Here is a 72,089-nt window from a genome sequence, read left to right on the forward strand (position 1 = left end):
TTGTGAGGGCTGTATTATTGGAAAAATATAGCGGGCATCATTTCCCAAAGATGGTTCGATTAGAGCTGTCCAACAATTGCAGCTTATACACAGTGATGTATGTGGTCCTATGAGGACACTGTCTATTGGGAGCTATCTCTATTTTGTCACATTCATTGATGTTTATTCCAGACATACCTGGGTATATCCGTTTAAATAGAAATCAGAGGTTTTTATATGTTTTAGGCACTTTGCTGCTATGGTAAAAAATGTTTCTACATGTAAGATTGGTACCCTGCATAGTACTAATCGGGGGATGGGAGGGGAGTATATGTCTAAGGGGTTTCATGCATACAAGGCTGATCATGGGATAAAACACAAAATGTACTGTGCCCTATACACCTCAGCAAAATGGTGTAGCTGAACACAAAAATAGATCTCTCATGGAGATGGCACATTATATGGTCAAAAGTCAGGAGTTACCTCATGGTTTCTAGCTAAAAGCAGTCATGTGTGCAACATATGTTTTGAACAAGTGCCCTACAAAGGCTTTGCATACAATTACGCCTTTTGAAGCTTGGAATGGCAGAAAGCCCTCTATGGCTCACTTGTGCATTTTGGGTTGTCTTGCTTATGCACTTGTGCATGCGCAAATTTGTAGCAAGCTTGACGATAAGACTGTTAAATGTATTTTTGTGGGATACAGCTCAAAAAGTAAGGGTTATTGTCTCTATCATCCTGATACCAAGCGGATTCTTGAGTAGAGATGTTGTATTTGTGGAAGATGCAATTCAGTCCTTGCTTTCATGTACAAAATAGCAAAAATGTATGTTTGTAGGACATATTCGACACTCTCTTTCCATTGTTCAATGTAAGACACATTGATGTAGAACATTTGGATAATCAAAGGAATGCTAAAAATTAGCCCACATAGGTTACAAATTAGCAGGGTTTTCAACCCACAGATTAGCCTATTGATGAGGCAAATGTGGATGATGCAGTTGATGAGAAAAGAAGAAAGATTGAGGAGTTAAAAACCAAAATGGCTATAGTGAAAACACTACGTGACAGCAAATTGGCCACTCCTTTGCCTAGCAAAATACGTGCAGGTTCTCATCATGTATCTCATGCTAATATAGGACATGCTCTTTTACTAGTTTATGTAATGAAGAGGAACTTGTCTCATTCGATGAAGCAAAGGAATCTGAAAAATTGGATGAGTGCTATGCAATCTGAGTATGATTCGATACTCAAAAATGATACATAGGATTTGGTAGACTTGCCTTATGGCAAGAAGGCCATTGGCAAGAAATGGGTTTATAAGCTTAAATGTAAAGCTGACGGTAGTGTTGACCGATACAAAGCAAGGCTGTTGCAAAGGGTTATGCACAAGAAAAAGGCATTGACTATGGTGAAACCTTTGCATCCACATGTCCTATGAATACCATGTGGAGTATCATTGCATCAGCAACGCATACAAGTTGGAATATACGTCAGTTGGATATTGAAACTGATTTCTTGAATGGAGATTTAAATGAGGAGGTTTATGTATCTCAGCCTCATGGTTTTGTTCAAAAAATTCAAGAATAAAAGTATGCAGAATGAAGAAAGCTTTATATGGTCTTAAGAAGGCTCCTAGAGCACGGTACGAAAAGATACATGCATACTTGGTTGCACAGGGTGTTTGCAATATCCCAACTGATAGTACCCTCTATATTAAGAGGACTAAGGATGTTTTATTGGTCATTGTGTTATATGTTGATGACATGCTGCTCACAGGCCCTAGTGAATGATCATATTTCAGCTTTCATAGCTGATTTAGTGAAGTCTTTTAAGATGTCAGATCTTGGACCGTTGCACTATTATTTGGGCATTGAGTTTTGGTAGCATAATGATGGCATTATTATGCTGGAGAGGAAATACATAGATGCGTTGTTGAAGAGGTTCAATCTTGAAGACTGTAAACCTGTGCTACACCTATGGAGCCAAGTTTATGACTAAGTCTTGAAGATGTAGGTGACCCTTTTAATGCTAGCTTGTATTAAGAAGCTGTTGGATGCCTTATCTTTTTGTGTAACACCAGGCTTGACATTCAGTATGTGGTCTCAATATTGAGTAGATTTATGCATAGCCCAGGTACAAAGCATTGGTCTGTCAAATGCGTGTTCCATTACCTAAAGGCCACCAAGCACTTTGGGTTATTTTATCCCAAGGGGGGTAAATCATAGCTGCATGCATTTATAGACTCAAACTGGGCTGGATGTTATGACACATGAGTGTCCACGAGTGGTTTTTACTTTCACCTTAGTGATTCATATATATCATAGCTCAGCAACAAGAAGCAACCCACTGTGGCCACTCCTACTATGAAGTTGAGTACATGACAGCATTTATAGCTACAATTGAGTGCACACATTCATGATCTATCTATCATTTGATTGTGTGCTCCCTTGAGCTTCTCCATTGTGTGTGTGTGTGTGTGCGCATTCTTGTAACCCTGTTTTAGCTAATTGAATGCAAAGAAATGCAACCTTTGGATTCAAATTGGGATGAGGACTAACTTGCAAGTGGGGGGTGGCTATAAACTGGCCCCTTTACCCTAAGGCCCTGACTTTAGATGCAAACAACGATTGGTTGTGGCCTCTTACTAGCAAGCCCTTTGTTGCTACTTGAAGCTTCAAAAAGAGCGTTCATATGCATACTAACTTCACACACATTTTTGGATAGTGGTAGCAATGGGTCCCTTCATTTCTACATCTATGTTGGAGTTTCCATAGCTTGTTCGAATGTCTTGAATGGGTAGCAGCAAGAAGGCAGCAATGAGAATGAGCCGAACACATGTTGGCATGTGTTAGTTTCCATAGCTTCTTCAAATGACTTGAATGGGTAGCAAGAAGGTGGCAATGAGATTGAGGGGAACACATGTTGGCATGTGTCGGAGGGATGAAAATTGAAGGCCTGCCCTAACCTTCATGAAATATTTAAGCATTGACAAAATACTTGCCCACCTAGCCTAGCATGTGAACGTATTTGGCTATTTACCTCTGAGCACTAGTTTGGTAACAAGACATAAAAGAGTCGTGAGACACTTTTATGTCCTACTTAGTGTGAGTGGCCATATTTGAGGAATTTTTACATGCTGTCAATGATGAAATTTCATATGTTTTTTTTTTTGCATCTTCTTTCTTATTATTTGAACTTCATCATAAAAATACACTATGGTTAAATTTGTTTCCTAAGACGCGAAAAACAAACACAATTTACATTATTGGTAACAAAACAAGATCGTAAAGATGCCAAAAGAAGGATTGGAGAAAGCTAGAGTATACAAAGTCTAATTCATAAAAAAATTGATCACTGCGATCAAATTTATTCTTATATAATCCAGGGGCTCTCTTTTGCTTTATCATTCGATGGATTTGGTGATGTAATAAGTTGCACAACCCCATATTTATCCCTACATTGTTGTTTGATAATAGAATACTGCCATTCATTTCAATACTAATAGAATAGTGATCTTCATTTCAATAAATTTTCTATCTAGGACCCTATTATCTAAATCGGGGCAACCTTGGAATATTTTTGAGCATGGAGTGGAACCAATAAGACATGTTTTGCACTTATTACACAGGTGCATCATTGCTCAAATTTTGAAATGTTCATTGGATTGTAATATCTCCATTTCATGCCATGGTTGTAATTTGAGCCTTTCTATGAATAAGTGGTTAGTTTTTTGGAGTATTATGAGATCTTTTGGAGTCTTATAATAGTTTTTGATGTGTCATCTTGTAAAGCTATTTGAGAAATCATTGTGCAAGCCTTAAAAAGATTATCTTATGTATCAGAATATACATTAATAAGGTCAATGTCTATGGCTAGAGTTATTGCGTAGGTTGACATGTACATATTCATACTTTCTTGGGACTTAAATGAATTTTCGTACCTTCAATTTCTCTAAATGTTTTTTCTATGATAGAAATTACTTGGAAAAAATATTAATGTTTAAGCTATATATATATATATATATATATATATATATATATAGAGAGAGAGAGAGAGAGAGAGAGAGAGAGATTGATTTGGGTGCTAGATGTTGAGTTTTATAGTAAATAGAGGTGACAAAGTACCCCTCCATTTGTTGAGAGAGGAAAGGATGCCCCATTTCTTTTGTGCTAGTATTTTTACTATGCCCTTTTAAAACCACGTTTTTTTATGGTTTGGTTAGTCGGTCCATTTCTAGTGCGTCGTCTGTTGTTGAGATTCCCTGTCCTGTGAGCTTATTAATGGAGGCCCTACTAATATCCTCTGCCGAGAAGCTCGCTCACCTGCAGCAGCTTCGCATTGCTCCCTCCCATCATTTTTCCGGCAATCTTTTAAGGATCTCCGTCCCTCGACGCGTTGCCATGACTGCAGTGGCGCCTGCATCATCCAAGAGCATCGCCGACACCTTCTCCGAACTTAGAAGTACCGGCAAGGTAATCTATTTTTCTTCCTTCGAACATCGAAAAGACATGCCAGAAGAGGCGACGTTCTCCTGTGTGATTATGGCCTTTATCGTCATTCATCATGTCGTCATTATTCTTGCAATGAAAGCAAATTTTTTGTGTGATTCTTCCCACGAATGATCACCACTGCCACCGCCACCGCCGCTGCCGTTGTCGTCATCATAGTCATCATCATACTCGTAATTTTTGTCACCATCTTACTTAGAATCATCATCATCATCACTATTAGCATTTTTTCTGAGAAAACACCCATCCTTATGCTTCATCAATATCACTATCAGCATTATTTTAGAACAAAGGGCCTTCTTTATCCTTCATCAATATCACCACCACCATCGACTGCATCATGATCATGATCATCGTTATCGTCATCTTCATCATCACCGTTATCACCATTCTCAGGAGTGAATGCCCTCGCGTTCAATAGCAGTGATCTTCTCCTGGCTGATTTGTTGTTGTTCTGCATCCATCTTCCTTCATCACCATCACCATCAACATCACCATCCTCATGTTTTACCATGAACTTATAAGTTCTTTGAACTGTGTAGGTTGCTCTCATTCCGTACATCACTGCAGGAGACCCAAGCTTGTCTACAACTGCCAAAGCCCTGATGGTTCTTGATAACTCTGGAGCCAACATCATAGAGTTAGGGGTTCCTTACTCTGACCCGCTCGCAGATGGTCCTGTTATTCAGGTGCTTGTCATCAATGTTATCAAGAGATCTCCCCGTTAATATAAAAAATGTACATCAGGCTTAATCAAAGCATAATTAATTCCACATCACTGTGAGAAAGCATGTCTTATGTGGCCGAAGCTCATGAAGGGAGGCTCTGTAAGTGGGGTAGATACAGCCCTTTTGGAGGCTACATATGCAGGGGGCTAGATATGGGGCATAGATACAGCCGTGTGGTTGCTTGGTAGTGTCACAGAAGGTCATTCAGTTCTTTGTGAAAGAGTTTGCGGTGGTACCTAGAAGGGTTTTCTGATGCTTCTGGGAAGCCTGAGATGGATTTCTTTTAAAGCAAGAGTGTTGCAATGATATTTATTCAGGCGGCTGCAACAAGAGCTCTTCAGAATGGCACCAATCTAGATGGTGTCTTGAAAATGTTGAGCGAGGTGATGCTCTTCTTCAATTTTTTTGGTCCTAATATTTATTTTTTCTCAAATTATGGCCTAATGCATAGTGTAGCAAATTTTTACACATGCTTGTTACATCTTTGCTCATTTCTCCATCTCTTCACCCCTCAAAAAGTAGGTGGTACCTCACCTTGCAGCTCCTCTTGTGCTGTTCACATACTACAACCCTATCTTAAAGCGAGGCGTCCAGAACTTTTTACATGCTATAAAAGCAGTGGGTGTTACAGGTTAGTATATACACACATGGGTGACACAGTTGTTGCATGTCCATGGCTTGAAACTGCTCATTCCCTTTGTTTTTTACAGTTTCAGAGGTCAAACTGTCCATTGAAATTGGATAAGGGCTTATGAACGTTGTGTTGTTAGGTTTGGTCGTACCTGACCTTCCTCTTGAGGAGACAGATACCCTCAGAAAAATGACGGCAAGCAATGGCATTGAGTTGGTAAGGACACATTATGTGGAATTCAAGTTTCAACTCAGTTGCTTACAAAGGAAGCTTGGTTTATTCTTTTTTACCTGGAAAGGTATTGTTGACTACTCCAACCACTCCAACGGAGCGAATGGATCAAATCTCACAAGCAACTCAAGGGTTTGTTTACTTGGTGAGCAACATACCACCTAAAATTTTATTCAAATTATCAACTTGTTTGGTTTCATGACTTACGTAGGGATCAATATTAAGCTTTTTGTGCAATCATTCATTTTGATAGCCCAATTTGTATACCCTAATAACAAGGAGGAAAAATGACCGTCGAGTAAACAGTGAGTAAGCACCTTTAGGGTTTGCATTGTGAGAATATGTGAATATGAAGCGGAAGCAAATAGAGATCACACAAGAGAGAGTAGACATCCAAGAGAGACACACTTGAGCCAAGAACTGAAAAGTATTGAATGAATAAATGAAGGCACAATGGGAATGCTTATATACATCTCATGTAGAGTAGTCGGCCAGTAGCACTGGAGGACAAATGCCCACGATAGATAAAAATGCCTAAAATAGCCTAAGAAATATGGGAAAAATCCCTAAAAATATCATATAAATATCTGGATAAAAAGGGGATAAAATGGAGTAAAAGAGAGTTGGAGACGACATGTCCAACACCTCCTCTGAGCTCCAGCACAGGGTCCGACTCCCATACGGGTAAGAAGCTGATCAATAGTATCTGGAGGAAGTGATCAATAGTATGAAGAGATTAGCAATGTTGTCGTGAGAAGGACAATATTCCAGTGCAACCAGCTCACGAACAAAGTGAAAGTGGACCTCAATATGTTTGGTCCTGCCATAGAAGGATGAACTTTGAGCCAACCCCAAGGCACTTTGGCTGTCCGTAAGTGTTGCATGCGCGGAAGCCTTGCTGTAATGATCCACAGCCCTAAGAATACTTAAGAACATTGATGCTAATGTCATAGACATGCCACGTGGACATGCTTCTTCTGATCTGGACAGGAGTAGGACAGGGTCTGATACCTTTTTAGGGCTGAGTGGGACCAAGAGGACTGTAGCCAGTGACCAGCAGTAGTGGATGAGAAGGCGTGGACCAGGCGGCAGCCTCACAAGGTTGTGAAGGGCAGCGTGGAGCATTAGTAGTATAGCTGCAGTCGGTAGGCAGCCAGCAGCAGCCCGACAGGAGGAACGCCAAGAAGTGCTGGTCGGCAGCATTAAATGCTGGTCGGCCAGATTTGGTCCTGTTGGCCAGATTATAAGGGCCTATATAAAGAGGGCCAGGTCTCTTAGTCATTCATTCAAGTGCCCACTTGGGACTTGGGTCTTTAGGTAGAAGTACAAGTTACCTTTTCCAGGGAAGCTCAGCTTCCGTCATGGCATTGTAACAAACAAGCATATAAATAAGATTTTGAGTAGTTTAGGAAAGTGTTTTCTCTCTTGCGTTTTCTCTTGTTCTTTGTGCATCAAGCATCCACCAGTGGGAGTGCTGTGTTTTCCATTGAGTAATGATTTGGCCACAGAAGCGTCCGCATGTGACAGCTAATTACTTATGATTAAGACATAGAGGAAGAAGAAGACGACGAATGTATTATCGTCCTCTGGGAGCCGATAAACGGCCCATGGAACCTCCACGAAATTATTACAAAGCTGTAAGAAACAAAAAGCAAAGCCTCCTCCCTTCATTGGAGGGAAATACAAAGCCTTCTCCCTTCATGGGAGTGATACGGAGCTTGTCGTATGGTCACATTGTGCTGTAAGGTAGCCATGATGTTTAAGAATCTTGGTGATATAAATGCCTACAGCAGCAAGCTTGGCATGTGTGAGCAGATCCACCAAGTCATGATATCCTTCTAGAATGGTACTAAAGTCCTTTCTTATGTGGTCATATTGTGGGCATATTAAAAGGACATGTTCCTCCGTCTCCACTGCTCCCAAAGTGCATACTTTGCATAGTCTTTTCTCTTTTGGGATATTGCTCCATGCTCCTTTTTCAATCTCGAGTGTGTGTGACCTAGTCTGGATAAGTGCAAGACCTCTCCTTGCATTGGCGGAAATAGGCATGCTTATGTATTTCTGAGCATTGTCTTCTTCACTTGAGTATGTGACCCAATGGTTTGGGTTGATGTGTGAGCCATAATATTCAAATTTAGCCCTTTTTTCTGATGATTGCCATTTACAGTGGAGTGCTTCCAATAGTGCTTGATGAAAGCCTTCTCATCTACTTCATCTGATGCTGCATTTAGATAGGAGTCTACCTCCCATCTTTGAAACCAGCCGTTGATGTCATGCATCCATCCTGAAGATAGCATCTTGCTTTTGTTTGTTTTCTGAGGTCTTTTACTTGCTAGCAAAGCTTTCTTCGGTAGTCTCCCCATCTGCATGGACCTGACCTTCTTCTCTCTTCTGAGGAGAGAGAAGAAGAGAGATCAGTGTTAAGGTTTTCTTGTATCACTATGTTACAAAAAGGTAACTTATTGCTTGTACATGATTTAGGCGTGTGGTCAGTCCCATAGGGGTGACCTAGGCCCTTTCTACATGATGCTTACTGATTTTAGATGATTTATTGCTTCACTAATGACTTGTTGAATTCTGATTTATGAGTTATGATTAGAGTGCGTGTGTGAGAGCATATCTTGATACAGAGTTCTACACCCACTATTGGGCACTGATGACATTAGTGGGGATGTCGTAGTATCTAGTCCATACTATGCATAATGGAGTTATATAGTCTTGTGGGTTGACTACCATGAGTATATAGCATGCACGTTCCTAAAAGGTGAATTTGGGCATGTTCTTGGATTCATCTAGGTATATTATATATGGGTGAGAAAGGCTGGTCGGCGAGTACATCTTTAGTCGGCCTGATGTGTGGACAAAGAAATGCCATAAAACATGGAATAAATACTATATCTATTGTATACGTGGCCCACACTTGCTACCCTGTTAGATAACACTTGTCCGACTGCCCAAGAGTACCTCCAGGCTGTCCACAACACCTGTGGAGGTTGCCGAAAGGGTACTCCAATGATGGTGATGATGTGCATGATGATCTGGTTTGAACACCTTCACTCCTGATCTCCACTTCCAAGTCTTGATGAAGAACTGTGAATGGGAGAAGAAGAATAGGGTTAGAGTTCATGTGGGAGACATACACAGAGAGAACAGGGAGAGAGAGAGAGAGTTGTGGGGATAAGTCAACTCATCATATGAGTGTGTGACTCCCCTATCACACATGTATATTGCACTAGTACACATAGTGCACTTAGTACATTAAAAGTACTAAGTGTACTATGTACTATAACTTATGGGCTTGTACACACTATAAGGGTGGGCATAATGCCTTTACCCCAACAACCTCCCACTTAAAGGCAAAGTGCCCTTAAGTAAAGGAAAAGAAAAAATCAGCATGTACATGATAATATACAAGGCCATATCAAGGCTGAAACTGGCCTCATCCAATGCCCATCAAGTGTCTGCAATGAGCAAACCGCTCCGGAGGCAAACTCTTTGTCAACAGATCAGCCGGGTTGTCATCCGTATGAATCTTAACAAGCTGAATTTGCTTGTTCTCTATCACCTCTCTGATGAAGTGATACTTCACATCCACATGCTTCGTCTTTGCATGAAAGACAGGATTCTTTGCCAACTGGATGGCACTCTGACTGTCACAATGCAACAATGGAATATCCCCTGTATAACCCAAATCAACCACTAACCGAGATAGCCATAATGCCTCCTTGCAAGCCTCTGTGGCTGCAATATACTCGGCCTCTGTAGTAGATAAGGCTGTGCACTTCTGCATCCTGGATATCCATGACACAGCACCTCCTGTGAATGTAAATACATAACCGGTAGTAGACTTCCGGTTATCTGGATGACCGGCATAATCCGAATCCGTGTAACCATGCACTAATGCATCCTGTTTGCCAAAGCAAATGCACATATCCTGTGTGCCCTTCAGGTATCTCATGACACCTTTCACTGCTTCCCAATGCTTCTTGCCAGGGTTGGCCATGTATCTAGAAACCACTCCCACTGCAAATGCAATGTCCGGCCTAGTAGCAACCATGGCATACATGAGACTGCCACAAGCTGAAGCATACGGAATCTTGGCCATATCAGCCCTGCCACTATCTGACTGAGGGCTGTCCATAGCACTGAGTTTCACATATGGAGGCAAAGGAGTACTAGTCTTCTTCCCCCCGTCCATATTGAACCTCTGCAAAACTTTGCCAATGTATTCCTTCTGAGACAAATACAACACATGCTGATTTCTGTCCCGACGTATCCGCATACCCAAAATGTGATTTGCATCACCCAAATCCTTCATATCAAAGGTCTGATGTAGCCTCTGCTTCAAGGCATCCATCTCCTTACGAGATTTCCCGGCAATCAACATATCATCAACATACAAGATGAGGATCAATAGACTGCCATCCAAAGCTTTCTTGGTGTATAAGCAGTGATCTATGTCACTTCTCTTGAATTTCTGGGATTTCATGAATGTATCAAATTTATGATACCATTCCCTTGGTGCCTATTTGAGCCCATAAAGACTCTTTTTCAGCTTGCATACAAGCTTCTCCTTTCCACTCACTGCATACTCCTCTGGTTGTTGCATATATATCTCCTTATGGAGATCACCGTGAAGAAAAGCAGTCTTCACATCCATCTGAATCAAAGTCCAGATCATCATGTGCAACCAAAGCTAACACAGCTCTTAAGTGTGGTCATTTTGACCACTGGAGAGAAGATCTCATCAAAGTCCACACCATATTCTTGCTTGAAGCCCTTAGCCACTAACCTGGCTTTGTATCTTGGCTTTGCATCTGGTGCAACTTTGAGCCTGTATATCCACTTGCATGGCAAAACCTTCTTGCCTGCAGGCAAATGCACCAACTTCCATGTTCCATTTTTGTGCAGAGAATCCATCTCTGACTTCATGGCACGCTCCCAAAGAGCCTTGTCTGCCCTGTGTAAAGCCTCCTTATAACATGAGGGCTCCCCACAGTCAGTGAGCATCAAGTAGTCAACCCCTGGAACAAACCTGTCACGGGCTCTGGAGGGTCCAGTGGACCTCCGTACCCAATGACCATCATTTGCAGGTTGCTGTCCAGCCTGCATATCACCTATTGGTGGCTCCTGTTCCATGCCATAAGGCTGAAAAATCATGCCCGGTATCTCCTCTAACTGTGGTATATCCATAGGGATATCTTCTGCCATCTCTGGCTGTCCATTTGGACCATTTTCAGCACCATTTAAGGGCTGGTTTTGCTGCTGTAATGGCTGATTTACAGCCCTTTGTTGTTGTCCATGATGTCCATCATCATCAAAAATGACTCTGCTAGGCTCCTGTTGCCTTGCAGGCTCCTTATACATGCATGTTTCATCAAAAATGACATCATTGCTGCGTATGATCTTTCTATTCATGGGATCCCAAAGTCTATACCCCATTTCACCTCTGTCACCATATCCTAGGAATATGCATTTGTGAGACTTGGGATCAAGTTTGGTGCGCATTTCCCTGCGTATGTGCACGTACGCAACGCAACCAAACACTCTCAAGTGCTTGTATGACGGAGGCTTCCCTGTCCATACTTCTTCTGGCACTTTCCCACCAAGCCTCGTGTTAGGTGACCTGTTTATAAGGTGAACGGCTGTCATAACAGCTTCAGCCCAAAAACCATGAGGTAATGCAGCATGTGACAACATAGAACGGACCTTCTCCTGTATGGTCCTGTTCATCCTCTCTGCTGTCCCGTTTTGTGGAGGATCATAAGGAGTAGAGAGCTCCCTCTTGATGCCTTTAGCATCACAAAAGTCCTGAAACTGTTTGGACATATACTCTCCACCATTGTCGGAACGCAAAGCCTTCAGTGTTTTGCCAGTTTGATTCTCAACATGAGCAACAAACTTCTGAAACACTGAGAATGTATTACTCTTCAAACAAAGAGGATAAACCCACACCTTGCGTGTGGCATCATCTATAAAAGACACGAAATATTTTGCCCCTCCCAAAGAAAGCTGAGGCATCTCACATACATCTGTATGCACAAGCTCTAACCGAGCATCTTTCTGTCCAAGAGCTTTCTTGTGGGGGCACTGCAGTTGCCTGCCATATATACAATGCTCACAAAACTGAAAACTTGAAAACTTTAGAGAAGGCAAGTAACCCAAACAAGACAATTGCTCCATTCCTTTGACACTCATGTGTCCCAACCGGCTATGCCACATAGAAATTTCCGGCAGCTCGGTTGCATTTACAGTAGCATGGTGACAAACACCAGCATGCATGAAGTAAAGAGTGTCCACCTTAGAGCCTCTGGCAACAACCAGTGAGCCCTTACAATTCTTCCACTTTCCACGACCAAATGTGGTAACATAATCAGCATCATCAAGCTGTCTAGTAGAAAGCAGGTTCTTCTTGATCTCAGGCACATGCCTGACATCATGGAGCATAAGCTGTGAGCCATCTGAAAACACAAGCCTCACATCACCTCTGCCAAGAATCTTGCATGCATGGTTATCACCCAAATAAACCACTCCTTCATTGCCAGCAGTATACCTGACAAACAAGTCTCTGCAACCTGTGACATGAAAGGAGGCACCTGAATCAATGATCCATGAGTGCATACCATGACCACCTGGAAGAAGTGAATGGGCATCAAGTGAAGACGTAAATAGGACCTCATCCTCACTGCCACCTGCATGTGACACATTGATTTCTTCAATCTTGACTCTTTTGCCCTTTGGCTTTACATCTTTGGCTTCATCTTTGTCTTTGTCTTTGCCTTTTCCCTTTTCTTTTTGATCATTTTTCCATTTGTAGCATTGCTTTTTAATGTGTCCCTTCTTGCCACAATAATGGCATTCCAAATCCTTTTTGGAGCGAGACTTGCTCCTTCCCCTTTCTTGGCTTTTCCCCCTTTGCTGGGATCTCCCACGTGCATTCATTGCATTGGATCTTCCATTTGAGTTGTTTTTCCTGTTCATCTCTTCTTGAAGAAGAGCACCCTCAACATTTGCGTATGACAGCATAGCATGCGAATTGCTAGTGGCTGTCGTGAATGTGTCCCAACTCTCTGGCAAAGTGCATAACAGAAAAGTGGCTTTGAACTCATCGTCCATTGCCAACTTTTGATTAATGACCTGGCTGACAATACCATTAAACTCATTTAGATGGGCTGTCATAGACGCCCCTTCCTTCATCTGAAGACCTATGAGTTTCTTCAACCAATACACTTTGCTTGAGGCACTTTGTTGGGCATACAAGTCCTGCAATCTCTGCCACATTCCCCAAGCTGTCTTCTCTTCACGAATGCTGAAAAGTAATGAGTCTGACACAGACAACATGATAGTAGATCTTGCCAGCTCATCCATATCTTCCCACTCTTCAGCAGTAAGAGAAGCGGGCATTACACCCCTTTCTTTGATAGGCTTGTGCTGCTTTTTCTGGAGCAACACATTGTAGCACTGGGTTTGCCAAATATCATAATTATGCGAGCCTTCAAGCTTCTTAATGTGAAGCAATGAAGAGCTCTCACCTGTGGTTGCCATAGCAATATGCAACCTGTCAATGCCTGACTCCCTGCAAAATGTGCAAACACTCCACCAAAAGCACACAAAGTGCTCACAGTTGTTCTCCCAAGCTTTATCTCCCATTGCGGAAGCAAGAATGCAACTTTTCTCCCACTGTTTGTGATGAAATCACCAAAATCTGGTTGCTGCAGATTTTGGACAGCACCTTAAATGTGCTCTGTTGCCCTTCCAAAGTACTGTACAGCAGTACCAAGTGCTCACCAATGATGTACCAAACCTGTACCGGCAAGTACAGCAGCTGAAATTGAACCTTTTCCTCACTCAAATCAGTGTACAGCCATGCCAAAACTTGCACAAAGCTGTGCCAAATCTGTACCAGCAGGTACAGTAGCAATAAATGCTCTCCTGGCTGTCCAAATGAGTGAAAATCAGACTTTTACAGTCCCGAACACTGCATACAACAGTCCCGAACAGAAATTGGGCAAAAGCCCCTTGACTGCAAGCTGATTTCTGAGGATTCAAGGCATAAATGTCTTGCCTGCTGCTTTGCCAAGCTTAACAAGCATAAAATCTTGAAAAGCCCCTTGATTTGAGATCAATTGCTGATCATACATGGTACATTGACGCACATGAAGGCATCCAGAGTCTTCACAGTGCTTCCCCCTGGCCACATATACATCAAATACATGAAACCTCCTTGATTTACAGGCACACTGAGTGCTTGTCAGGCATCAACACATTGCCCAAAGCAACAACTGCGAGTGCCTGCATGCAAATCAACCAAATCGGCACAAAAGCCCCTTGATTTGCATTGCAATTTGCTGCAATTTTGCCCGAATGTGCGATTTCTCACACCATACAGCATGTATGAGTGCTTAATTGCACAATTACATCAAAAGCCCCAAATTTCGACATCCAATTTCCTGCAAATTGATCCTGATTGTGACCAATGTCATCCAATTTTGCCAATTTTGCTCAAAATTGAGCAATTCGGCACCTGTACATGCTCAATTGATGATTGTACCTGCTCAATTGCAAATCCCAAAAAAAAATTGAAGCATGTACCTCTGCAGTTAGCTGATTTTTTTGTTGCAGAAAATTATTGCTTTGTAGTCGGGCGGCAGGTGCAGGCGTCGAATTTGTTGTATTGATGCTGCTGTGGATTCGATTCTACCTTGACATTCACTCCATCAGGCACCTCTCAAAGAGTTGGCTCTGCCCTCGCAGGTTCAAATCATGCAGCTGTAGCCACTTCCTGCAAGTCTTCTTTCACGAGCTCTTCTCGTCTGTCCTCGTTGCCGATAGAGAACAAGGGCCACGTTGGAGTCGACCAGTGATAGCGATAGTTGAAATCGCCTTCGCCTACTTACGCGGACCACCACGCACCAGGTATGCGTGTTGTTCTGGTTCGCAGCCAGTTAAGTGTCTGCCTGCTTCGCCTAGCGCCAGTCTACACCCAGCGCTACACGCGACAAGGTTAAATGCGCTGGCCTGTTATATTGACGCCCGCCTGCTTCTTCGCTCGCCTGCCTAGAGGCTTACGTGTCCGCCCACCTGCTGTGCTTGATTGGCTGCACCTGAGTGGATGGGCAGCCCACGCTACTGGCTGGATGGCCTTGACTTGGGTGATGGGGCAGCGCTATCTGGCCACAGTGCAGCCTACGACTGGCTGTGGGAAACAAGAGCTATGCAGCAGAGAGATTCAAAAGGGCAAAGGCTGTGTGAAACGAGAGCTATGCAGCAGAGAGATTCAAAGGGCACCGGCTCTGATACCAGTTGAATGGGAGAAGAAGAATAGGGTTAGAGTTCATGTGGGAGACATACACAGAGAGAACAGGGAGAGAGAGAGAGAGTTGTGGGGATAAGTCAACTCATCATATGAGTGTGTGACTCCCCTATCACACATGTATATTGCACTAGTACACATAGTGCACTTAGTACATTAAAAGTACTAAGTGTACTATGTACTATAACTTATGGGCTTGTACACACTATAAGGGTGGGCATAATGCCTTTACCCCAGCAACGCCTTTACCCCAACAGAACTGAGCATCTGTTCATTGTTGTCCCCATGCCTGCTTTCCCTTAACCATGACACAATGTTGGGTCAACTACCGGAATTGATCATGCCTGTTGCTAGGCCTTTGGAAATGATCCAAGGGCTTAATGAGGTATTGGGTTTGGGTACCTACCCTCAGGGGATGCTTCCTCTGGCTTCGCCTGTTTGTAGACCACTCCATCCTTTCTGCCGGAACTATGCACCTTCCTTGGGACATAGCTTAGTGGGCTGAGCCTGAATGCTCTGATACCAATGTTGCATGCGGGGAAGCCTTGTTGTACTGATCCACAGCCCTAAGCATACTTACGAACATTGATGCTAATTACTTATGATTAAGATATAGAGGAGAGAGAAGAAGAGAAAGATTGGTGTTTAGGTTTTCTTTTATTACTGTGTTACAAAAAGGTAACTTACTGCTTGTACATGATGTAGGCCTTTGGTCAGTCCCATAGGGGTGGCCTAGGCCCTTTCTACATGATGCTTACTGATTTTAGATGATTTATTGCTTCACTAATGACTTACTGAATTCTGATTTATGAGTTATGCTTATATGTGGGTGAGAAAGGCTGGTCGGCCAGTACATCTTCAGTCGGCCTGATGCGTGGACAAAGAAATGCCATAAAACATGGAATAAATACTATATCTGCTGTATGCATGGCCCACACCTGCTGTCCTGTTAGATGACACCTGTCCGATTGCCCAAGAGTACATGCAGGCTGTCGACAGCACTTGTGGAGGCTGTCGACAGGATACTCCAATGATGGTGATGATGTGCATGATGATCTGATGTTGTAATGCTGATGATGATGTAGATGCTGCTGCTGCTGCTTGTGCTACTGCTCTGATGATGATGATGATGATGATGCTTCTTCTGACACTGACTCTGATGATGAAGATACTTCTGACGCTACTTGATTGCTAACTAATTAGGGATTAAGTATGTTCATGCTGAAGATTAGCCATGGCACGGGCGTGCATGTGACATTTCCTTCTGCTAAACTTGATGATGGGGTGGAGACTCTGTCATCCTTCCTCCTTGGACTTCTATTGACCTTGAACTGCTAGTGCTTACTGACTTTGACTTTGACTTACTGATTGATATTTTTGGTCTGAACACCTTCACTCCTGATCTCCACTTCCAAGTCTTGATGAAGAACTGAGCATCTGTTCATTGCTGTCCCCATGCCCCTTAACCTTGACACAGTGTTGGGTCACCTATCGGAATTGATCATGCCTGTTGCTAGGCCTTTGGAAATGATATAAGGGCTTAATGAGGTACTGGGTCTGCGTACCTACCCTCAGGGGATGTTTCCTCTGGCTTCGCCTGTTTGTAGACCACTCCATCTGCTACCCTACTGCATCCTTTCTGCTGGAACTGAGCACCTTTCTTGGGACATAGCTTATTGCTTGTACATGATGTACGCCTGTGTCAGCCTCATAGGGGTGACCTAGGCCCTTTCTACATGATGCTTACTGATTTTAGATGATTGATTGCTTCACTAATGAGTTGCTGAATTCTGATTTATGAGTTATGCTTATATATGGGTGAGAAAGGCTAGTCGGCCAGTACATCTTCAGTTGGCCTGATGTGTGGACAAAGAAATGCCATAAAACATGGACTAAATACTATATTTGCTGTATGCGTGGCCCACACCTGCTGCCCTGCTAGATGACACTTGTCTGACTGCCCAAGACTACCTGCAGGCTGCCGACAGGGTACTCCAATGATGGTGATGATGTGCATGATGATCTGATGCTGTAATGCTGATGATGATGTAAATGATGGTGCTGCTGCTTGTGCTATTGATGATGATGCTTCTTCTGACATTGACTCTGATGAAGATACTTCTTATGCTACTTGATTGCTAACTAATCAGGGATTAAGTATGTTCATGCTGAAGAGTAGCCATGGCACGGGCGTGCACGTGACAGTAAGAATACGGATCGGATAATCCAAGAGTACATCAAGATTACCCAACATCTGGAACAACCATAACAGCTCACAGTAGGTATCCAGATAAGCATGGTACTCACGTTCAATAGAAGATAATGAAATTGTATTTTGCTTCTTGGATCTCCATGAAAAAAGACCGGAACCAAGAGTGAAGCAATAACTAGAAGTAGATTGTCGAGTATCCTATGATTACTTGCCCAATCAGCATTAGAGTATCCAACAAGCTTAGTGCCTCCATAGTCCAAGGTACCGGATAAGTATTGGAGAACCCTCATAGCGGCTTGCCAACGAGAATGTCGAGTAGCGGAAGAAAACTGACTGAACACTGATACTGTAAGAAATGTCGGGCGCGGTGTAAGTCAAATAAATAGGAGAACCAACAAGCCTCCGTGTCACATGCACCCATGCACTGTGGTACACGGTGACATTGGCTCATCAACAGTGCAAGAATCATGTACAGAAGTAGTACCTTTTAGGATAACTTTGTTGTATGCCGTGACCCCTTTGTGAGTCCAATCCGGGACATGTTAGGCACGAGCTATGTAGATCAGTCTCCTTGCCTTAAGAGTGTCAGGTCAGTCCTCTTAACCCATTTGGAGAATTCAGCAAGTGTTCATCATTCAGGAGCATGTAGATGTCAGCCATAGCAGTAGATGCATTAGAAGCATGTAGTTGCACTTCATGTAGAAGGGGGCCAGCCCCAAGGCAGCCCCCAAGGTGGGCTAGCCTTGCAATGAGGTAGCCAACCCCCTAGCCACCCTTTAAGCTTAGCCGACAAGCCTTTTAGAGGCTATTGAGCAGTCGGCCAGGCCCTTGTGGACTTTGGCTTAGTCGGCCAGGTCTGGCAGCCACCCAACCAGCCGAGTAGCATGCTAGTCGTGAGCAGTTGCAGCAATCGATTAGACATTTCATGTCAGTCGTGGCATTTAATGCTGGTCAACAGGGAGTAAGGGGCAGTTGACTTGCATCAGGTGGACGTATAACAAGGCAAGGCCTATTCAGTCCCAAAATATGTAGGTACAGATCATAGATTAACATCAGAAAACAAGCATGTATGCTTAGGCTCTTGCCTGTGTATACTTACAGCCATACTTGTGCTCTCAGCGTGTGAGGGCACCCTGTGGATGGTGAAGGTGAGATCGGGAAGAACCACTTGCCCATCCACAATGGCATCAAGCTCCGAAGGCATCAATAAAGAAGAAGAACCATTCGAAGAAACGCTTCCGCAAAAAGAAGATGAAGACAACCAAAAGTTAAAGGAGCCGATTAGGCAAACTCCAGATTAAACTTGAAACAATGCAAATGGAAAAAAAACTGGCAAAATTACAAGCAACCTTGGCCCAGCAAGAGACACCTAAAGAACAAAGTTTCTCGATGTAACAATGGTGTTGATGGATGACTGAAAAGGAAGAGCGAGACCGTGAAGCAAGATTGGCCGAATAGCTGGCAGAGAAAGCCAAAAGCAAGGCCAAAGAGGAGCGATTGCGGGCGGAGCTCGAAGTGAAGGCGAACCACGAGCGACAGGCCCGAGAAGACACAAGGGACCAGTTCCAACAGACACTCTGGATTCTGGTAACTTCTTTCCACCCTTCTCAATCCTCCACAACCCTAGCCATAGCCTCACAACAGTTATCCGTGCCTCACCGAACTTCACCAAGTAGGGTGGCAAGTGCGACCATTCGGTTGTGACTCAGTTTATTCACCAGTTTGTTGCCCACTTTCCTCTTTCCAAAATCACAGAAACCCAAGACAAAGTCCATCTGGCGGCTCCTCACCTCACAGGTGATGCAATCACTTGGTGGCAACATTGGTCCCGTTTGCACACAGATCCTTACACTAGCTTACTAGACTATGATTAGGACACCTTTGTGTCCGATTTGAAGACTAGGTTTCTACCTCTGCAGCACATGATAAATCTTGAAGATGAGTTCTACAAACTCACCCAGAACAGTTCCCCTGTGCTCACCTACTTCAACAAGGTGATCACATCAGCACAACAGTTGGGGAAGTCCGAGGAGGAGAAGCTCAAGCAGTTCTTTCGGGGATTGGATCCAAACATTCGGTTCCCTGTTCGAAAATTTAGACCTCAGACATATGACAGGGCTTTGACTTTGGCACATATTCATGAGATGATGCTCAATTGAGGCAAGCCCAAGACCGCTCCAGTCACCCCCAAACCTCAGCAATAGCAGTAGTAGCAGACGCATACCACCTAGCAGAACCAAGCGTCTAACCAGCAGTCAGGTAATGGGGCTCCCAACAACAAAGATCAAAAGAAGAAGGGCCAGAATAGCTCGGAGGAGTGACAAGATGGACCTAAGAAGACCTTGGAAGAAAAGATCAAGGAGGCCCTTATTGGTGGATTCTTACAATTAGATGAGAAGGAACGATACTTCAAAGAGAACCGTTGTTTTTTTTGCCACCACATGGGACATGCCAAGAGGATTGTACGAAATGGCAGGCGGAAAAGAGCAAACAACCAGCCTCTACAGTGGCTGCCGCCATAGCTGTACCACCCCCTCCACCCCCGCCCTCAACCACCAACATTGTTCAGTTTTTACTTGCTTTGAATGTGATACCTGCAGTGGTATTCGATGATTAGCAGGAGGGTGGAGTTGAGGAGCGTCAGAAAGGTCTTATTAGAGCTTATGGCACAACAAAAGGGCAACAATTTGTTGTCATGGGCAGTTCAAAAGATGCCATCTCTCCGTAGTTGGCGACCAAGATGAAACGTGCCCTTGTGCCGTATCATTTGGACGTGGACGGGTTTACTCCCGGCCTACGTACTCATATTTCCCAGAAAGCTCAACAGTTTGCCTTCATAGTCCAGAAGGCCCAGTTTCAAAGAGACTTGATTGTCTCGCCCCTTCTCGGGTGCGACAAGATCCTTGGAATTCAATGGTTCCGCCTGTATGCGCCCATTCTTGATTGGAGGCAGGACACCTTCACAATTGTCGAAGGTTTGCCTGAGCCTACTATCATTCGCGAGGATCGGAGCAATCAAGGTATTCCACTTATTTCCCACTTTCAAGCCAATAGAGCTATAAGAAAGGGAGCTAAGTGTGCGATGATCTATGTCCGCCCACGGCAGATAGCGACATTCACCGCGACTCCATTAGAACCCCAGATGACCGGCCTCCTCTAGTAGTTTCAGGACATCATGTTGAGGACGATCTTCCACCAAGACCCCCACCCTCTTGTCCTGAAGACCATCATATCGAATTGGTTCCTGAAGCTGAGCCACCCAGTAAGTTTCCGTATCGTCTTTCCAAGGCGTTGGAAGCTGAGTTGGATATGCAACTAGCACAGTTGCTGAGGTCTGGTTTCGTTAGGCCTTCATCCTCGCCATTTGCTGCACCGATTTTGTTTGTGTAGAAGAAAGAAGACCGCAGGTCTCTGTGTGGATTATCGAGCCTTTAACAAGCTGTTAATCAAGAATAAGTTCCCCATGCCAAGGATAGAGTACATCCTTGAAAGGCTCAACGGTGCTCAGTTCTTTATGAAGATCGACCTCAAAAGTGGCTATCATCAAGTTAGGATTTTCGAGGCCGATATCCCAAAGGTTGACTGAACGAGAGCATTATGAGTTTGTGGTCATGCCTTTTGGTTTGACCAATGCAGCGGTGACATTCAACAAGATGATGCCACGAGTCTTTGCCATACTCATCGATATATGTCTTCATTTTTGTAGATGACATTCTTATTTTTTTTCCCACTACAGTGTAGCACGTGAAAGATGTGCAGAAGGTCTTGCAGCTTTTGTGAGACAACGAACTCTACATTTGTCATGTGCATAAAATGCCATGGACATTCTCAGATGTTGGTCTAGAAGCAGCAGCCAGAAAAAGAGTATAAGAATCAGAACTTGGAGCCCAGAGTGCTATTGGTAGTGTGGACTTGGAGCAAGCCTTGGAGGGCAAGAGGTAGGCATGTCGGCTGCACACATATGATGTAGGCTGAAGACAAGAGCCTGTCGTCGACTGTACCAGAAGAGGTCGGCTGCAGGCGTTTCAGTCCATGGTGTGGTGCAGTCCGACCAGCAAAAGGTGGAGTCCAAGCATCAGTCGGCTGGTCCGACAGCAGTCGGCCAGCTCCTTCAATGTTCCAAATGTTGGGGTAAAGGCGTTATGCCCACCCTTATAGTGTGTACAAGCCCATAAGTTATAGTACATAGTACACTTAGTACTTTTAATGTACTAAGTGCACTATGTGTACTAGTGCAATATACATGTGTGATAGGGGAGTCACACACTCATGCTTTTCATGAGTTGACTTATCCCCACAACTCTCTCTCTCTCTCTCCCTTGCTTCTCTGTGTATGTCTCCCATGAATGAACTCTAAACCCTAATTGCTGTTTTCTCCCCATCAACTGGTATCAGAGCCAAGAAGGCGGTGCTATTCTGGTACCCACATCTGAGATCGTTAGAAGAAGGAGGAGGTTTCGCAAGCGCCCAGAGCCACACCCCACATGCTCTTCGTAGAACACGTTCAGATACGAGCCCCCCTTCTTCCAAGTCTACGTACCTATTCGGGGCTTGATTGGCAGAGGCGGGGGCGGCTGCGCTTCGGCAAGGGCGGCCTGTCGCTTGCCGGTTCTGCACAGTGAGCTTCACGGTCACGCGCAAGCCCTTCCAGTCCTTTGCGGTCTCCTTTGCGATATCTTCTCCTTTTCTTGGGCGAAAGGCCAAGAGGACCAATCTTTGGGGCCAGAGAAGAGGCCGCTCCCACCTCGCCCCCTGTAACACGCACGAACACCTCCACGACCTGCGAGGGATCCAACTTGGGCGGCATGGCTGCAGAGTCTCTAGTTTAGCTTCCGCACAGACACGCAGAAGACAAGACTCGCAGGAGAGGTGTGGCGTTCTGCTGTTCAAAATCTGTTGAGCCTCGACGGATCAAGGTGGCGCATTTTTATAGTGGACTGGCCTGGAGTTGGGCTTTCCGGGATGGATCACACCACGGATAATCAAGAAGCCTCCCTCCCTTTTCTGCAACAGCATCAAATCTCCTGCAACAGCATCTGCAATCAACAGAAATCAACCTTCTTGCCTGCAGGCAAAGGCACCAACTTCCAAGTTCCATTTTTATGCAGAGAATCCATCTCTGACTTCATGGCACGCTCCCATAGAGCTTTGTCTGCCCTCTGTAAAGCCTCTTTATAACATGAGGGCTCCCCACAGTCAGTGAGCATCAAGTAGTCAACCCCTGGAACAAACCTGTCAGGGGCTCTGGAGGGTCCAGTGGACCTCCGTACCCAATGACCATCATTTGCAGGTTGCTGTCCAGCCTGCATATCACCCATTGGTGGCTCCTGTTCCATGCCATAAGGCTGAAAAATCATGCCCGGTATATCCTCCAACTGTGGTATATCCATAGGGATATCTTCTGCCATGTCTGGCTGTCCATTTGGACCATTTTCAGCGCCATTTAAGGGCTGGTTTTCCTGCTGTAATGGCTGATTTACAGCCCTTTGTTGTTGTCCATGATGTCCATCATCATCAAAAATGACTCTGCTAGGCTCCTGTTGCCTTGCAGGCTCCTTATACATGCATGTTTCATCAAAAATGACATCATTGCTGCGTATGATCTTTCTATTCATGGGATCCCAAAGTCTATACCCCATTTCACCTCTGTCACCATATCCTAGGAATATGCATTTGTGAGACTTGGGATCAAGTTTGGTGCGCATTTCCCTGCGTATGTGCACGTACGCAACGCAACCAAACACTCTCAAGTGCTTGTATGACGGAGGCTTCCCTGTCCATACTTCTTCTGGCACTTTCCCACCAAGCCTCGTGTTAGGTGACCTGTTTATAAGGTGAACGGCTGTCATAACAGCTTCAGCCCAAAAACCATGAGGTAATGCAGCATGTGACAACATAGAACGGACCTTCTCCTGTATGGTCCTGTTCATCCTCTCTGCTGTCCCGTTTTGTGGAGGATCATAAGGAGTAGAGAGCTCCCTCTTGATGCCTTTAGCATCACAAAAGTCCTGAAACTGTTTGGACATATACTCTCCCCCATTGTCGGAACGCAAAGCCTTCAGTGTTTTGCCAGTTTGATTCTCAACATGAGCAACAAACTTCTGAAACACTGAGAATGTATCACTCTTCAAACGAAGAGGATAAACCCACACCTTGCGTGTGGCATCATCTATAAAAGACACAAAGTATTTTGCCCCTCCCAAAGAAAGCTGAGGCATCTCACATACATCTGTATGCACAAGCTCTAACTGAGCATCTTTCTGTCCAAGAGCTTTCTTGTGGGGGCACTGTAGTTGCCTACCATATATACAATGCTCACAAAACTGAAAACTTGAAAACTTTAGAGAAGGCAAGTAACCCAAACGAGACAATTGCTCCATTCCCTTGACACTCATGTGTCCCAACCGGCTATGCCACATAGAAATTTCCGGCAGCTCGGTTGCATTTACATTAGCATGGTGACAAACACCTGCATGCATGAAGTAAAGAGTGTCCACCTTAGAGCCTCTGGCAACAACCAGTGAGCCCTTACTAATTTTCCACTTTCCACTACCAAATGTGGTAACATAATCAGCATCATCAAGCTGTCCAGTAGAAAGCAGATTCTTCTTGATCTCAGGCACATGCCTGACATCATGGAGCATAAGCTGTGAGCCATCTGAAAATACAAGCCTCACATCACCTCTGCCAAGTATCTTGCATGCATGGTTATCACCCAAATAAACCACTCCTTCATTGCCAGCAGTGTACCTGACAAACAAGTCTCTGCAACCTGTGACATGAAAGGAGGCACCTGAATCAATGATCCATGAGTGCATACCATGACCACCTGTAAGAAGTGAATGGGCATCAAGTGAAGAAGTAAAGAGGACCTCATCCTCACTGCCACCTGCATGTGACACATTGATTTCTTCGATCTTGACTCCACTTTTGCCCTTTGGCTTTACATCTTTGGCTTCATCCTTCTCTTTGTCTTTGCCTTTTCCCTTTTCTTTTTGATCATTTTTCCATTTGTAGCATTGCTTTTTGATGTGTCCCTTCTTGCCACAATAATGGCATTCCAAATCCTTTTTGGAGCGAGACTTGCTCCTTCCCCTTTCTTGGCTTTTTCCCCTTTGTTGGGATCTCCCACGTGCATTCATTGCATTGGACTTTCCAACAGAGTTGTTTTTCCTGTTCATCTCTTCTTGAAGAAGAGCACCCTCAACATCTGCATATGACAGCATAGCATTCGAATTGCTAGTGGCTGTCCTAAATGTGTCCCAACTCTCTGGCAAAGTGCATAACAAAAAAGTGGCTTTGAACTCATCGTCCATTGCCAACTTTTGATTGATGACCTGGCTGACAATACCATTAAACTCATTGAGATGGGCTGTCATAGACGCCCCTTCCTTCATCTGAAGGCCTATGAGTTTCTTCAACCAATACACTTTGCTTGAGGCACTTTGTTGGGCATACAAGTCCTGCAATCTCTGCCACATTCCCCAAGCTGTCTTCTCTTCACGAATGCTGAAAAGTAATGAGTCTGACACAGACAACATGATAGTAGATCTTGCCAGCTCATCCATATCTTCCCACTCTTCAGCTGTAAGAGAAGCGGGCATCACACCCCTTTCTTTGATAGGCTTGTGCTGCTTTTTCTGGAGCAACACATTGTAGCACTGGGTTTGCCAAATATCATAATTATGCGAGCCTTCAAGCTTCTTGATATGAAGCAATGAAGAGCTTTCACCTGTGGTTGCCATAGCAAAATGCAACCTGTAATGCCTGACTCCCTGCAAATGTGCAAACACTGCACCCAAAATGTGCAAACACTGCACCCAAAGCACACAAAGTGCTCACAAATGTTCTCCCAAGCTTTATCTCCCACTGCGGAAGCAAGAATGCAACTTTTCTCCCACTTTTTGTGATGAAAACACCAAAATCTGGTTGCTGCAGATTTTGGACAGCACCTCAAATGTGCTCTTTTGCCCTTCCAAAGTACTGTACAGCAGTACTAAGCGCTCACCAATGATGTACCAAACCTGTACCGGCAATTTCAGCAGCTGAATTTGAACCTTTTGATCACTCAATACAGTGTACAGCCATGCCAAAACATGCACAAAGCTGTGCCAAATCTGTACCAGCAGGTACAATAGCAATAAATGCTCTCCTGGCTGTCCAAATGAGTGAAAATCAGACTTTTACAGTCCTGTACACTGCATAAAACAGTCCCGAACAGAAATTGAGCAAAAGCCCCTTGACTGCAAGCCGATTTTTGAGGATTCAAGGCATAAATGTCTTGCCTGCTGCTTTGCCAAGCTCAACAAGCATACAAACTTGAAAAGCCCCTTGATTTGAGATCAATTTCTGATCATGCATGGTACATTGGCGCACATGAAGGCATCCAGAGTGTTCACGATGCTTCCCCCTGGCCACATATACATCAAATACATGAAAGCCCCTTGATTTACAGGCACATTGAGTGCTTGTAAGGCATCAGCACATTAACCACAGCATCAAATGCGATTGCCTGCATGCAAATCAACCAAATCGGCACAAAAGCCCCTTGATTTGCACTGCAATTTGCTGCGATTTTGCCCAAATGTGCAATTTCTCACATCATACAGCATGTATGAGTGCTTAATTGCACAATTACATCAAAAGCCCCAAATTTCGACATTCAATTTCCTGCAAATTGATCCTGATTTGACCAATTTCCTGCAAATTTATCCTGATTGTGACCAATGTCACCCAATTTTGCCAATTTTGCTCAAAAATTGAGCAATTGGGCACCTGTACCTGCTCAATTGATTAAATTGATAAGAAATTCGCAAAAAATTAGAGGCAAATACCTCTGAAATTTTTGATTTTTTCTGATTTGCAGGTTGATTTCTGTTGATTGCAGATGCTGTTGCAGGAGATTTGATGCTGTTGCAGAAAAGGGAGGGAGGCTTCTTGATTATCCGTGGTGTGATCCATCCCGGAAAGCCCAACTCCAGGCCAGTCCACTATAAAAATGCGCCACCTTGATCCGTCGAGGCTCAACAGATTTTGAACAGCAGAACGCCACACCTCTCCTGCGAGTCTTGTCTTCTGCGTGTCTGTGCGGAAGCTAAACTAGAGACTCTGCAGCCATGCCGCCCAAGTTGGATCCCTCGCAGGTCGTGGAGGTGTTCGTGCGTGTTACAGGGGGCGAGGTGGGAGCGGCCTCTTCTCTGGCCCCAAAGATTGGTCCTCTTGGCCTTCGGGCAGACAAAGCTCTATGGGAGCGTGCCATGAAGTCAGAGATGGATTCTCTGCATAAAAATGGAACTTGGAAGTTGGTGCCTTTGCCTGCAGGCAAGAAGGTTTTGCCATGCAAGTGGGTATACAGGCTCAAAGTTGCACCAGATGCAAAGCCAAGATACAAAGCCAGGTTAGTGGCTAAGGGCTTCAAGCAGGAATATGGTGTGGACTTTGATGAGATCTTCTCTCCAGTGGTCAAAATGACCACACTTAGAGCTGTGTTGGCTTTGGTTGCGCATGATGATCTGGACTTGATTCAGATGGATGTGAAGACTGCTTTTCTTCACGGTGATCTCCATGAGGAGATATATATGCAGCAGCCAGAGGGTTATGCAGTAAGTGGAAAGGAGAAGCTTGTATGCAAGCTGAAAAAGAGTCTTTATGGGCTCAAACAGGCACCAAGAGAATGGTATCATAAATTTGATACATTCATGAAAACTCAGAAATTCAGGAGAAGTGACATAGATCACTGCTTGTACACCAAGAAAGCTTTGGATGGCAGTCTATTGATTCTCATTTTGTATGTTGATGATATGTTGATTGCCGGGAAATCTCGTAAAGAGATGGATGCATTGAAAAAGAGGCTGCATGAGACCTTTGATATGAAGGATCTGGGTGATGCAAATCACATCTTGGGTATGCGGATACTTCGGGACAGAAATCACCATGTGTTGTATTTGTCTCAGAAGGAATATATTGGCAAAGTTTTGCAGAGGTTCAATATGGACGGGGGGAAGAAGGCTAGTACTCCTTTGCCTCCATATGTGAAACTCAGTGCTATGGACAGCCCACAGTCAGATAGAGACAGGGCTGATATGGCCAAGATTCCGTATGCTTCAGCTTGTGGCAGTCTCATGTATGCCATGGTTGCTACTAGGCCGGACATTGCATTTGCAGTGGGAGTGGTTTCTAGATACATGGCCAACCCTGGCAAGAAGCATTGGGAAGCAGTGAAAGGTGTCATGAGATACCTGAAGGGCACACAGGATTTGTGCATTTGCTTTGGCAAACAGGATGCATTAGTGCATGGTTACACGGATTCGGATTATGCCGGTCATCCAGATAACCGGAAGTCTACTACCGGTTATGTATTTACATTCACAGGAGGTGCTGTGTCATGGATATCCAGGATGCAGAAGTGCACTGCCTTATCTACTACAGAGGCCGAGTATATTGCAGCCACAGAGGCTTGCAAGGAGGCATTATGGCTATCTCGGTTAGTGGTTGATTTGGGCTATACAGGGGATATTCCATTGTTGCATTGTGACAGTCAGAGTGCCATCCAGTTGGCAAAGAACCCTGTCTTTCATGCAAAGACGAAGCATGTGGATGTGAAGTATCACTTCATCAGAGAGGTGATAGAGAACAAGCAAATTCAGCTTGTTAAGATTCATACGGATGACAACCCGGCTGATTTGTTGACAAAGAGTTTGCCTCCGGAGCGGTTTGCTCATTGCAGACACTTGATGGGCATTGGATGAGGCCATTTTCAGCCTTGATATGGCCTTGTATATTATCATGTACATGCTGATTTTTTTTTTTCTTTACTTAAGGGCACTTTGCCTTTAAGTGGGAGGTTGTTGGGGTAAAGGCGTTATGCCCACCCTTATAGTGTGTACAAGCCCATAAGTTATAGTACATAGTACACTTAGTACTTTTAATGTACTAAGTGCACTATGTGTACTAGTGCAATATACATGTGTGATAGGGGAGTCACACACTCATGCTTTTCATGAGTTGACTTATCCCCACAACTCTCTCTCTCTCTCTCCCTTGCTTCTCTGTGTATGTCTCCCATGAATGAACTCTAAACCCTAATTGCTGTTTTCTCCCCATCACCAAAAGGCCTATAAATAGGCAAGGGTGCTCCTCATAGTGGTCATTCATTCCTTTAGGGAGTGGATCCTTAGGGTCCTTAGTCTAGGATAGATTTTGGTGTTTATCACCCTTTTTATGAAGACAGCCTAGGGCTGTAGAAGAGTACCTTTTTGTACTATATAAATATACTGAATTTCTAGCATATCTCTCTCGCTCTACTCTCTCTTCATGTCTGCGTTTTTGCATCAGCATGTTTCCAGGAGTGTTTAGGGCTGAAAGAAGACTCCCAGAGCTTCCCCGTGTTACAACATTAATGCTAAGAAGAGCGTATTTGGAGTTCAAGAAGTCCAATACTTGGGCTATGTGATCGGTTCCAATGGCATTTGCCTTGATCTTGAAAAGATAAAGACAATCCTCGATTGGGACGTTCCAAAGACATCCCAAGAGATACGTTCCTTTGTGGGCTTGTGCCAAGCATATAGCTTGCATATGGATCGGTTTTCTAACCTTGCAGTACCATTGACAGATTTGCTCAAGGGAGTGAAGACTAGAAGACATAAAGTTTTAGTCACATAGGTAAGGCTTTAGAGGCTTTCTTTGCATTGCAAAAGGCAGCTTCCGAAGCACCAGTTCTTAAACTCGCATCATGGGATGACCCTTTTGAGGTAATCACTGATCCCAATAATCTTGCCATAGGAGCAGTTTTGCAAAAAGAAGGCAGACCAGTGGCGTAAAAAAATTATTCTGTCTATGATAAAGAGTTGCTAGGGGTTATCACCGCCTTGAAGCAGTGGAGACCTTTTCTTTATGGAAGGGAATTTATTGTGAAGACAGACCACCAGGCTGTGAAGTGGTTACAAACTATGCCAAGTGCCCAGTGGAGCAATAGACAGCACACCGGTGGAGTCGGTTGTTCCAACAATTTGGAGGAAGATTGAGTATGTACCGGGTAAGAACAACCCCGTCGCAGACGCTGTGAGTCACAAAAGTAGTATTCAGACAGTACAGGAGTCCATTGTGTTGGAGATACAAGGATAGGATTTAGACAGTATGAAGACACAATATATAGATTGTCCAGAATTTGGAACTCCTTACAGTATGGCCCTTTATTCCAAACTGGGTCATTACACCATTCAAGACGGTTGGTGTCACGTGCATCCCACACTTGGAAGCCACGTAGACATATCTGTACAGAAGGTGCAGGACTTGGGATGGTGAACTGGTCCCATGTGAGCCCAGTCCGTGTGACGAGTCAGCCAGAGATCCATCTCAGTTGTCCGAGGTCAGGTGTGCATTGTCCTACACAGGAGTCTAAGGTAGGTGGGCTCAGTGGGCTCATGTCCACACCAGATTAGGTATGGCAGCTTATGTGTGGGACGAGTTTGTCCGCGACCTTAAGCAGCGGTTTCTACCGCCCCACTACCTTGAGCGACTCGAAGACGAGTTCAGGGGAGCGCGTCAGAACGCGCAACTAGTCCTTCAGTTTGCAAATAGAATTTCGACTTTATGTTTGCAATTAGGCTTATCTGATACGGACAAGAAAGGGCAGTTTTTGTATGGTCTTGACACGCAAATCCAATGGGAGGTGCGTATGTTTAGGCCAGCCACCTTTGAAGACGCGCTCTCGCTTGCGCAGAGTGCAAAAATGAAACATAATGGTGGCAAGCCCAAGACTTCCCAGCCGGCTTCTCCGAGGGCTACCGCCTCGGGGGGTAAAAGCCAGAACCAGACGGGGTCTTCCCCAGGACAGAGCCCGGGAGCCTCTGGCTCCAAGAACTCGAACAATGCATCTAAGCTTACTCCAGACCAGAAAGCGGAGGCAGGCAAGACAGGTGGCAAGTTGAGTGCTGAGGAGCTTTCTCAGCACAAGAAGGAGGGTAGATGTTTCTTTTGTCAATCGGAATGTGTCAAACGCCCCGGTGACCATTAAGTGTGAGCCAGGAATTCCGAACTTTCCGCTCATAAGTCACTTGCAGGCTAAGCGAGCAGTCAGGAAAGGCGCATAGTGTGCGATGATTTACATCCAGACAGCCCAGACGGTGGCCAGTGCTTCTGAGAAGTACTCGGTTCTCCATGAAAAGTTCTAGAAGATTTTTCTTCGGGACAGCCTCCCTCCCCAGCTCCCCCCGTCCAGACCGGAGGACCACAAGATTGACCTCCTCCCAGGCTCAGAACCCCCGAGCAAGTTTCCGTATTGCCTTTCCAAGGCAATGGAATCGGAGTTGGACCGCCAACTCCAAGAATCGTTGCAATCTGGCTTCATCTGCCCCAGCGTGTCGCCATTTGCAGCACTGATCTTATTTGTCAAGAAGAAAGACGGGTCTTCCCATTTGTGTGTCGATTATCGTGCACTGAACAAGCTGACTATCAAGAGCAGATCCCCGATGCCTCGAATTGACTATATTCTCGAGAGGTTGAATGGAGCAAAAGTGTTCTCGAAACTTGATTTAAAGAGTGGGTACCACTAGGTACGGATTGTGGAGGGGGACATCCCCAAGACAGCCTTCTGTACGGAATGGGCCCACTATGAATTTAAAGTCATGCCATTTGGCTTGACGAACGCCCCAGCTACATTTAACCGCATGATGATGTGTGTTTTCCGGGATTTGATTGGAAAAAGTGTGTTCATATTTTTGGACGACATACTGGTATTTTCAGCTACGGTTGAGCAGCATGACGTTGATGTGGAGAAAGTCCTTAGGTTGCTGGAAAGCAACGAGCTCTACGTCAATGAAAAGAAGTCGGAATTTTATCTGTTCCAGGTGCATTATTTAGGATACATAACTAGTGCTGAAGGCATTTGACTTGATCCGGCTAAAGTGGCCGAGATTGTCAACTGGGAAGTACCTCAGACAGCCTATGACATTAGATCCTTTGTGGGTATATGCCAGGCATACTCCACCCACATCGACAAGTTTTCTGACCTCTCGGCAGATCTCACCGATCCGCTAAAGAGAGTGAAGACAAGAAGACAAAAGATTCGAATGACTCCACGAGCATTGGAGGCATTCCAGAACCTCAAGGTGGCTTTATCAGAAGCGTCTTGTTTAGCACTTGCCTCGTGGGACGAACCATTTCAGGTGATCATCGATGCTAGTAACATCGCAATTGAAGGTGTATTGCAACAGAATGGTCATCCAGTAGCTTACATGTCTCGTAAGTTACTGCCCGCAAGAGAAACTACTCAGTCTATGATCGTGAACTCCTAGCAGTTATACAGGCCTTGAAACATTGGAAACATTTTCTGTATGGCTGTGACTTTGAGGTTCGCACTGACCATCAGGCATTATGCTGGATTCAGACAATGCCAAGTGCACAGTGGAGTGATCGACAACACTGCTGGAGTCGGATATTCTAGCAATTCGGTGGTATGATTGAGTACCTTCCAGGAAAGACCAATCCAGTGGCTGATGCTTTGAGCAAGAAGGGACATGTGACTACGATTCAGACCACTAGACTTGATCTTCTTGGTATAGGACTAGATGACATGAAGCACACGTACGCGGATTTCGAGGAATTCGGTACACAGTGGGAACATGCATTGGATACAGGACCATGCCACTTTCTGATACGTGATGGTTGGCTTTTCTACAAAGGCCGACTGTGTGTCATGAAGTCGTTCAGGGCAGCTCTTCTCCATGATGCCCATGACGCCATTATAGGTGGTCATAGGGGCATGAATTCGACTCTGGAGAAATTGGAACGGTAATACTATTGGCCAAAGATGAGGCGTGATGTGTTTACATATGTACAACGCTGTGATATTTGTCAAAAGGTGAAAGCTCCTCGTGGAAAGAAGATAGGGTTGTTACAGCCCTTGCCAATTCTTGAGGGTCCTTTCCAAGACATTTCCATGGACTTCGTCATGAATCTGCCTCCCAGTTCGAGTAAGTGTAATACGCAGTGCTTAACTATTGTTGATAGATTTAGCAAATTTGTTATGCTTATTTCTTGCAGGGCCAATGTGACCGTCGAGGATGTTGCCCAGTTGTTCATTCGGCATTGATACTCGATTGGCTGGATTCCTAGGACCATAGTGTCAGACCGAGATGCCAAGTTTACCAGTCATTTTTGGAGGGCATTGTTTGATAACTTTGGTACTAAGTTGAATTTTTCCAGTGCATTCCATCCACGGACGGACGGCCAGACAGAGATATACAACCAGTTGGCCTTTGATGTGCTGAAGTGTTATGTCCACGATCAGCAAGGTAAGTTTTAGTTCAAGCTGTTTTGAATGATTCTTTTTCTTCAGCTATTGGCTGGTCTCCATATGAGGTAGCATTTGGAAGACCTTTCCAGCCATTGTTGACCAGGACCTTGTCTTCAGTACTTGAAGCGAACAGAGTGACAGAGTCTTACCAGGAGATTTTAGAGTCAGTAAAAGACAGATTGGCTAAAGCGCAAGAGGCCTACACTCTACAGGCCAATAAAGACCGAAGGGATATGAAGTTTTCGGAAGGGGATTGGGCTTATCTTCGGATTATGAAGCAAAGATTGAAACAGGTGGGCAAGTGATGCCCAAAGTTGTCTTTCAGGAGCTTCGGACCTTTTCCCATCAGGAAAAAGATTAATGAGGTGTCTATGTAGTTAAAGCTACCTCCGAGTTGGACTATGCATGATGTGTTTCACGTTAGTTGGTTAAAGCCATATGCAGGTCCTATTCCTTCAGAAGTCAAAGATGAAGCGGAACCAGATATTGTTGATGAAGCAGAAGTTATGGTTCCAGAACAGATCCTTCTGCACCGTTTCAAGCATGGCTCAGGCCGAAGACTACGACAGTTCCTCACAAAGTTTCAGGACAGAGGGACCCATGAAGCGGTATGGCTCGACAAAGAGTTTTTCGAAGACTATCTTGCGTTATTGACGGATTATTTGGAGGCTATGCAGCTTCCGTCAAGTTAAGCAGAAGGGGATGCCACGTGCATCCCGCACTTGGATGCCACGTAGACATATCTGTACAGAAGGTGCAGGACCTGGGATGGTGAACTGGTCCCATGTGAGCCCAGTCCAAGATGAGTCAGCCAGGGATCCATCTCAGTTGTTCGAGGTCAGGTGTGCATTGTCATGCACAGGAGTCTAAGGTCAGGTGTGCATTGTCCTACACATGAAACAGCGCCAGTCCGCGCTGTGAGTCTCCCTCTGGAATGATGTCAGTGATTCTGTGTATCTGGTATGGTACCGGATGCCAGATCACAGAGTAGTTAGTTAGGGTTTGCGTTTAGAACAAGGGGCCAGCCCATAGGGCTACCCCGGGTCTTTGTGTGGGCATGGGGATAGTGTGGAACCACCCCCATGAGGGCCAGGAAGGCCCTGGCTGAACCCACCTGCCATGGAGGGGCTGTAGGACAGCCCTAGGGGCAAGCTAAAGGCAGATTTCAGGAGATTCAGCCTTTGTGTGGCTGTAGGGCAGGTATGGGGCAGCCTGTTAGAAGTCATCTCCTGTCTAGTTTTATACACCAGGGCCTTTGTTGTGGGTGTGCCCGCCCTTATGAGGTGTTTTCCCATTTTTCCCCACTCTCCGTATTTTTCCCCTATTTTTTCCCATTTTTCTGAGGCTTGGGAGGGCTTCCAGATGATGCCGGGAGCACCCCAGTGCTGGCCGACTGGATCTTCATCAGTCGTGGGCTTCAGGGCTGCTGGCCGACTGCCTTCTACGAGTCGTGGGCATCAGATAGCTGGCCGACTGCATTTATGCAGTCGTGGACCTCTTTCTTCAGTCGTGGACACTTTTAGTGCTGGCCGACTGCCCTTCCAGGGAGGTATATATAGGTCCTCAGCCCCCATGCCTTATTTGTATCATTCCTCGGGATCTTCTTGTGTATATAGAGCAGAGTTACACGCCTACATCTGTCTCTCTCTTGTGCTGTTTTTCTGCCTGCGTTTTTGCTCGTGTTCCCAGATTTGGTCATCATCTCCGCTGCGTATTCTGACATGGTATCAGAGCCTTAGGCTCTAGATAGCTCTTGGGATTTGTGTGAGCAAGAGGGGGCTGTTTTGTGGCTGATTGGTGGACTGTTTTGGGCTGATCGGGAAGAGGAGAAGCAAGAGGAAGGCGGGCTGATTTGCTGGACAGCCACTTGCAGGTATCAGTTCTTCTTTGTTCCCACCCACCCACCCTTTTCAGAGTACATCCCCGCTATGGCAGATCTGTATGAGATGGCCGAGAGACATGTGAAGATCCCGACACTCCCCACGTTCCCGGTGGACCGTCAGTTGGACGGGAGCAACTACGGCATATGGAAGGTGATGATGGAATCCGTTTTGGAGTCTTACGACCTCTCCGATTTTGTTGTTGTTGGTGTTCCACGGCCGGAAGTAGAGGAAGGGGAGTTACCGTCAACCCGAAAGGACCGGGAGGCCCAGACACAGATGTGGGATCGTGTCAACGCCAGGGTCCGTTCGTTTATTTTCCTCAACTGCACACCACAGGTAATCAATCATGTAAAGCACATGACGCTGGCCAGAGGTATATGGCAGCATTTGGCCTCACTTTACAACAGGGTATCGCCCATGAAGAGGATTTCCTTGGAAGTACAGATGCGGGTTATGAGCCCTGCAAAGTCGTCGACGATGCGGGAGCATATTAACAAGCTGCAGGCTCTTCAGCAGGAAGTTCTCCAAGCTGGGAAGGAGATATCGTCAGAGGACATGGCCATAACGTTGCTGTCACATTTGCCCTCTTCGTACTCAGCATTTTACTCGTCGTTGATTACTAGTGGGGCAGGCTCAGCACCATCACGTGGGAGGAGCTTGTGCCCATGGTCCTGGACCAGGAGGAACGATTTACGAACCCTCCTCAGGGTGGAGGTTCGGAGGCCTTAACTGGCCAACGGTCGAAAGGCCGTAACTCGGGCAAAGGGAAGGCTTCATTGGAGAAGTCTTCTGAGAAGAAGTCCGACGCTGACCGCGAGAAGCTGAAGGCAGAGAGGACCTGTAATGATTGTGGCGAGAAAGGCCACTACTGGAGGCAGTGTCCCAAGCGGAAGACCGAGAAGGGTGAAGACTCCTCAGCAATCACGAAGACTTCGGCTTTTGTGCACCTGGAGGTGATGGACACCGATGTTTCATTTTCTTCAGGCAGGGAGGAGATTGGAGGACTCTCCGCAACGGATATTCGGGAGTGGATTCTCGATGGTGGTGCTTCCAGGCACATGACTCCTTCCCGTTCCGGTTTACAGGATCTCTGCAGGCTTTCTGGTCATATTCTTACTGGGGATACGTCCACTATCCCAGTTCACAGTGAGGGCAGGATGGAGATAGTTCCCGATGGCAGAGGGGGGAAGCATTCCTCCCAGGTGTTGTATGTTTCGGCACTTGGTTTTCATCTGTTGTCAGTGCATCAGGTTTGCAAGACTGGCGTACGGGTGGAGTTTGATGAGCATTTTGTTGCTCTCCGGGACAAAGCAACAGGCCAAGTGGTTTGGGAAGGTGGAGTGGAGAATGGAGTCTACAGGCTTTCAGCACTCTCTCTCCCAGGTCCTCAAGATTGTGATGAGTGGCAGTGTGGTAATAGCTACTCAGGTGTGGATACGCTGCAGGTGCGGGCTTTCTGGGACCAGATGGTGGATAGCTTACCAGTAGATGGCAGCAGTTGGCAGGAACTTTCCAGTACTGAGGTTGGTAGTTCTTGTGTTCGTGAGTCAGAGGAAGCTGAACAGGTCACTTATGCTCTGATGTCTCGTAGTGTTCGGGACATAGAACTTCCAGGAGTTGAGGATGTTCTTTCCACGGGGACCTTTCGGAAAGCCAGTCAGGTGACAGGTGCTTACTTGCAGAAGGAGGTGGTTTCTCCAGGCTTTGTGGTTCCGGATTCAGAGGGGGTTGTTGACAGGTTTCATCAGGTTTCCAGGACTTGCTTGTGCACCGTAACAGGTGTTGATCCTTGTGAGCAGTGTGATGTCTCTGTGACTCAGAAGCTGTATGGTTCATTGATCTGGTTGATTGACACCGGATTGGACGGGAGCTTCCTGATGAGGTAGTTGAGCTCTTGGTTGCAGATGTCTCTTTGTGAGGCAAGATTGCGTTTCCTGTGGTTTCTGCGGCATGCGAAGGATCATGGACTCTTGTACACAGGAGGGGGATTGTTGGATGGAGTCCGACTCCACGGTTGGAGTGACTCGGTTTGGGGAGGAGATCCGGACACGAGGAGATCTACTTATGCCCCAGGAGCAGTTTTGCGGAGCAGGAGGAGGTTACATTGCAGGTTTGGGCTTCCACTGGAGGAACCCTTGGTCATCCAGAGGCACTTTGTTCGTGAACAGATTGTTGCTGATGACATCTTGCTGGAGTTCTGTTCGACGGAGGACAGTACGGTGGACCTCTTCACGAAGTCGCTTTCAGGATTTGCTCAGGCGGCACCCCAGCTCCCAGTGGTTGGTCACACAGCCAAGAGCTGAGAGGGGGTGTTAGAAGTCATCTCCTGTCTAGTTTTATACACCAGGGCCTTTGTTGTGGGTGTGCCCGCCCTTATGAGGTGTTTTCCCATTTTTCCCCACTCTCCGTATTTTTCCCCTATTTTTTTCCCATTTTTCTGAGGCTTGGGAGGGCTGCCAGATGATGCCGGGAGCACCCCAGTGCTGGCCGACTGGATCTTCATCAGTCGTGGGCTTCAGGGCTGCTGGCCGACTGCCTTTTACCAGTCGTGGGCATTAGATAGCTGGCCGACTGCATTTATGCAGTCGTGGACCTCTTTCTTCAGTCGTGGACACTTTTAGTGCTGGCCGACTGCCCTTCCAGGGAGGTATATATAGGTCCTCAGCCCCCATGCCTTATTTGTATCATTCCTCGGGATCTTCTTGTGTATATAGAGCAGAGTTACACGCCTACATCTGTCTCTCTCTTGTGCTGTTTTTCTGCCTGCGTTTTTGCTCGTGTTCCCAGATTTGGTCATCATCTCCGCTGCGTATTCTGACAAGCCCAGCCCTCAAGAGGTTTGCAAAAGCACTGTCCAGCCATCCAGAAGGAGGCGCATGATGCCCAGCCAGTTAGGAAAAAAACGCAGCATTTTATGTGATTTATTTCAGCATTAAATGCTGAAAGTACTCAGTCGTGGGACATTTATTGCTGGCAGCCTGAATTAATGCTAGCCGACTGCTGTTGATAGAGTAGTATAAATAGGAGAGCCCACAATCCCATTAGATCATCTCATTTGTCACCAAGAGCTCAAGCATAAAGAGGCTAGACAAGCCAAGAAGGTGCTAAGCAAAGGGGTGAAGGACTGCAGGTCAAGGTCCGGGAATTTCCAGCCAAGAAAGGTCAAGGATTTTTGTATTTTCTTTCAGATTCACATCATTCTAATAAAGCAAATACACCATCCGTGGTGGGGGCCCTACAGAGGGTATTTGGGACCCAATACTGTGTCCTCTCTCTCTCTCTCTCTCTCTATTTTCACAGAGAGGGTGCGGAGCGACTGGCTCGCTTCAGAGCACACCCAGGCATGAGAGGGTGCGGAGCGACTGGCTCGCTTCAGAGCACACCCAGGCATGTTCTTCACGGAGCTGTGGACACCCCCTTCACTGATGTATACCATTTTATACCCCCAGTATGGTACAGGATGGAGCTAGCTAGGTTGCATATCATGATTGTATACTCCATGCATATAGCTTTGCATTCTTCTAGTAGTAGAGCTCCATCCCCTGCACACCCAGATTCAGCTTTTTTATTCAGTACTTTTTCATTTTGTTGGGATGACAGAGGATACCCCATACAGGTACTCCGATTTGTCTCATAGGCCGAGTTCGGTCTTTTGGAAGACGTTAATAAAATCTTTCTTTCTTTCTTTCTTTCTCTCTCTCTCTCTCTCTCTCTCTCTCTATTTTCTGCACATCTTCATTCAGTTTGTGCGTTAATTCCTTCGCGAAGAGTGCTGAATTTCTGAGCATTGAGGTTACCGATTCTTCTCCGAAGCTTCCGCATGTTACAGTTGGCTCTTTTACGAGGGTTGACTATGTGTCCTTAGGAAGAAACGACCAGCACTCCTCCATGATGCCCATGATTCACTTGTTGGCGGTCATCGCGGGATCAAAAGTACCTTGGAGAAGTTAGAAAGATCGTTTTATTGGCCGAAGATTCGCAGGGATGTGTACAACTATGTTTCGTAGCATTCCATATGTCAAAAAGTGAAAGTACCTCATACCAAACAAGTAGCGTTGCTTCAGTCATTGCCCGTTCCTGACGGTCCGTTTCACGACATTTCGATAGATTTTGTTGGACCCCTTCCTGCATCTACTGAATCTCGGAATACTCAGTGCATGACAATAGTTGACAGATTCAGTAAGTTTTGTATGCTTATACCATGCAAGCAGACGGCCACATCAGAAGATATAGCCCGGCTTTTTCTCCAACATTGGTATCCAGCTTGTGGTTTGCCACGGACCATTACTTCAGATCGGGACCCAAAGTTTACATCTCACTTCAGGCGAGCTTTGTTCAACAACTTTGGTACCAAATTGCAATTGTCCAGTGCATTCCATTCCCAGATCGATGGCCAAACCGAGATTTACAATCAGTTGGCTTTCGATGTGCTTAAAGCGTATTCCCATGATCAACAGTCAAAGTGGGAGCTCATCTCCTATTGGTACAGGCGATTCTCAATGATTGTAACATGCAGCGGAAGTATTCGTAATTAAGGATCCTGTCACACAACTCTCACAGCGCCTTCTGTATCCTAAGTTTCGCGAGTTTAGCAATCCACTTTTATGACTTCAAACTTCAAGAGATTTAGAGAGAGAGAGAGAGAGAGAGAGAGAGAGAGAGATCTGAAGGGTTCCTATCCCGTTATCAAAATAGTATTCGCTTTATTACTTTGAAGAGAATGACTTTGGACTGACGATAAGTCAAATGTAAGATCTCGGAGGACCAAGAGTCGGGCTGAATTGTACACGGCTGTAGAAGCACCAATAATGACCGATCTCGAGCCTATGCACTCTTCCCAATGGAACGAGGGAAGGCCTCAAATTTGAGGCTGAGGTATGGGCTGTTTGGGACTGTTCTAAGCTATGTATGAATGCTAAAAATGAATGAATGCATGCGGGTTACCTTCACCGAAGTGCTGTAGCAAAGCGATGATGATACGAATGCTGACAACTAGTCTTATGTAGAAAACACAAGGTCTTTTGTTGGCTGGAGGCTGAGAACTGCTGCGTTTTGCTGTAGGAGGCTGAGAACTGCTGCGTTGAAGCTCCTAGATGCTGTAGACTGAAGTGCTTGCTGAAAACGCTGAGGGCTGATGTATCTATATGCTGAATACTGAAAACGCTGAGTGCTGATGGGATCTAGGGCTGGATGATCAATCGTTTACGCTCCTTGTGCTGAAGGCTCAAACGCTTGATGGCTGAATCATGAGATGATGATGGAATGGTGCAAAGCAAACCTATTTATATGCTCTGAAGTGCTGGTCGGTTGGCTGTGAAGCTGGCCGATTGTAGCTAGTTTTGCTACACCATTTGTTCATGATAAATAATGGATATTAATGGTATTTAAATGCTGAAGTAATGCTGTAAAATATGGAAAAAATGCCAAATAAATTGGATAAAATACTAGATGATATCCTGAGGTTTCTGCAATTGTCTATGTGCAATGGATGAATGATATGCAATATGCAGAATGCTTTCTAATGCAAACCCTAAGGTTTCTATTGCATGAATGATTCTCTCCAAGTGGCTTAAGGGACTTGACTGACTGATTGACTCACTATGGCTGAGGAATGACCTACGTAGCTTGTGCCTGACATATCTTGGACTGAGGATTACAATGGCATCACGACGTACGACAAATATCATCCTAAAGGGTACTAATACTGTACAATGTTGCACTGATGATGATGAGCCATCTTATCACCATGCACTACGATGCAAAGTGCATGTGACAATGACACTCACTCATGCAATGTTGGGAGAACTCTGTACGAGGCAGCCTTTGGTCGAAGATTTTCATCCCTTCTCACGAGGACAAGGTCACCACGAAATGTTTCATTGCTGAAACGTTTAGTGTCACTATCGAAACGATCTATTTTGGAATGAAACATTTCAAATGTGGATAGGTGCACAATGAAATGATAGATCGAATCAATATATGCATGATGATATGAAAAATATATTGCTATAATGTCACCATTAAAGAAAGGAGAGCAAAAGAGACATAAAAGAAGGGAAGTGAAATGCTTAAAAATATAGAGAGAGGCTAAACCATAGAAAAAATCTCAACTTTTTGTTCCACATGAAACGAAATGGTTTCAGTGATGCGCACGAAACATTTCAACACTGAAATGTGAAACGAGTTTCAAGGCCACCGAAACGAGTTTCATGGTGACTATGCATGAGGATGATCTCTCCTTCCTTGGAAGCCAACAAGACGACAAACTTTTTCAGCCATCATTGAGTTTGTCAAAGAGCGTCTTACCGAAGCTTAGGAGGCTTACACCAGACAGGGAAATAAGTCACGAAGAGACGTCAATTTCAAAGAAGGTGAATGGGTATATGTAAGGATCATGAAGCAAAGACTCAAGCAAGTGCGCAAGCGCTATCCAAAGTTGTCATTCAGAATTTTTGGTTCTTTTTCCATCATCAAGAACATAAGCAATGTCGCCATGCAACTCAGATTATTGCTAGACAGTTGGACGATGCACAACGTCTTCCACGTCTCTTGGTTAAAGCCTTATATCGGACCTTCATTACAGAATGTTCCAAAAGAGCAGCAGCCAGAAATGGTTGATGAAGCAGAGGTGATAGAGCCTGAGCAGATCCTTCTAAATCGCTGGAAGCATGGTTTTGGATGACATCTTTGCCAATTTATGCAAAGTTCAAAGATCGAGGGACCCAAGAAGACGTTTGGCTAGATGAAGCATTCTTCCTTAAGTATCCACAATTATTGGCGGACTATCTCGAAGCTATGAACCTGCCACCAAGCTAAGCAGGAGGGAATGTCACGTGCACCCATGCATTGTGGTACACGGTGACAAACTGGCTCATTAACAGTGTAAGAATCATGTAGAGAAGTAGTACCTTTTAGGATAATTTTGTCGTATGCCGTGACCCCTTTGTGAGCCCAATCTGGGACATGTCAGGCACGAGCTACGTAGGTCAGTCTCCCAGTGTCAGGTCAGTCCTCTTAACCCACTGTGGAGAATTCAGCAAGTGTTGATCATTCAAGAGCATGTAGATGTCAGCCATAGCAGTAGATGAATTAGAAGCATGTAGCTGCACTTCATGTAGAAAGGGTCCAGCCTAAGGCCAGCCCCAAGGCAGCCCCCAAGGTGGGCTAGCCTTGCAAGGGGGTAGCCAACCCCCTAGCCACCCTTTAAGCTCAGCAGACAGGCCTTTTGGAGGCTATTGAGCAATTGGTCAGGCCCTTGTGGACTTGGGCCCAGTCGGCTAGGTCTGGCAACCACCCGACCAACCTTCAAGCAGCCGACTAGCATTTTATGCTAGTTGTGAGCAATTGCTACAGTCGACTAGACATTTTAGGTTAGTTGTGGCATTTAATGCTAGCCGACAGGCAGTAAGGGGCGGTCGACTTGCATCAGATGGACATATAAAAAGGCAAGGCCTGTTTAGTCCCAAAATATGTGCTCTAAGCCCGAGGCAAAGAAGCTCAGTCTCTTCAGGAGTATTCGGCACACCTACCCTCAGTCTCGGGCCGGTGTATTTCTCTCGAAGATAGCTTCAAAGTCGCCTAAAGCTTATGCACAGTTCTGCCCAGTGTTTGGCGGTCAGTAAGTCATTTTGTCCGCTTAATCTTGTGGACACAGTTCAGCTTGTATACAGTTCCCCTGAAGAAGAAATAAAGCAAATACTCGTGCTTTAGGGGGGGGAGGTGCGGGAGGGGGGCTTTTGTGGGTAATTCGGGACCCCATCTGGTATTGTCTCTACTACATCTCTTTCAGATTCATGTATGTTGTTTTAAAGGATTGCTAAAGACTCACTAAACTCAGGTTTAAAGAAAGGTTTCGTTGTTTCACATGGTCCTAGCTCGGCGCATGCTACACTCCGGTACTGTGTATTGTCCTCGAAGAGGGGAGAGGGATCATCACGGGAGAGCTTGTAGTGAGGATCCATCGGACAAGAAATTGGATGGCACTCGGTCATCCCAAATGTCTCCAGGAGCTGTTGCAAGTATCTCTACCGGCTAAGAAACACTCCATCAGAAGACTGATAGACCTCCATCTCAAGGAAGTAGTGGAGAAGTCCTGAATCAGTCATCTCAAAGGTGAGAGCTAAATCTAACTGGAGCTGTTCAATCTGGGCAAGATGTGAGCCAGTGATCAATAAGCATAAAGTACCTGGCTCCTCCTTGGGTAGCAGTTTGCGTGGGGCTGCATAGGTCCATATGAATGAGCTCCTGAATATGAGAAGCCCGATGAGTAGCATCGTGAGGAAAGGCATCTCAGTGTTGCTTGCCATGAAGACAAGCCACACAAGTGGAGTGGGAGGGTTTCGGTGGTGGAAGACCCTCGACCATTTGTTGAGAAGACAAAAGCTACAGTGAAGTATATTTTTGATGCCCGTAGTGAGCATGCCACAAATCTATATCCACATGAGCAAAACTGAGAGGAGATTGGTGGAGAGCTTGGGAACATTAAGCACATTCTGAATAGTAGAAAGCTAGCCCGGGGAAGAGTTAAGTCGCATGTTACTAACCAAAGAGGCCTCCAAGTTGGAAACATCACCAATGAATGTAACGTACTTGTAAATGTTTCCTAGGAAAAGAAGAAGAAAATCAAAAGCTATGGTAGAGTTGAATTAAGAGTCGGAAAAATGTAGGCATATGCTCACTTATGGTAGTGCTATGTGTGAATAGGGCTTAACCAAGGGCTTTTTTTCCCATGTGGTTTTTCCCCTTGGATATCAAGTGTGAAAGGACACTCTACATATAATATTTTGTATTTCTATACTATATGGATGTGATACACATGCAAGGGTTTACTTGCATTTTGTGGCTACCACACTTTTGGCTCTCTCTCTCTCTCTCTCTCTCTCTCTCTCTCTCTCTCTCATTTCTCTGTGAGCTTCTCCATCCTGCACCTAACCCTAATGTGCAGGTTTGTGTGTGTGTGAGTGTGTGAGTCCAACACCAACAATTGGTATCAGAGCTGGGGTAGCTGCATCTGGATTTTCGTCGACAGCAAATAGTTTGTCCGTCGCCTGTGGAATTCCGTCAACAAAGCCAGTCCGTCCGTCACTCTGTTCCGTCCGCTTCTTCCGCCTAGCCTAGCCGGCGGCACTAGTGCAGGGAGGACCGCCGCTGTCGCTCAGCGACTCCTGACCGGTAGAGTCCGTCGACAGCCATGCTAGTTCTGACTGTTAGAAGTCATCTCCTGTCCAGTTTTATACACTAGGGCCTTTGTTGTGGGTGTGCCCGCCCTTATGAGGTATTTTATCATTTTTCCCCGCTCTCCGCATTTTCCCCTTATTTTTCCCATTTTTTCTGTGGCTTGGGAGGCAGCCCCAAGTTGGCAGGAGGATCCATTTGCTGGCCGACTACATCAGGATGTGTGTACAGGAGCTGGCCAACTGTACTTGTCCAGTCGTGGACCCTCAGTGCTGGCCGACTGGATGCATGCTGCTGGCCGACTGATGCTGCAGTCGTGGAGCCTTTTTCAGCAGGCCAACTGCTCATCTGGGGGCATATAAATAGGCCCCCAGCCCCCATACCATTTGTGTATCATACTAGGATCTTCTTGTGTATATCAGAGCAGAGTTACACGCCTACATCTCTCTCTCTCTTGTGCTGTATTTTTTCTGCATGCGTTTTGCTCTTGTGTTCCCAGATCTGGTCGTCATCTCCGCTGCGTATTCTGACATGGTATCAGAGCCTAGGCTCTAGATAGTTCTTGGGATTTGTGTGAGCAAGAGGGGGACTGTTGTGTGGCTGATTGGTGGACTGTTTTGGACTGTTCGGGAAGAGAAGCAAGAGGAAGGCGGGCTGATTTGCTGGACAGCCACTTGCAGGTGTTAGTTCTTCTTTGTTCCCACCCACCCACCCTATTCAGAGTACATCTCCGCCATGGCAGATCTGTTTGAGATGGCCGAGAGGCATGTGAAGATCTCGACACTCCCCACGTTCCCGGTGGACCGTCAGTTGGACGGGGACAACTACGGCATATGGAAGGTTATGATGGAATCTGTTCTGGAGTCTTACGACCTCGCTGCTTTTGTCGTTGTTGGTGTTCCACGGCCGAAAGTAGAGGAAGGGGAGTTACCGTCGATCCGAAAGGACCGGGAGGCTCAGACACAGATGTGGGATCGTGTCAACGCCAGGGTCCGTTCGTTTATTTTCCTCAACTGCACACCACAGGTAATCAATCATGTAAAGTATATGACGCTGGCCAGAGGTATATGGCAGCATTTGGCTTCTCTGTATAACAGGGTATCACCCATGAAATGGATCTCCTTGGAAGTACAGATGCGGGTTATGAGTCCTGCAAAGTCGTCGACGATGCGGGAGCATATTAACAAGCTGCAGGCTCTTCAGCAGGAAGTTCTTCAGGCTGGGAAGGAGATATCGTCAGAGGACATGGCCATAACGTTGCTGTCGCACTTGGCCTCTTCGTACTCAGCATTTTACTCGTCTTTGATTACCAGTGGCAGGCTCAGCACCATCACGTGGGAGGAGCTTGTGTCCATGGTCCTGGACCAGGAGGAACGATTCACGAACCCTCCTCAGGGTGGAGGTTCGGAGGCCTTAACTGGCCAACGGTCGAAAGGCCGTAACTCGGGCAAAGGGAAGGCTTCATCGGAGAAGTCTTCTGAGAAGAAGTCCGACGCTGACCGCGAGAAACTGAAGGCAGAGAGGACCTGTAATGATTGTGGCGAGAAAGGCCACTATTGGAGGCAGTGTCCCAAGCGGAAGACCGAGAAGGGTGAAGATTTCTCAGTAGCAATCATGAAGACTCCGGCTTTTGTGCACCTGGAGGTGGTGGACACCGATGTTTCATTTTCTTCAGGGAAGGAGGAGATTGGAGGACTCTCCGCAAACGGATACTCGCGAGTGGATTCTCGATAGTGGTGCTTCCAGGCACATGACTCCTTCCCGTTCCGGTTTACAGGATCTTTGCAGGCTTTCTGGTCATATTCTTACTGGGGATACCACTATCCTAGTTCACAGTGAGGGCAGGATGGAGATAGTTCCCGATGGCAGAGGGGGGAAGCATTCCTCCCAGGTGTTGTATGTTCCGGCACATGGTTTTCATCTGTTGTCAGTGCATCAGGTTTGCAAGACTGGCGTACGGGTGGAGTTTGATGAGCATTTTGTTGCTCTCCGGGACAAAGCAACAGGCCAAGTGGTTTGGGAAGGTGGAGTGGAGAATGGAGTTTACAAGCTTTCAACACTCTCTCTCCCAGGTCCTCAGGTTTGTGATGAGTGGCAGTCTGGTGATGGCCACTTAAGTGTGGATACGCTGCAGGTGCGGGCTTTCCGGGACCAGATGGTGGATAGCTTGCCAGTAGATGGCAGCAGTTGGCAGGAACTTTCCAGTACTGATGTTGGTAGTTCTTGTGTTCGTCAGTCAGAGGAAACTGAACAGGTAACTTATGCTCTGATGTCTCGTAGTATTCGGGACAAAGAACCTCCAGTAGATGAGGATGTTCTTTCCACGGGGACCTTTCGGAAAGCCAGGCAGGTGGCAGTTGATTACTTGCAGCAGGAGGTGGTTTCTCCAGGCTTCGTGGTTCCGGATTCAGAGGGGGTGGTTGACAGGTTTCAAAAGGCCTTGTGTGGTCTTCAGCAGGTTTCCAGGACTTGTTTTTGCACCGTAACAGGTGTTGATCCTTGTGAGCAATGTGATGCCTCTTTGACTCAGAAGCAGTATGGTTCATGAGATTGGACGGGAGCTTCCTGATGAGGCGGTTGAGCTCATGGTTGCGGATGACTCTTTGGGAGGCAGGATTGCGTTTCCTGTGGTTTCTGCGGCATGCGAAGGATCATGACTCTTGTACACAGGAGGGGGATTGTTGGATGGAGTCCGACTCCACGGTTGGAGTGACTCGGTTTGGGGAGGAGATCCGGACACGAGGAGATCTACTTCAGGCCCAGGAGCAGTTTTAAGGAGCAGTAAGAGGCAGTCATCTTTTGCCTTGTCGAGCACAGAGGTAGAGTACCGGGCTGTTTGTGATGCTGCTTGTGAGGTGGTGAGGTTGCAGAGGTTGCATTGCAGGTTTGGGCTTCCACCGGAGGAACCCATGGTCATCCAGAGGCACTTTGTTCGTGAACAGATCGTTGCTGATGACATCTTGCTAGAGTTCTGTTTGACGGAGGACAGTACGGTGGACCTCTTCATGAAGTCCGTAACATGACCAAGGATGTTGTACAGTCACGTTTGCGGACGAGGCGTTTGACTTGCAGGGCAGAAACAATAGTGATGGGTTTGGCACTGAAAAGGCCAAGAAGTTCCAGCTCTCGACCATCATGATATAACTGGATTGAATGAGAACGAAAGCTGATCATTGGTTGAAGGGCTGGGCGCAGGCGGGCAGAGAGAGGGTTGAGACTCCAGAGCTTGAGAGAGGGATGGAGGGAGGAAGAGACGAGAGACAGAGAGAGAGAAAGCTTGAGCCTTGAGAGAGAGAGAGAGAAAGAGAGAGAGAGAGGTATTAACGTCGGTAGAATGCAACACGAGGGCATATACGACCAACGGTGGGACTTGAACTTGGGTGGGTCATGGCCTTTATAAGGTCCCTCGCACTAGCCAATCTGCCCCACTTGTAGTGTGAGGGTCCTCTTTTATTACACGCACACACACTACGGGAGAGAGAGGTATTAACGTCGGTAGAATGCAACACGAGGGCATATACGACCAATGGTGGGACTTGAACTCGGGTGGATCATGGCCTTTAAAAGGGCCCTCGCACTAGCGAATCTGCCCCACTTGTTGGTGGCAGAAAGGTAGTGCGAGGGTCCTCTTTTATTACACGCACACACACTACGGGGGAGAGAGGTAGTAACGTCGGTAGAATGCAACACGAGGGTATATACGACCAACGGTGGGACTTGAACTCAGGTGGATCATGAGAGAGCTTGAGAGAGCTTATATAGCCAAGCCAGAGAGCTTATATAGCCAAGCCTCAAGGGCCAAGGCCAAGGCCCAAATGGGAAAGCAAACCAAATGGCTACAAACAAGCGCATCAAAAAACGGTCAGCAAAAATGGTGAGAAAAAATGGCCCAAAAAAAAAACAGTCCTCAAAAAAGTCCTTTTTGATCGTACCGTATCGGCCAGGTACGAAACGAACTGATCCGGTTCGAAATGGATCGTACAGCAATGGCGAAAGTGTCCTGGGGAAAAAATCGTCCCAGATCTTGTACCATATGTCCGTCCTGTTCCATGTCGGTTTTTTCGTACATGTAGTGCGGTACACGTCCCGCAGACAACTATGAACATAGGAATGGAGCCTTTTATAAAATATTGCATTACAAACATATAAAAGAGAAAACACACACATGGATATTTAATTCGGATTTCGGGGAACATCCATGGCATAGAACCCTTGACTCAAACATAAAGATTCTTCAAAAAGCCCATCTGTCATGCACCTTAGAGAGAGAGATCGGAGAATGTGGCAGTGAAATCTTTTTCAGGTACTGAAGTAGAGATTTATGGCTTCACTAGAGCATCTCTAAACTCTTCATCTTCCTCTTTTGCCACTAGGTTGACACGATTCTGCTCCTGTTCTTTGCCATCCACTTGTAGCATCTCTCTTTGGTGTGTCCTAGCTTCTTGCAAAATGTGCACTTGATTTCTTTTCCCTTCGGTTTACCCTTCATTTTGGACATGTAGCCCTCACTATGTTATGACTGACAGAAGCTTGCTCTCGAAGTCGACGATCCTCATCATGAGAATAGCCACCATGTCTTCATATGACATCTCTCTAGATACCCAAAGTGAAGACAATACCTCCTTGTGCTTTTCCATCTCTTCTAAGCTAGAGTAGAGTACTGCTTTCTTGTCATCTTCATCAATGTTGGCTTTTAAAGGAGGGAACCTATGGTGCTGAGGTGCGCTTGCAATGTGTAATGTTCTTTCATTTTTAAACCATAATAATTTTGCTTGAGAAACTTTTTTGAATTGTTAATCTTTGTTCCCGAACAGATTTTTGAGATTGTCCCATACTTGACTGGTGGTTTTGTCAAAGTCGACGTGATTAATGAGACTATCTGTGAGACCAAGGCCAATCTATGCCAGTGCCTTGTTGTTTTAGTTTGCCAAACCACACCTTGAATGCCTTTGGGTTTCTCCTCGATGCCATTGACCACGGTCCAAACACCATCACGCATGAGAAGTAGATGAAACTCTTTCTGCCAAGTTGGAAAGTTAGCTTCAGAGAACTTCTCGAAAACATCATTGTTTCTGTTTAGATCCATGGTGTAGGCAAAGACTATAATGATATCTCTGAGCAAGAAGGTGGTGTAGAAGCATTAGATCAAAAAGGCTTGGAAGCATCTGCTGTGGAGAGGCTGTACGTGCAACAAAGCAGGAGTCGAGTGCTGCAGGCAGAGGTTGTGGGCAGCCCTGTGACAGAGCGTTGTTGTAGGCGGAGCCACACGGGAGGCAGAGCGAGCGTGGGTAGGGATGGTGGAGGCGACCAAAGCTGGTGCCAGGTGCGCAGAGCAGATCAATGGGCACAGCAGTCGGGGACAAGATCAACAGTTGGCGAAGGTCGAGCAGAGGGTTCTTGGTGGAGCAGACATGGCACAGGAACCATGTCAGCAGACAGTTTCACACGCACGGTTCACGGGCGAGCGTCCCCTAGCCCGGAACTACACATAGGTCATGCAGGCATGAAAACAGCATGTAATTTCATTTGCAGGCAAGCACATAAAGATGCTATGCAATGCAGCATTGGCATGAGCAATTTCCGTTCGTGAAACCATATAAGACCAGGCGTTTCTAGGCAAGTATATGCGATACCAGACCCAGTGGAAAGCCAATCCTCCATACGTTTCCGAGCATGTACACAAAGGCACAAGTCCTAGCGGAAAGCCAAGTCCTCTAGATATTCCGGGCATGATAACGTCAAGTCCCAGCGGAATATCATATCCAACTATACAGCATGACACGTGTCAATCACATGCATAGGCACATTCCATAAGCCATGGACACCAATCCAATATGTACATAGTGTGAAAGCAAGAGTGAACCATTCGGGTGGCCAAATGGCGACACAATACCCAGGGCAGTTGCCGTTTGTATAGAGATGAAGTTATCGGTTGCACAATCATCAAACATGAATAACGCGGGCTGATCCTTGATTTGTCCACAAGCCTTGCATACCATCTGCTCTTTTGCATCATGATTTGTGTTCCCCTGCACATCGGGAACTGCATGTACATTAGCCTTGGTGTGCTTGTCCTCGTGCTTTGGTTTGCGGTCAGGGCATTGTCGAAACATGTGCTCTTTGCTACCACAAGAAAAACATTTTCCTTCCTTGGCATATTACTCTCTTTGCTCCGGGGTCAAGCCGAATTTGTTCTTCTTTGGACCTTGATCTTTAGATGAGGTATTTTCAGCTCTACCACCCTTGTGGGTCTCCCGGAAGTTCTTTTCAGGTGGCTGTCCACCTTTTTGCAGATTTGGGACAGCCTTGTCTTTCCCCTTTGAACCACCTTGATCCTGCTTAATTTTTGAGCACCAATTGCTGAGCGAAACTTCCTCTTTCTTTCATTCTCAGTGATTTGCATAAAAGGAGTTACCTCCAGCAACACTTTCCAAAACTTGTTGACATACTGTTGCACACTTTCATTATCTCTTTGCTCAAGTCTATCCCACTTTTGGGTGAGAGTTTGCTACGCATTTGGTGGCAAGAACTGAGCATAGAATCTATCTTTGAACTCCTTCCAGGTGCAAATGGGATCTTTGGTGATCTTTTCAGTGATCCACCAATGAGCAGCGGTCCCTTTCAAAAACATGCTAGCATGGCGTACTTTAGACTTCTCAGTGAAGTCCTCATCGCTAAAAGCAATGTCAAACTGTGCCACAAATGCTAACACTTTGGAAGCGTCATACTCTCCATGAAAGACATCAAACTTAACAGAATTGTCACCTGCTTTAAATTCCTTGAGCTTTCTGGCATGAGGCTCATGGTTCTCTCTTTTTCTTTTCCCTTTATTCAACGGGGCAGCCCTATCTGCATGGGCTCCATGGGCCATCATGGAAGTTTCATGAAGCACGGTGGCATGTGCTCCACGAACTTGAGAATCAGATGCATGTGACTTTCCTGCATAAGGCAATGTCTCTTCATGAGACAACTCAAAAGGCAAAACTCTTCTAGTGGCAGACCTGTCACCCCTACCATGGGATACATGTCTTGAATGCATGTGACCATCATGCCCTCCATGAGCACTAGCATACATATACCTGTCAGGTTTTGTGCCTTGTGGAGAAGATGCATGACGAGAGGTGACTGTCACCTCTTCCTTTTGCATAAAAGACCTCAACCTTTGAGATGCGGCATCTCCATGCTTCAAGCAAGGTGGATTTCTGAATTTCAGCTCTCCATCGTCCCCCTCTTTGATGTCACCTTTGCGGAGGAGGTAGGCAAGTGCCAACTCCCTTGGCTTCTTGCCCACTTCCAGTGCCATGGACTCAAAAGTCACATCTACCATTGCATCGGCTTTCCTTGCTTCAATGGCACTTAGCACATGGGGATCTTCATGCAAAAATTTTAGCTCTTGCTCTTGTGCCTGCAAAAGCTTTCTCATATGTTCCATTTCAGCCCTTATTGCATCAGGCTCTTCTTCTAGCATGACTGTCTTTCCTTGAGACAGTTGTCCCTTTGAATCACTATCATTAACCCTTTCAAGGGGCTTGTGCCTTCCTCGTAGAGCATCAGAACCACACGAGGCACTTGATGGGCCCCTCGAATTAGGCACTTCCAAAGGGTTGCCTTGGCTGTCCATTGTGTTAAGTGTGCTAGAAGCGGGGTGTCCAATACACAGATTCGTTTCCCCACTAAGAAGAGGGAAACAACCGTGCTCTGATACCAATGAAACCGATCCCGTCAAGTGGGAATAGACTCCGTTGGACACCCACACACGTAATAGCACAACTTAATATCACAATTTGAAATGGACAACTTAATAACAACTGAAATTCGAAATGAAATAGATGGACACCAGCACTGGGGCCGGAGCGGGCCGACCCCCCCTTAATATATGATATATTATTGGGAGTATTTAACAAATACAATGCTCCATGGGTTCAAAGAACCAGATGATGTCCATGTACAAATGAATACAATACCAAACAAGAGGCTCGAAGTCGACGTTCGAAGTAGAGCGACCACTTGAGTGGTCCAGTCTCTACGGTCCTATGCCTTCACTGGAATCCGTGGAGAGCGCCCCACTGGTGTTCCAGGACCACGCACAAACAGGCGCTCCCGTACTAATGCCTTGCTCTCCCGATCTCGGCACCTTTGGACCGTGGTTCTCCAAAATCTTGGACTACCCGGCACCGAACGGGTGTTAACGGTAGAGAGAGTCCTTTATCAGATTTACAACAAAGTTCTTTACTTAAATCTGAATTTACTTACTTGTAGCTTGCAGATGGAAGACCAATACCCATGGTGTCTGTGTGCAGCTGCTTGAGAGGGACACCAAGGTGCAGTAGCATGTCGAGGAGAAAGAGGAGTAGCTGCCTGGGAGAAGGTATAGCCTCCTGGAGAAAGGAGATGCCGCCCATGTAAAGGAGGCGCAAACGCCTGCTGGAGAGGATACACAGTGAAGGAGCAGCCTGTATGGTCGCCTGGCTGCAGTGGAGAAGAGGCAGCCGTCTGCTAGAGACAGCCACCTGCTGGAGGAGGCAGTGCAGCCTGTGTAGCCTGCTGATGATGGCACACAGCCTCCTGCAAAATAGGCAGCGCAGCCTGTGCAGTACAGACACCGCCTGGTTATGCAGAAACGCAGCAGCTTGAGAAGGACAATTACCGCTTGTATGTAGGGCACAGCTGCCGCCTGTATGCAGAAACGCAGGTTGATAAGCAGCCGCTTGGGAGTAGAAGCGCAGGTTGATGTGCAGCCGCCTGGGAGCAGAAGCGGTTTGCAAATGCACTCATGTTTTGCATGTTTTAAACTGTTTTCGCATGACTTGTATTTTTGTGTTTACTTGCTTGACGTGTCACTTACTGAGCGGGGACGCCTGCCAGTGAGTCATGAAGTTTGCTCTATCTTCTGACGAGTTTTGTTGCGTGTGAACAGGTGGTAAGTGTATTGCACTTGTTGGTGTAATAGTTTTAATTCTAACCTTTTGTTTTATAAGGTTGTATATTCACATTCACTTGAAAGTGGGCACCCACATAGGGGCCAAGGTGGGGAGCCACACTTAACCTTTGTGTGTGTGGGGGTGGGTGCATGGTCACCTACCCACACCACCATGAAGGTGGCCGCCCCCATGCAAACGTGGGGAGCCGGCCAGCTGTGGTTGTTTACTTCTCTCTCATGGACATATCTCCTGTTGATGGAACAAGTACAAAATATCTGTCGGGCACAAAAATGGCACGACATAAAACATAAATCCTGGTCTTCCTATGGAGTGACAGTCCCATAGGTAAAACACAGTTCCAGGCACGATCCTCCCTATGGAGTGACAGTCCCATAGGCAAGACACGGCACAAATACTGGCTCTTCCATGGCGTGACAATCCCATGGATCGAACACAGTCCAGGTCATACACGGGTGGCACCAGTCTGGCTCCCGTCCATACGACACCTTCCTGCTAACACACGGGTGGGACCAGTCTGGCTCCCATTCATGTCAAGCAAAAATACTGGCCTCTTCACATGAGACACCGGCCTGGCCTCAAGTGAACGAGACACAAAACTGGAGATGGACCAAATGGTCGGCCAATTGGTGACAGCTTATGCTCTAAATTGTCTGTTTAAGTTGTTGCCCACTAGGGATTAGCCTTGAACTAGCATGTCCATGTGCATGCACATAACATCCCCTCCTGCTAAACTTGATGATGGGATTTCAACCTTGACCTTGGACAATTTTGTCATCATCCTATGTCTCCACATATGGTGTCCCATACTTGTCATCCTTCCTTTCCTGGCAACCTTCTCACTGAAAACCTTGCCTTAGGTGTTTGATTTCACTCCCAAGTTTGGTGTAGATTTGTGCATCTGTTCCACTTGTCCCTTGGCCCTTAATGCCATGTCCTTGAACACTTTCTTGGTCTTCTTTTCTTGAGTATTGAGTTTGCCATCCACACTCCACCCCTTGGATGATTATCATCCCTTGGAGCTGTTTTCTTGAAAGCCTTTCTTGGTATGCCCCAAGTGGCATCCGACTCACAGGGTTGCCATTCCCCTTGGGTCTTGTGGAACATCACCAAACAACCTCTTGGGAACTTCTTCCATGTCTTGTATTATTCTCCTTGGACTGTGCACCTATGAGTGGGAAGAGTAGACATGGTGAACTAGATTATGGAGTTAGTTGTCAGATGTAGTTTGAGTTTCCCTTGTTTATTTCCTAGAGTGGGAATGTCTTAGAAGGGAAGGTCCAGCCTTTCATGTCAGTAGACTGAAAGAGATGCTGGGAGCTGAGGATAGCATTGTGACCCACATGAGCTTGTTGAGGTTGAGGACTTGTCTTATGTTCCACATGAACCGGAAACGATGATTGATTTTAGGGAAAGATCAGCACACCGAAGGCCTCTATGGGACAGATTGGTATGGATATGTGGGAGCTAGACCTTGGCCCTTGGCTTGGGGGTAGTTTGAAGCATAGAACATGTGGTTGGGAGGTGAGCTAGCCTGCACCTTTCTTATGGAGATTGTACTAATCACTTGTGTTTTGTGTTTAGGAGATCTGTGGGGTTGAAACACCACACTTGCAAGTAGCCTTGCTAGTATATCGAACCTTGTCTAAACCGCCTCTATGTCTTTTGGGGCATCTGCATTGCGCAGCCATGGCCCTTTTTCATAAAAGGGGCTTACAAAATAGAGCTAGTGTGTATCAATGCAGTTACAAGTAGAAGGCAAAGCATTGATTTCCAACATACACTTGTAGCCAAAGACAATGCAATCAGATTTCTTTCTGCTTTTGCCACTCATTATGACTAGCCTTTCTTTGAAATGCATGTTAAGACTACGCTCTAAAATTGTGACCTCTAGTAGTCAACCAAAAGGTAGTGCCCTGCTGCTGACCTTTTAATTTAGATGTTATTAAAGTCATTCCAATATTTGTCTGAGTTCGGCACATGGCATCCTTGAGCAGGTGAGTGTAACAGGTGTGACGGGAGCAAGATCAACGGTCCAATCACGAGTTGAGTTCCTTCTTCAAGAGCTCAAAAAGGTGATTTTCAAATGTGTTTTTGCCTGTTATGCGCAGAGGGCTATATGAGCTTTTAATATTATTGCTTGCTGTTTCTACTTTGGAATGCTGCTCTGAGGCCTCCTGCTGGCATGTGCCACACGGGAGGGGGGGGGATCTTGGCCACCTGTGCATGATGGACAGGCAGTCTTGCCACTTCAATTTCCTGCCGTGTGAGGGGGATATCTGTAATGGCCTTAGCTGCTTACCAGGGGTTATCATTAGGGAGTTGACATAAACAGGTCCTGATCCGTCTCTTCTAAGGTCTTTAACTTGTTGGGCTTTGATCATTCCTTACACGATGGCACAGGTTACAAAAAAGCCAGTTGCTGTGGGCTTTGGAATCTCAAAACCAGAACATGCAAGTCAGGTTAGTTGCATTCGTCAAGAATTACTTGTTATTATTTTTAGTACTTGGCCCCCTCTTTCTGTACTGCACTAGTTTTGGGCTGACGCGTGTTTAACTGTTGGTGCGGGCAGGTTGCTGAATGGGGTGCAGATGGCGTCATTGTGGGTAGTGCTATGGTGAAGCTGCTTGGAGAGGCTTCTTCACCAGAAGAAGGGCTCTCTGCACTTAGAAATCTGACACAAGACTTAAGAAAGGCACTATCATGATTCTCTTCCATGAGAGGAAATCTTGGAGCCATTCTTCAGCATGAAAGGTCTGTTGAAGGTAATTCATCATGTCTTCTATCAAGGTTATCTGAGATCAAACTGAATCATCATCAGGTGTGTGCATGAGTGAGACCGTTCTTGGCAAGCCAAGTAAGGGTGTCTGCATGAGGAATGACTCAAGAAGGCTAGAATATGCAAACCAGAACACAAGGCAAGAGTAAATGCTTTTGAAGGGCTGATTCCTGGTGTGGAAGTTTATATGCTTTTGGTGTTTTATTAGGTGAATCTGCGTTTCTCTATGCAGTCAAGGATTTTGTTAATGAGAGGAATTTAATTTATAGTCTGTTTATTCCCTACGAGAGGCAAGGAGAGGATTGCGTAATTTGCATGCTTTCTGATCTTGGGTACGATTAGCCGAGTTCATATTATTGACTGGGGGACATAGTTAAAGAAACGATGGTGCCTATGAGTCACTCCATAGAGGTCTTATCAGAGGTGTGATTACACTAGTCTGCTCCTTCGTATTGTTGGAACCATTGGTGTTTTTAAGTGTTTTTTGGATTCATCGAGATCTGTGCTTTGTTTGTGAGGTAGAGGGTCTAGAAGGGGGTGAAAATGTTTAGATTGCATGTATGTTGTCTACGCGCACATCGATGTACTATCAAGTTCATGATCCATCCACAAAGTCAAGGTTTTATGCCGATTAGTAAATAGCTGTGTGAAATTTCCTTAAAAGACATGGTGAGCTCCCATCTCAGAGGGGAGATACTACAGCTGCTTTGCATTCTATCCTAGAGGAGGATGGCATCATTGTATGACCACACATTGCCATCATGTAGCATCGTGCATGAATACTTTAGCGTAAGTAGCTGAATTTTTTTGTTTGTTTGCTTTTTTTTGGATGCGAGAGTGGGTTCTGAAATTAGATTGCTTGGGCAGATTTGAACCAGGTTTTTGGGAGGCTTGAGTGCTACCACTCGGGCTAGAATCTTTTGGCCACGTATGTTACTAGTTTTTTTGTTCTTTTCATGGTTCAGATTCATCATGAGCACATTGTGCAACCTTTTTGGTCTCGTAGACCCTGGGGGTTATTTGAATACATCTTCCTTTCTCTCTCTCTCTCTCACACACAGCTACCAAAGGGCTATCTTTTGGCCTCCCATGGACGAAAATGTATTTTCATTTCATTCTGTCTTTCCATGGAGGCCAGAGTTTCTTATGGTGAGGTTAGGCAGCATGGAATATGCACACTAAGGTTTTCTTTTGAATGTGCGTAGTTACAGGGCTATGTTTTGAGGGGTTGTGGTTAATACATGTGTCAGCAATTCTGAAGGCATTTTTTTGGGGTTTGACATTGTTAAAATGACACTTCTTCTGTTTGAAGAGAGCTGGTTTTCATTGTGTGCTTCCTTTCTATGCAAATTTGAGTGTCTAATGATATGGTTATTGAATGATGTAGCTATCACAGTTTTACATTGCTTTATTATAGCATCTATGGCGAAATGCCATGTTGTGTAGCATCGGTCACTAGCGACTTTGTCAACCCCCCCTTTCTCTGTTTATAGATTGATAGTGTGAGGCAATATTTTGCTACAGCTACACAGTCTTCCACATAGAGAATCGAACATGAGGACTTCCAACTCACCTTAGAGTCAATTAGTTTATGTACATGTTAGTAGTAGTCCTATATGTGGCATGACATGTGGATATTATGGGCTCCATATGCTTAAATAAGCCAACTTCCATGACATGTTCAATTCTCGCTTGTGCCTTAGCGTGTGTTGGGGGGCGGGGGGGGGGGGGGGGGGTGACCACATGCCCACTTTACAACGGATATGTAGTGGGACCATGCTTAAGAGGTAATGTCAAAACACAGTTATTCTAAGATGGCACATATAAGGAGGTATAATACAATCACACGAGATGGATTTGGTTGACACAAAAGTGCAAGGAGATGATAAAACAACTTGTACATTCATAGAGTTTCTTATAAAATATGATAAGCGATAGAGTAGAGAGCATGGGTCAAGTAGCAATTTGCATTGATAGTTATAACATATCTATGAAACTTGTTTTATCTTTGCCCTAAAATTTGGTGCTTCTGATTTGTACCTCTTTATATGGTTTAGGATGCTCACCATGGATCAAGTTGGAGTCCTCAAAACTATTATCCTTTGATGTAATTGTGCTCCTTGACGTCTTGGTCTTGTTTTCTCTGTGTGCCTTTGGTGGCTATTTTAGTCTTAACTTCTTCTCCTTTACTTTTTGTGCTCTTAGTGACCTTGTGTTTGAACAATTATTTCCCTTTGGTTTCATGCTTAGGGTTTGTCCACTCCCATTTGATTCATTAAATTTAATGGCCTTGGTCTCCTATTTTGAGTTAATTGAATTGATTGGGACATATTCCCTCTCAATGGATAATCCTTGTACAAATGGACAAATGGCCAGCACCATAATCCCAGCAAAGTGGTTGGAACTTTCCTTGTGTTTTGTTTGGACACTTGGTGATCGTATGGTTGTCTCTACAACAGCAGCATTTGATAGGTTATCTAAAAGTTTTGAGTTGTGTTTATGCATAAACTAGCACACGAGGTTTTCCAATTCATCTTCCATGTTGTACAATACACAATATGCATCTCTGTCATATTGAGGTACTTGGGTTGAAGTGCTTGCTTATTGTTGCCATTGTTACTCCTTGTCTATACATATGATGTAATCCCCACCCTAGCTTAGGTAATTCACACTATATATGGCAACGAGTTCACTTTTATAATGGACGTTGGCCATATAATGATTGTATACAAGAAAAGAACAGGTTAAGAGCACCCCATAAGTGGGTGATTGTGAAAAGCTCAAATGCATATAAATGACTCATGAGTGTGGATAGGCACTTTTTTGCAATAAAATCTACAATTGAGCTCAAGCTTAAGGGCTCCTCTACCCTTGCTTTGTTTCGTTGATTTCTTGATTCTTGTTTGCTTCCATGTCTTTGTGTGTTTGTCACGTGTTCATGGTTATGGAGTCTTGTGAGTTGGCTTGCATGCTTGTATGAGTGGGTGTGTACATGTTGAGAGCCTTGCTTACATGATCTATGCTTGAGAATAGCTAAGTGTGGAGTGAGTGAGGGATTGAGAGAGAGAGAGAGCTTGCTAGCTTTACTTTCTTGTTAGATTGGATTATGAGGGTTCAAGCTTTGGATTAGTAGACCTTGAGGGCTTGATAACCATTTCCATTTCCATAAGCAATGTGCTATCATGACTCTAGACGGGTTAGTACTTTCGGTATTGACATTGCTTGTTGAGAGATTACAACTTCTCTACACAAGAGGCACTTGCTATTGGGGAGTAGAGCTAGTGCTAGAGTGGAATTGGAATATTCTAATGATCCATTGCTTGATTTTTCTTGCCCATGAGTTGCAAAACTTGTAGTAAAGTAGTAATGAGTTGAGTTTAGAGTGTGTTTGAGTGATTAGGAGTAAAGTACGTGTGATTAGAGTATATATTTTGAGTGGATTTCACCAATCTTAACCCTTTTTCTCCTTTGTTTTCTTATTTTTCTTGTGTTTGATCAATTAGTGATGGGAGGTGGAAAGACAAACTTCTAGAAGCTTGGGTTGAAGTCCCACAACGTCCCTCTAGGTGATCAATTTCATCAATTTTTAAGCTAGTTTAGGAACTTTTAAATTTTTGCTCAAATTCTTAATTTTTAGTGATTTGATGCTTGATTGATGGCATTAACTTGTCAATCATCATGCCAATCTACGCAATTAGTGTTTTAGGTTTCAAAATAGGTCCAAAAAGAGGGACATAGTCCAAAACAATGCAAAAAATTATCGAATTTTTCTCTCTAGAATAGTTCGATTGTTGACTTGGAGAGTCCAATCGTTGGCCCCAGAGTCCAATCGCTAGGTCCCATTATTGACCAGTAGTGAGTTCAATCGGTCACTTAAAGGGGACATCGTTTGCAGCAAGAATTGTTATAGGTCTTAAATTGGTTATAAGATCTACTAAATGGGAATAAATAACCAGGTATCAATCATGTCAATCACAGAATAAATGGGGACAATTATTGCACCAAAATCAAGCACATATGTTGACATTAATAGGGAGGTGTTGTACGAATTCGGTGCAAATAGTCAGATCGTTGCATGCATAAAATCGTCTCACGACAATCGATGAGGTGAATCATCAATCGCTTGATCCACGAGTCAGATTGTGGGTCAACATGGATTTCTATGATCCAAGAGAAGAATCGTCAATCAGAAATCTAGAATCGCCTAGTTCAGCAGAAGTAGGATCTGAAAGAAAGTGAAGCAAATAGAAAACACACATGTAGGCCAAGGTACAAGACCTGTAAATGTTGGAAACTGATGTTTATTGTTGCTGAAAACTGAGCACGAGGAAAGCTTGTAGGTGTTGTACAATGGTAAGAAGCAGAAGCAATTGCTAATTACCTCAACAAGATGCAAAAGAATGAGATGAAATGGGGTCAACCGTTATATACTCCCCCAGAGTGTTGGTCTCCCAACTGTACAGCCGACAACAAACCAATAGCATAAAATGCTAAAAATACCTAAAAATGGTAGAAAAATGTTGAATAATATCTGCTAAAATATGCCAATGTAGGGTCTCATAAAATGACCAGTACAAGCATGAAAAGGTGATGTAGGCCCTCTGGAGATGATATAATCCAACACCTCCTCTTCAGTGTGTCGAAGGGGCGGTCCAATACGAGCACGATGAAGTAAAAACTCCAAAAATAGTCGAAGTTTAGTTCGGGGGATCCTTTGGTTGATCAGTGTCATGTAAAGCATATAAGACTGAAAAGGATCGACCAGCATTGGACGAAGAAGAACACCTCCTCTCAAATCGAAAGTAAGAGGTACAAGTTGTAGTAATGGACACATCTAAAGCAGGTGATGTAGAAGCAGCATCGGATCAATCTAAAAGAAGTTGTTCTCAAGAAAGGGAACCACTGATAGCTCCAAGGAAAATGGTACCTCCTCTGTATTTGTAACAAGTATCGGCACCGTAGAGTAGACTCCTCGTCCTTTGAAGGAGAAGAAACAACTATAGGTATTGGTGAAGTAGGAGTCAGTGACACCAAAATGCTTGGAGAAGGGCTAGGAACAACCACCAATAGAGAAGTTATCGAAGAAACCGATGAGCTAGCAACTCCGAAGCACCAAAGGTAAGCTAGATGAAAATACTATCATGGGTAAAGATTCTCCAACAATAGGAGAAAGATGATCTTCAGATGATGAATCCTCCTCTACAGAAGGAGGAAATGAAGTAACCTCTGGCACAAGAGGATCGTCAAGGATAACTAAATCTGCGAGGGTTGAAGTATGGACCAAATTAGACTCTAAAATAGTGGAAGTAACCACCAATGACAATTCCATAGATCCCTTTTAAGATGCCTCCTTTGGAACATAAGAAGCAGAATCCTCCTTTGAAAGTACATCTTGTAGCATAGGAGGGGAACCTAGAGAAATATCATCAACACCATGGAGAGGGTAGGCATGATCATCTGCAATCTTAACGGAGGAAGAAATCGGTGGATGACCCTCAATCTCATCCGATGTGACCCTAACCTCTACTGAAGAAGTCATAGATGTGGTCACTAGGATTGTGTCCTATGAAGAAAGAGAATGTGAAACTGACAAGGGGGCCACTTTGGCCCTAGTCTCCTAATGTTGTGAGGCAATGCCTGAGTCCGAATACTGCTTTTAAAGTTCAAGCCACAACTGAGAGGCATCATAAGAAGCAGATAAAAATTCCACCTATATGAAAGGTGACAAAGATTGGATGATAACCATCCTGGTAGAAGCATCATAAACTCCCTGATAAACAGGACCTGATAACTGAGGAGAAGCATCAGTAGCCCAAAGACACGAAGCCTCCAAAGTTAACTGAGTCCAGTATGACCAAATCTGATAGTTGGTAGAAGTAAGGGGAGGGTTTCTAGAAGCCATTACCACCAAGAATCCAAACCTCGTAAAAAAAGACTAGAAGAGCGGGTGGGTGGGAGATCCAAGCACTAGAGAAGAAACTGTAGGAGTAGTAGTAGGAGAGAAATCTCCTGAAACCATGTCCTCTGACAAAAAAAAATGTCTCTTAAGAAAGGGGTTAAAAAAAAATCAGCAAATCCTCCTCTCAAGCTGTGCACAATAAGAAGAAAGGGAGGGAGGGTGGGAAACTGAAGGAGAGGAAGAAGGACGATCTCTCCAAGCTGTAGATCCGTGTCCTCGGCACCTAGAAGAGGGCTTCAACATTCCAATTAGCATAACAATCATCAATCTTTGCTAAAAATTCAAAAATACAACAGTCCGAAGCGTCAGATGAAGAAAACATAGCAATCTTGAGGAAGCCTCTGCTCGCGTAAGAAAACACAGCACCTTCTACGCTGAATCTGCAGAAAACACAGCAAACTGTCGAAGCCTCTGCTCTCCAAAATAGAAAACGTAGCTCTCTCTTCTACTCACATGTTAGCATTTTTCTTTGATGCCATGGCAGAAAGTGAAGGAAATAGAGAACACAGATATAGGCCCAGGTACAAGACCTGTAAATGTTGGAAATTGATGTTTATTGCTGAAAATTGAGCATGAGAAGCAGCTGCTAATGACATCAACAAGATGCAAAAGAATGAGATGAAATGGGGGAAAGGGGGGTCAGCCCTTATATACTCCCCCAGAGTGTTGGTCGGCCAGCTGTAAGTAGGTCGGCATCACACTAGTAGCATAAAATGCTAAAAAATACCTAAAATGGTAGAAAAATGTTGAATAATATCTGCTAAAATATGCCAATGTAGGATCTCATAAAATGACCAGTACAAGCATGAAAAGGTGACGTAGACCCTCTCTGGAGATGATATAATCCATTAGGATCACTCAAAGGTTGAATCGTCCAAAAATGAGAATCATTTGGCTAGGATCATTTTTAGTGGGATTGTTTTTGAGTAGGATCATTAAGAGTGGGATCATTTGAGTAGGATAGTTGATTCTACTAGGATAAAATTCGAGAGGCATTGAAAAATCAAAAAACTTGTAAGTGTAAGGAATTTGACCCCATAACCTGAGACTGTGACCTTGTGATCTTTGAGAAAAACCACCAAAAAATACAAAACCTTCTAAAACTACCAAAACATTGGAAAATCAAGAAAAATTACCAAAAAAGCCATTAAAAAATAGGAAGTCACTCTGAGAATCTAAAAACATGAGAAAATCTAAAAAATCATCAAAAGAATCTCTGCAAGCGATTTTGGCATTGGACCAAGCCCTTATGCATTTATGTTCAAGCCGAATCATTGCAACTTTATTCTCGAACCTAACGTTTGAGCATGAAACTTTATTGTATGCGCAGCACCAACACTACTAGTAGGGAGTGGGAGAAGACCAAGGGTTGAGCTAACCACCTTAGGAGCTCCAGATTTGAGTTCGGAAGACCATGAATCCTTCAATGGAGGATACAAGAATGAGATTGTGGGACAATAGCCCAATTCAACGTCCAAACACGGAATTGGCCGGATAGAGAGCATGGAGCTTTTATAGAAGAGTTATTTGAAGGAGCCAATAAAGGCCCTAGCTAAGACCAATAGGTGAGAGAAAAGCCATGAGTGAACAAGTTAGAGGCTACACCAATAATATAGGGGCCAACAAAGCATACATTTTACAATGCTATGGCTTCCATAATATAATTAACCAAGTTCTAGTCTTCATTGATGTGCGAATGGGATACTCTTAGTAGAGAGAAGGCCAATATCGTCATTGCATGGAATTGAGTCACCCTGCGAGTGGTATTAAATAATAGTGGTAACCAGGAGTTTTATCTGGACTCCAACGGGATGATGTTTTGTACATCCCAATAGGGGACATCTAAGGGGTTAGACATTTAGCCATGGCCATTGAGATAGAAAGGCCAAGGAGAGTGTAGGAAGCTATGAGAGCTCAAACAGAGCCAGTGAGGACTCAATTCTTAAATGTGATTGACAGATTCTTTATAAGGATCAGATCGTATTTCGACGAAACGAGAAGAGTACTAGATGCCGTTCCCATGGTAGTTTAGACCGTCTCTAAAGGAATGAGAGAGAAGTACGATCATGGCCATCCGAGGATTAGAGCTTATCATATATCCAAGTTAGTGTCGAAGTTTAATGGATCAGAGGATTCCTACAGCCACCTAGATATATTTAGACAAATTTGTATGGATGAGAGCATAACCGATCCTAGAACTAAGATTGATGCCTTTGGCATTAACCTTAGAAGGAAATGCTTTGTTGTGGTTCCAAATGCTGGAAGATTCACAAAGAGGGACCATGGAGGACCTTGAGCTAGCATTTACCATGGGCTTCTCAAAGACCATTGTCAAACATAGCTTTGTTGCATAGTTGTATCAATTCTAGCAGCTTGAACATGAGCTGGTAAGATATTGTATAACTCGCCTTAAGAACTTGAACAATAGATGCCCCATTGAGGAAAAGCCAAGACAAACCAATAGGCTAGTCTCATTGTTCTTAGAGGGTTTGAGAAGAAAAAGATTTCATAACACTAGAAGGCACATGACATTAGTAGAGTTTTGCCTAGATGTGATAGATTTTGATGATAACTTTACAGGCATCCCTTCCACAGAAAGCCGAAGACTAGACCCATTGGTCAAGACGAAACCCAGTGTCAAAAGCTAGGATACTAGAAAAACTGAAGAGCCCAAGAGTGCAAAAGAAGGTAGTGATTAAAGGACTAGAAAAAGTGTGAAAAGCCACTCCTACGAAGACTCGCCATAACATTTAGCTCCCAGATGGGAAATGGCTTGGTGCACAGTCTTTGTAGAAGCAACCACATGGTGTATGAGTGCCCAGTCGTGAGAGAGAAAGAGGGAACCAGTGCTGTAAGTATTGCAATAGGTATGAAAATCACAAATCATCTAACTACTAACATGCACAACAACGAGTAGCAAGAACGACAGGAGCGTCTGCATTACTAGTAGCTCCTCAAAGCCATTAGCTTTACTAGTCCCAACAATAGCGAGAAACCCATATAGAACATCGAATGTTTCACCTCTGGTGTTACCACCATAGATAAACACTGCCATGAACCATGTAGAGGCTAGTTGAGACTGAACACATTCCAAATAAATCCCTTAGCACATCTAAATTCTATGTTGACTATTTAGATTCAGTCTCACTACTGGGAGGCCACCCAAAAGTGAATACCATTCAGGAAAACTAGGACCAATTATGTGGGGTACGTAACAACTTGACAACATTAATGTAAATAGCATCGGGGGAGCTTATAGGCCACATGACATTAACGGCCCAAGGAGAGCCCACTTCTAGGAGCTCACCCAAAAGTGAATACCATTTGGGACAACCAGAATCAATGATGTGGGATACGCAACAATTGACAACATTAATGTAATTAGCACGGGGGAAGCTTACAGGCCATGGGATGTTAATGTAAATAGCATGGGGGGAGCTTATAGGCCATGGGATATTAGTGACCCAAGGAGAGCTCCTCTTGCTTATTTTAGATGTCAAGGAACCCACATATTGGTAGAACGCCCCATAAAGGCAAATCTTGAAGCGGTAACGATAAACTCGCCACCTTTAAATGGCTACTATATCAGGTGTGGCATAGATCACTTAATCTGCCCGCATAAGCCTACAACTCCAAATCCATCTAATATCACACCGCATCTAGCAAGTCAATGTGTTGTATGCCAGTCTCCTTCGAAAGAAGAACATGAAGTACTAGCACGAGTTCTGATTAGGGTGTAGGCCCAACAAAAGTAGGATTAGGCTAGACCTAATTTTACCACCCAAGCATCGAAAACTTCCAAGAGTGCTAAAAACAAGAGATGAAGCAAGGACCATAGCAAGGGAAAAACTATATTGCCCGTCCTAGTGCCAGAAAAGGGACCTCAAAAAGTCCTAGTGACAAGGGAAAGGAAAATTGGATGCACTACGATGGATGTATGTTCGGATACCCATGGGAACGTAGTTTTGTGATGTGAGAACGATAGGGACATAATTCCAGTCAGAGGACATGATCCTAGTGACCCCAGTAAACAAAGACACCAGTTAAAGGACCATGATCCCAGTGATCCTAAAAACAAAGATAACAGTTCTTCCAAGGAAGGAGGAACTAAAAACATGGAAAAAGTCTTTCCATGAACCAAAAAGTTTACCAATCAGAGGCTTTAGTGCAAGTCTTACACGAAGAAACTCCTCTGATTGTGAAAGATAGCAAAGACAATGAAGGAGAAGTATCACTAGAACACCAGGACCTTCTTAGAGAATTTCTCTAAAGGAGAGAAGATCTAATCTAAAGAGCTAAGAACTAGCTAAAATTAGAGCTAAAATCCCACCAAGCCTCAAGGGGGTAAACATTACTTGCAATATGTGGAAGACTTGAAGGCAACGAGGAGTTCTACTCTAGCTAGATCTAATGAAAAAACCTAGCCAAAATCCATACAAATCGATCCTGAGATAGCTAAAGTGCTAGCCCATGACTACTCCTATGATACAATTTCACTGGACTCCAAAAGTTCTTTCAATTTAGAAAGGAGAAGGCAAAACAAGGCCATAAAGGAAAGGAGACTCAAGAACAGTGTGAGCCTTCAAGCGACAACTGGTGATTAGGAAGAGGACTCTAAACAAATCCCTATTAATATAAACTCAATGCTTGACAAAATTGATGATTAGGAAGAGGAATCTAAACATGTCTTACCGCTCAACATGTATCTCACATTGATGTTTGGTACACATTTGTAAAGGCCCCCATTATGAGGAGAAGCCATTGGTGGGAATCTCGGCTTAGACGCTGATGGGGTCATCATTATGACCATTGATGGTTAGGAGATGGTCAGGGGTTTGCTGGGGCTCGACGTTGAGGGTAGTGTGACCATGTCTATGTTGGTATGGGTTCATTATTAGTGGGTGGTGGTGGTCGGTTGGCTATGTTGAGGGTAGTGACTGTGTCTATGCCACGTAACTACCCGTGTTGTGTATATGCACCTACCACACCACCTGCAGCACTACATATGTACATAGTTATCACAAGCTAAGGTATCCAATGCTTGTGAGTATCCACACCCTTTACACTTAGTGCATCTTCCATCTAGAGTTTATCTAGATTGCCATCTAAGCTCTACTGATGAAGAGTGCATGGATGGACAACACCATCACATCTCAGAATTTTAAATTCTCTCCATTCTGTATCTATTGTATTGTCTATTACACTTTATTTTTCTATCTATCTTTCGTTATGCTATATTCTTATATGGTTTCAGAGCTTGGGTACTTTTAGCAGAAATAGTGCATAAAGTCTTGTCTTTCTTTGCATAGTGATGACTTCTATCTCTGCTCTACTGCACCAGTTCTATGCATTGTCCATTAGGCTTCACAGAAGGCAAGCTTAATGGGACAAACTACACTCTCTAGAAACTCAATATCAATACCATTCTAGACTCTTATGAGCTTCTAAAAACTGTTCTAGGAGAATGGATGCAAAACCAATGGGTTGGGAAACCGTTGACCCCAACAACAGTGCGACCACACTTCCATCAGATACTACACTTCTTCGAGCATGGAAGGGGTGCAATGTTGATGCACTTTGTGTCATTGTTGTTGAAATTACAGCAATGTGATGAGCTATGGTGGATCAAATGCTAGAATCAACATCATTAACAAAGTGATTAGATGATAATTAAGATGTAATTAGTGAGAAATTAACTAATAGCTTAATGTAGGCATGGATAATAAAAAACTAGCAAATTCTCATTAGGCCAATGCCTTAATTTATAGTGTTTACATCCAAGCATCAAATCCCACTGATTTCTCCTTGATTCATTCCATCTCTTTTCCTTGATTCTCTCCACCTTTCCCAGAATATCTCCACCTCTTCCAGAATATCTCCACACTTTCTAAATCTTCTCATGCTACTCTTTATTCTCACCCAGTAGATTCTTCTCACCTTTTCACAGGTTCTCTCACATTTACACATTCTCTTTTATAGCCTCTAACCAAGGGCTTGTTCCCGCACACACCCTATTCACTTGTATATTTCAACACCTCCCCTCAAGTGAATACTCCTAGCACACCTAGACCCTATACCAAGTTTCCCTCTTACTTGATAGTCCGCGACCAGTGCCTAGCACACCTCCCCTCAAGTGAACTTAGCACCTCCCCTCAAGTGAACTTAGCACACCTGGACTCTATACCAAGTTTCTCTCTTACTTGATAGTCTGCGCCGACCAGTGCCTCAAGTCCCTAAACTCATAATCCTTGACACACACACACACACACTCTCTCTCTCTATGTGTCCAAGGCTACTACAAGTGCCCGCGACCTTGACTAAAGTGCTCACACATACATCTACCACGTGGCCTACATCATCGGCGGTGGCTCAGAGGTGGTTTTACTTTGTTGGGGTAGGTTACATTGGGTTGTGGGGTCTCTCTCTCTCTCTCTCTCTCTCTCTCTCTCTGAGATTTTCACATGGCTCCTCACTCTTTGGAGCCTCACATCTTCTCTTGTCTTCAGTCTTTTTGTCGTGGCAGCTTCTCTCCAGGTGTCCATGTCTTCCTCTTCTTTCAGTCTTCTTGTTGTGGCAGCTTCTCTTCTCGTGTCCATGTCTTCCTTCAATGCTTCCTCTAGATCTTCTTCTCGGTGTGGATCCTCCTCTTGGAAAGAGATGTTCTTCTTTCATGGGCTGGGGCCATGAGCTTGTTCGTCTCAGTCCTTCTTGCTCCATGTGAGCAACATGTTTAAATGCTTTGTTGACAGTTCTTTTGGACTTTTGATGTTTATCTTGTATCATTATGCAATGCTGTGGAAGGTCTTACCTCTTGCCTTGTTCTAGACAAGGGCATTGTCTGATCCCATTTTTATAGTGATGTAATGTGCCCAATACATAATGCATATAGCATTCATTCTTCTGCACATTTCTAAATGCAACTCTGGCTGTGAATAATCTTGAATTTGAGTGTGATTTGCAGGCATTAACCAAGGGTTAAATGTAAAATGATGATTACCATAAATTTAGCAGCATAATTTTATCAGTAATTACATTAAATCAAGGGTATCCAATTTTATCAGTAATTACATTAAATCAAGGGTATCCAATTTGTATGGAATGGTTGGAGTATCAAACCAACTCTGAATTGCAATCTAAAGTTATAGGGATTTGTATCAGATACCTAATGGTTAATTTGAACCCTCAATTGTATCAAAATATAGTGATTAGCATTGATTAATCATTGATTAGCAAATTAATCCTCTGCTTTGTGTACAAAAAACAGAGTATGCGGGGAGCCCAGATCTGAGGCTTTAGAGTTCAAATGAGCTTAAATCCTTTCAAGGCCATCAATAGCAATTAGTCTAGTAGAGGATTAAGCCAAGAAACACAAGATTTGACCAAACATTAAATGCTTAATCTCTGTTTTATCAAAGTCACCTGCAGATTTGATGAAGAGCTTGGATCTCACTGTAGACTTGATCAAATCAATTTCTGACTTCACCAGCTTGTAGAGCATGCTTGAAAACCCCTGGGGCTAAGAGGAATTAGACCCATTGCATTGGATGAAGTAGAAATATCAAATTCTCTTCTGAAAAAGGATGCCTGCAAATCGTGCTGCCGCCGGCGTTCTGCGCTGAGTTGCTTCAATTCCTTTGGGCTGTGTGTAGGCCCTTGAGTCTAGAATGAGTACCTAAAAGGGCTTGGGCAATGGTTAAACCTACAAGGAGAGGGATCTCCTCCACTGGCTGGAGGTACAGAAAGCTTCTTGAAAATAACTAAAAAATTGATTATTTTCTAATTATCTCCTAATCCTAATTAACTAGATAATGGGCTCATAAACTTGATGGATTCTAGTCTGGGCTCTGATACCATGTTGAAATTACAGCAATGTGATGAGCTATGGTGGATCAAATGCTAGAATTAACATCATTAACAAAGTGATTAGATGATAATTAAGATGTGATTAGTGAGTAATTAACTAATAGCTTAATGTAGGCTGGATAATCAAAAACCAGCAAATTCTCATTAGGCCGATGCCTCAATTTATAGTGTTTACATCCAAGCATCAAATCCCACTGATTTCTGCTTGATTCACTCCACCTCTTTTGCTTGATTCTCTCCATCTTTCCGAGAATATCTCCACCTCTCCCAGAATATCTCCACACTTCCTAAATCTTCTCATGCTACCCTTTTTTCTCTCCCAGTAGATTCTTCTCACCTTTTCACAAGTTCTCTCACATTTACACATTCTCTTTTACAGCCTCTAACCAAGGGCTTGTTCCCGCACACACCCTATTCACTTGTATATTTCAACAATTGATTATGTCATTGTCACCACCATAATTGATTAGCTTCTTACTATGATACTCAATACACAACTAAGGCACTGGAGGCCTCAACCATATGGAGGAATCAATATGAGACTTGAAATAATACAAGGATTCAGAACCTAGAGAATCAGCTTACTATGCTGGAGAAGTTTGCTGAAGGAGAAACATTTATCATGTGGATCAAAAATTTATGGCATCAAATGGCTGCTGTGGGGATTACAAAGACCAGTGAGGAACTAGCCTGGAGGTGCATCCAAATTCTTTCACAAAATGACACTAAACACTCAAGTTAGAGTACCACCTTTATCATTTGAAGAATTTAGTGTTATATTTCTTGAGGAGGAGATGCAGTTGAAGACCCGCAATGGCAGTGATGCTATATTTTTGGCCAATGCAAAAGGAAAAGGCAAGGCATCTTCTGATGACAAGAAGAAGAAGTTTCAAGGGAGCTGCTATTACTATGACAAGAAGAGTCATGCTACCACAAACTACATAAACAAGTAGGTTGACGAGAAGAAGGGTCATGCTACCACAGACTACATAAACAAGTAGGTTGACGAGAAGAACGACACTTGGAAGTCTTTATAGAAGGGAAGGAGTCACTCAACAATGCCGAGACTGAGCTTAAACTTTGGGTCACCATTGAAGAGGTATGCTCATCTGCTTAGGCTCTAGTTTTTGATTCACGGATTTTGGCTAATGGAGTATCCCAAGACACATGACCAGGAAAAAGGGCTAGTATAGTTCTTGGAAGCCTTTATAGGAACCCATCAGTGTTATTGTTAGGAATAATTCTAAATGTCTAGCTGAAGGGTCTCGAACCATCTCCTTTGTGGCAGTCATAGATGAAGAGAAGAAGCTGTCTAGACATGCTCTATGTACCTCAAATCACAAGAAACATGCTGTCAGTTTGCGATGATAGATCGTGGGCTTGAAGTACGCTTCAAGAAAACTGAAGCATAAATTTTGGAACTGAGTAAGATTTAGCACAAGCAATTTGGTCACATCGGATTTGTAGTGCTAAAGTACATGCAAAAAAGGAAATGGTAGCTAATTTGCCTACATTTTCAGAATTTCAGGAAATGGTATCTAATTTGCCTACATTTTCAGAATTTCAGGAACCATGTGAGGCTTGCATGATGGGAAAACAACAACACAAGGAATTTCTATAGGAGAGCAACAATAGGGCAAAGACTCCTCTAGAGATGGTACATGCTAATCTCTGTGGGATGTCTACTACTACATTGGGGGATATTCTTACATTATGCTATTAGTCTATTATAGTAGAAAGATGTGATTTTATTTCCTTTAGGATAAGACTGAAGCTTTTGGCAAGTTTAAAGAAGAGCAGCATAAGCTTATGGAGAATGAGACAAGAAAGAAGGTGAAAAAGTTCCATACAAATCAAGGAGGAGAATTCCTTTCAATAGAATTTAATAGCTACTACTACAAGGAGAATGGTATCAAGTGGTCACACACGTTAGTAAAATAGTATTGTAGAATATTGTAATCAAACTGTCCTGGAGATGGATCGATGTATGCTAAAAGGGAAAGGGTTATCAGACACTTTCTGGGCTGAAGCAATGAGCACAACACTTTACATCCTCAATTAGAGCTACACAAAGGCACTGAAGGGTATCACATTGCAAGAGGCCTACTCAGGTAAGAAACCTTCAGTGTCTTATTTCAAAACATTTGGTTATGAATGTTATGTTCATATACCAGATGTATCCAGGAAGAAGCTTGTTGCCAAAAGCAAGAAGTGTATCCCTCGAGTACAGTTAATAGTTAAAAGCTTATCGACTCTATGTTTTAAAGGTAAATAAGATAATCACTAGCCGAGATGTGGAGTTTGTGGAGTAGCCACACTTAGTGGAGATAGGTCCATATTTGTAAAAAAGCTCGCTATTTTATTTTATTTGCAAAAAATCTCAGCTAATGAAGCTCACCAAAAAATCATACCTATGAGTGAGTGGTTAGTTTATTCTTGTCAAGGTCTTCCTCTCCTTCTCCTCTCTTCTTCAATCTCACCATCTCAAACTAAAGCTCAAGAGAGAGTAGGAAAGGTAGTAAGGCAATATCTTCACTCCCTTGTTACACACAACCATCGGTGTGACAATAAAAGAGGGCATACTTCAGAGA

General features: G+C 44.6%; 1 protein-coding gene across 2 annotated transcripts; it reads left to right on the plus strand.

Annotated features, from left to right (window-relative positions):
• Window positions 1-4,154: 4,154 nt before the first annotated feature.
• Window positions 4,155-56,940, plus strand: LOC147629525 (Aldolase-type TIM barrel family protein). Of its 2 annotated transcripts, XR_015267971.1 has the most exons (10): window positions 4,155-4,454; window positions 5,033-5,179; window positions 5,536-5,601; window positions 5,741-5,849; window positions 5,989-6,065; window positions 6,148-6,225; window positions 54,894-54,971; window positions 55,300-55,359; window positions 55,470-55,662; window positions 56,544-56,940. XR_015267971.1 is itself a non-coding variant. In XM_086812789.1 (9 exons), the coding sequence occupies exons 1-9, from the start codon at window positions 4,263-4,265 to the stop codon at window positions 55,602-55,604; spliced, it is 942 nt and encodes a 313-aa protein (XP_086668915.1). In that variant the 5' UTR covers window positions 4,156-4,262; the 3' UTR covers window positions 55,605-55,958. The 2 variants fall into 2 exon arrangements, 1 of the variants encoding a protein (XP_086668915.1); XM_086812789.1 differs by lacking the exon at window positions 56,544-56,940 and having other exon boundaries at window positions 4,156-4,454; window positions 55,470-55,958.
• The last annotated feature ends 15,149 nt before the right edge of the window (window positions 56,941-72,089 follow it).

This window comes from Cibotium barometz, chromosome 18 (assembly GCF_041138505.1).
Source record: "Cibotium barometz isolate CiBa-2024 chromosome 18, ASM4113850v1, whole genome shotgun sequence".
NCBI lineage: Eukaryota > Viridiplantae > Streptophyta > Polypodiopsida > Cyatheales > Cibotiaceae > Cibotium > Cibotium barometz.

Bases quoted from the DNA above. Each gene is read 5' to 3' on its own strand.
- LOC147629525 (XM_086812789.1), top strand. From the start codon at position 4,263: ATGGAGGCCCTACTAATATCCTCTGCCGAGAAGCTCGCTCACCTGCAG. The intron at 5,602-5,740 runs GTGATGCTCTTC...CTCAAAAAGTAG, and splicing joins TCTTGAAAATGTTGAGCGAG to GTGGTACCTCACCTTGCAGC. The intron at 6,226-54,893 runs GTGAGCAACATA...ATCCTTGAGCAG, and splicing joins CTCAAGGGTTTGTTTACTTG to GTGAGTGTAACAGGTGTGAC.